This window comes from Lytechinus variegatus, chromosome 14 (genome assembly GCF_018143015.1).
Source record: "Lytechinus variegatus isolate NC3 chromosome 14, Lvar_3.0, whole genome shotgun sequence".
NCBI classification, from domain to species: domain Eukaryota; kingdom Metazoa; phylum Echinodermata; class Echinoidea; order Temnopleuroida; family Toxopneustidae; genus Lytechinus; species Lytechinus variegatus.
In genome coordinates, this window is record NC_054753.1 from 15,790,797 (window position 1) to 15,858,954 (window position 68,158).

A 68,158-nucleotide genomic window follows, 5' to 3' on the forward strand; every position below is an offset into this window, starting at 1 on the left:
ATAGACCATATATAACCAGGCATATTCCACTTCTTGATCTGTCTTGAAAGAAAAGGCTCCAAACTCTTATACTCTATCTCTCTCTCTCTCTCTCTTTCCCTCTTCCTTCTTTCTCCCCATTTTCCCCACCTAATTTTCTCTTTCTTTCCCTCACTGACCTTCTCATCCTCTATTCCTTTTTTCCTCTTTCACTTACTCTTTCTCTCTCTCTCCATTATTTCTCTTCCATTTGCCCCCATCTTTCTCTCTCTCTCTCTCTCTAAATCAATTAATGATATGAGAGCTACAGTAAACCAACATATTAGAATGCTCGCAGCTGACTTGTTATACCTAAGCTAGTTTTCTGTTATGGGTTATTGAGGCTGAATACCCAGACTAGCACCATGTGCGTTCAAAGTATATGCAAATCATAGCATGCCTGTAAGCAGCGCGGAATCATGAGAATATATACAACTGAAGTGTTATAATGTACGATCACGTCTCCGTGTGACTTCTTTAGCTTATTGTGCTCCTTATAAGCTAACATGGTGTCAGAAGTGGTATTGTGCTCCTTATAAGCTAACATTTTCCACTATTCACACATGACACATGTAGTACACAATTAAGGGATTAATATGCTCATTTAAACCAAGTATCATATATCTGTAGGTCAATTTCGATCCCTTCAACAGAGAGATATGATCAATCATAATTCATTTCTATACTGTCAGAGATTTATAATTGATATCGAGCATAGTATGATCGATTGCATATTCTAAGAAAGCGCTCAGGTTCACAGTATCTTTTTTTAATCCAATGCTGTCAGCATCACACTCAGAAGTCATAATTCTCTACAAATTGCTGCAATGAAGGAGGGCTTTTAAGTATCCATTTATTTCAGAAAGATACGCAGGTGTACAGCTGCAACATATACTTTATTAGAATATAAGAAACTGCACTCAGCTGTCTCAACAAACTTATAAAGACATTATTCTAGGTTAAGTTAAAGGTCAAGTCCACCCCACAATTTTTTTTATTTGAATAAGAAGAGAAAAATGAAACTAGCATAACGCTGAAAATTTCATCAAAAATCAGATGTAAAAATAAAAAAAGTTATGACATTTCAAAGTTTTCAGAAAACAGTGATATGCACAACTCAGTTACATGCAAATCAATGATGTCCCTCACTCACTACTTCTTTTGTTTTCTATTGTTTGAATTATACAATAAAAGGACCAACTTGACTGAACCCTATGGTATTAAACAATGCTAATTCCACACATTCATGGAGGAATTAATCGTTATTTCACTGGACAATGAGGAGAAAATTAGAATATTTAATACTTCATATGATAAAATACAAAAGAAATAGTGAGTGGATGATGTCATCAGCCTCCTCATTTGCATACCGAACAGGATGTGCATTTAACTCTTTTTGTGAAATTAAGAAAAACTGTAAAATGCCATAACTTTCTTATCTTACATCCGATTTTGATGAAATTTTCAGTGTTATGCATGTTTGATTTTTCTCTTTTTATTCAAATCAACTTGTTGTTGGGGTGAACTGGTCCATTAAATCACACTGTTCTGGTGTGCCAGTTGCTAAGTAGTTCAATGAGTACAAACTATATCAGTCCTGCAGTCATTGGCGGCGGAAGCAAAAAATTTTAGGAGGGGACAACCAAATTTTTTTGACAAGCCAAAAAAAAAAAAAAAAAGGTTCTCAAACCAAAAAATTTTAGGGTGCACGTAGTAAAATAAATTGACAAGCAAAAAAAAAAAAGAAAAAAAAAAGGTCATCAACAACAAATTTAGGGGAGGACCGTCCCACCTCCCCAAATTTAGGGGGGGACACGTCCCCCCCCCCCCCCGCTTCCGCCGCCTATGCCTGCAGTGACAAGTTTTCTTACAAAAGATATTGTTATGAAATGAGATGAAAAATATGATTTGAAATATGTCAATAAAGTCTTTGAAAAATTTTTGTATCTTCCTCATGAAAAATGGAAAATAAAAACTAGCATTCCATGGTTAAAATGAATTGATATCTATGTAATCTGGACTTAATGCACCCTGGTTCGCTTATGAGAAAACCAACGTAATTGTTAATTGATTAGGGAATGGCAAGTCAATTTCATATTTAATATAAAAATAGATTTTTAAGAACTCACTTGACGAAAACGCAGTAAGACAGACAAAATATATGTTCATGTACATGAAATTAAAACAATTCAGAGACTAAAAAAACATATACATGTATGAAATTCACATATATATTGTAAAAAAACAAAATCTATCAAATAGATGATGAAGTTGAGTTTATACATAGAGAAGATAAAAGACAGATTCCAACTCATATTTACAAAACTATTTACAGATATCTTGAATAATGTGCAGTAAAATATGATAATGTTCAAAATTCGATCAAGTTCATATAAAATAAAGGAAACCTGAATTATATTTTCAATAAATGTACCATCAAAAAGAAAGGAAAAAATTGTCTACTAAATAGAAAATTAATTTTACTTCATGTATGAAGAACTAAAAAATATATAATACATGAAATTTTGATTGCTTCCCCTGGCTCCAAAACTTATTCAGAGTTTGTAAAACTGATCCAGATCACATTACTGACATCTCAACAACTAGTGAGTGACTTTCGGGACCATCTTCATTTTATGTTTGGTGTTATAATCGTATAAAAAAAAAATCGGCTTAAACACCAACATCAAAAGGTCAACAATGAACTTGAAATCACCCAATGTTAATAACCAAATACATAAACTATGACAATGATCCAAACTTATTCAAACTAAGCAAAGGTATTAATTTGAAAGGAAAATGTTGGATTCTTACATTTTTCCATTGATGATCGACTATTATAAATAATTGTTCTTCAAACTCATATATTTAATTCCCACTTGATCAGTAAATATCAACCTTGGTCACAAAACTTTTTATGAGGCCACCATTAATCTCAGGCTTAACCGCTCACGATGGCAGTCTCCTGCATTTATTGAATATTTTCATTGTCATTATTATTATTGGAAAGTCAAGTTTATGCTCACATCGCTATTTAGTATTCACTATGATTATATTGCTTATGTTGTGGATTATTTCGTATATTGCATATAATTATGTCATATCTGATATTGTATTATTTTGAACAGAGTAATAAAAGCAAAGCAAAAATATATGTAATTCAATGTAAAACTACTACTCAAATTCAATATACACTTCAGAAACACAAAATACACAATATAGACAAGACTATTGGATCTCTTGAGTACATGAATATGAGATTGGAAATATGTATTTCAAAATATTGCACGGATATAGCATTATAATTGATTTGACCATCACCTTTGTCATCATCACCACAAGTACCAACATCAATACATAAATATAAATTGAGATCAGTTTAGAAATAATACCGCATCCTCTTTTAATGAAAATTGAGTTGTTGCTATCAGACTATAGCAACTTGAAGGGGCAGGTTTGGACAAAAGTTTTACTTCTGATCTCAAATACGAAGCACAATATAGTTTCTCTTATTACTTTCCCACACACACATGTGTAAAATGGAAATGTGTACTTTTACTAGGAAACAAACTCATATGTGGTGCTAAAGCCTAAAAGGTTAGTAAACCTCACCAGAAAATGAACATATTTAAACTGTTTAAATATGTTTTAAATATTTAATTGTGAATTCAGGTGATAAAATATGACATTCAATAAAGTCTGTTTCTCTGGGCTCACTGAACACTGTACTTTTGTTGTCTATATTCAGCACACAGCATGAAGGAGTGCATTTTGTGGTGGAGTTTACAAACTTTTGAGCACAACTGTATATAGCCTTCAGAAAGAATACTGTGACACAGAGAAGCTTCATACATCAGAGGCCAAACAGCTAAAAGCTTCAATCTTTAAGGCCCGAATTCACAAAGGTGGTTTTGAAAACCCACGGTTGAGTCCATGGTTTATGCAGATTTCCTGTATAAATTACGCTTAATTTAGCGCGTATCGGGTGCGTGTATAAAACATGTCCAATGCTGATGCACACTTTTTTCACAGTGCGCCAAATTGACGCCTGTTGCCGTGGTTATCAACGCTATTTTATTCATGAGTCCACAGTTTTTATTAATGAGTCCACTCTTCAAACAGTGGACTGAATAAAATAGCGTTGATAACCACGGCAACAGCCGTCAATTTGGCGCACTGTGACAAAAGTGTGCATCAGCATTGGACATGTTTTATACACGCACCCGATACGCACTAAATTAAGTGTAATTTATACAGGAAATCTGCATAAACCATGGACTCAACCGTGGGTTTTCAAAACCACCTTTGTGAATTCGGGACTAACTGTTCCAGCAACAACATCATCCAGCAGATACTTTCAAAGACTCAAGAAAAATGGAGCTATCAAAATTGTGGCATCAGGGTCCTGTTTCATAAAGAATTTTTATGATAATAAATGTATGATTTCTATAACAAATTTACTATCAGCCAATCACATTGAAGAATTTAAGTAGCTTTTAACTACTATTGTAAATTATTACTATAACAAGTTTTATGAAACAGACCCCAGGACCCCTTATCACAAGGCTTAGTAACTGGTCAGCAGACTAATTTAAACATCAACTTCATGGGATTGAAAAGACCATAACTTCAAGTTTGAGATGTTGAACTTAAGCTTACGAACAGGCCGCGAATATTATAGACATCGCTGTAAAATATGTAGTTAGAAGAGTGCAAATCTTTTAAAGCTTCATAAAATGTAATGAACAACGATAACACTTACGTATTCTTTGCAGATTTTTTTAGCTTTTGCATTCTATCTGATGAGATTTTTCCGGGATTTCCCCATGATTTCACTTTCGTTGTTGAGACGTCTTATGTTAAAGTTGAGATGATTGGCAGCACATTGCAGGGGCAGAGCTGTTGATAATGCGATGGGTATCGTCCTTCAGGGCCCCACTGCAGAAAAGTTTCTATTATGGTAACTCTAGCTACGCAATGATAACTACCATGGCAACGCTGATCAATGGCAAATCACAATCAAGGATTCCATGCAAGTTACCATTGCATGGAAAAGTTACCATGATGGTAACTTTTATGCAACAGGATCCTGAACCCGGCTTGGAGATGGAGCTCAGTTCAGCAGCCATTGAACTGAAATAGATGCCTCCCACATCACAGGCTTGGTGGTGCCAGAATGTAAAGCTCCTAAGGTTAAAACCACTTCCTCAACTACAATGGATGGCTCACACATCATGAGCTGGGTTTCTGGAGCCCCTGGAACTGTTCAAGGAGCACTGACGCGGATGGCCTCTTTAAGGGGTCAGCTTCGAAGCATGGTTTTAGAATGGTCCGTACATCCGATTTAGCTCTCTTGAGAATCGGAGGTGGCGTGGCCGACTTCATCAGTGTCCTGAACAAGGCCATGAACTCCATACCCTCCCAGAGACGTTGCTCCACAAACAGCTCCAGGAAGGTGCAGGCGATGGCCCAGATGTCGTTCCCTGGACCAGCCCAGGCCTTCCCTTGGCTTTGGATCATCTCCGGGGCCATGAAGCTGATGGTCCCGCGTGGACCTCCGACTGATGTCGAGAGGGACATGGAGCTTCTGGTCTTAATGTGGGCCAGACCAAGGTCGCAAAGATAAGCTCGCTTTGAAGAACGGTCCATCTGGAAAATGGAAAATAGTCCTGGTGATTAAACACATTTTCTTTTGTCGAACAACAGGTAATTGCACATACAGAGAAAAAGATGGGAAGAGACAGAGAGAGTAGAAAGATAGGAGAGTGTGAGGGAAAAAGTGGGAAGGAGAGATGTCCTATTATAGAAAGAGACATCATCTTTATCAATCGACATGGAATGTTTCTGACATGATGAATGTTGAATATCAAGTGCAAGGAAATGCAAAGAATTAACTTTCAGAAACTTATACTATATTCTGCCAAGTTGTAACAAGTGGAATGCCTCTGGCCGTCTCACCTGCATCACGCGGTTCAATGTAGCAGCAGTGCTGACTTTGAATACTACTCTAACTCGCACAAGATGTTCAGTGATACATGGTTACTCTTATGTCCACTTTTTATGAAGTAGACCAATAAACTTACAGAGATATGATGGTTATTCAACAAAAAACCCCAACATGGCCAAAGTTCATTGACCTTACATGACCTTTGACCTTGATCATGTGACCTGAAACTCAAACAGGATGTTCAGTGATACTTGATTACTCTTATGTACAAGTTTCATGAATCAGATCCATAAACTTTCAAAGTTATGATGGTAATTCAACAGATACACCCATTTCGGCCAAAGTTCATTGACCTTTGACCTTGGTCATGTGACCTGAAACGTGCACAGGATGTTCAGTGATACTTGATTACTCTAATGTCCAACTTTAATGAACTAGACCAATAAACTTTCAAAGTTATGATGGTAATTCAACAGATACCCCCGATTCGGCCAAAGTTCATTGACCCTAAATGACCTTTGACCTTAATCATGAGACCTGAAACTTGCACAAAATTTTGAGTGATGCTTGATTACTATTATGTCCAAGTTTCATGAATCAGATCCATAAACTTTCAAAGTTATAATGGGAATTCAACAGATATCCACAATTCGGCCAAAGTTCATTGACCCTAAATGACCTTTGACCTTGGTCATGTGACGTGAAACTCATGTAGGATGTTCAGTGATACTTGATTAACCTTATGTCCAAGTTTCATGAACTAGGTCCATATATTTTCTAAGTTATGATGACATTTCAAAAACTTAACCACAGGTTAAGATTTTGATGTTGATTCCTCCAACATGGTCTAAGTTCATTGACCCTAAATGACCTTTGACCTTGGTCATGTGACATGAAACTCTATTAGGATGTTCAGTAATACTTGATTAACCTTATGGTCAAGTTTCATGAACTAGGTCCATATACTTTCCAAGTTATGATGTCATTTCAAAAACTTAACCTCAGGTTAAGATTTGATGTTGACGCCGCCGCCGCCGCCGCCGTCGGAAAAGCGGCGCCTATAGTCTCACTTTGCTTCGCGAGGTGAGACTTGTAAAAACCTGACTCGTATTCCTTCAAGTATTGTATGAGTCTGTATATTCCATATTCAATCAAAAATATGACATCACAATATGGGCACAGCTAGCAGAAAGCGAATATAGTGTGATATCAGTCACATTTTCACTCTAATGCAAATTTGTCTTGCTTGGAATACAGGTTTTGTTACTCCACCAATACTCTGTATAGGTAACTACTCTGGTGAATTCCAACCTGGTCTAAACCCACTTTGTCTTATTTCTTGGTCCCATGGTCTCATCTCACATGGTCTAATCCCACACTGTAAAAACTATATATGTCCACATCAGAGAAGTGTTAAACAACACCGGTTTTGGTAATAGTCTAACACCTGATACATGTAGGTGTTTAAAGAGCACCAATTAGTATTAAAACAGCATCGGTTTGATGCCAAACTGGTGTTGTTTCAAAACTTCTCTGGTGTGGACATATATGGATTCTGGGCTGGTGTTAAATCAACGCCAGAGTTTTTGCATTGTAGATCATCTACAATGTCCAAGCGCCATTTAGTCCACTTGCCATTGGTCTAATTTCCAGTTGGGGTTTACCCATGCCATCATATAGGCCATACTACTTGTAACAAAATTGGTCGTCTCTGTGACCGGATGAACTTCATTGTCATTTGACAAAAGTGCCACATTATAAGTAGACTGGGTGGAAATTAGACCAGCTGGGCAAATTAGACTAGGTGAGAATCAGACAAAGTGTGTGTTAAACCAAGTGAAGTGTAGACCAAATCACAATAAGTCCAAATTGGTAGTAGACCAAATTGATTTATCCCATGTGAAGACCACATTGATAGTAGACCAAATTGATTAATCCCAAGAAGATGACTTGATAGTAAACCAAATTGATTCATCCCATGTGGAGACCAAATTGATTTTCCCATGTGAAGACCACATTGATAATAGACCAAATTGATTTATCCCATGTGAAGATGACTTGATACATGTAGTTGATTGATTTATCCCATGTGGAGACCAAATTAATTTATCCATGTGAAGACCAAATAAATTTTTCCCAAAGACCATATTGATAGTGGACCAAATCGATGAATCCCATGTGAAGACCAACTGATAGTAGACCAAATGGATTTATCCCATGTGAAGACCAACTGATAGTAGACCAAATTGATCTATCCCATGTGAAGATGACCTGATAGTGGACCAAATCAATTTATCCCATGTGAAGATCACATTGATAGTAGACCAAATTGATTTATCCCATGTGATGACCACACTGACAGAAGACCACATTGATTTATCCCATATGAAAACCAACTGATAGTGGACCAAATTGATTTATCCCATGTGAAGACCACCTGATAATTGACCAAATTTATTTATCCCATGTGAAGACCACCTGACAGTGGACCAAATTGATTTATCCCATGTGAAGACCAACTGGTAGTGGTCCAAATTGATTTCCATGAGAAAACCACCTGATAGAGGACCAAATTGATTTATCCCATGTGAAGACCAATTTATCCCTTTACTGCTCATACTTGTAAATATATTGAACTTACCATGACATTCGATGGTTTGATGTCGAGATGAAGAATCTTAGAAGCATGGAGGTAGGTCAGGGCTGATAATAGACCCAACGTGGTGCTCATCTTCAACTCTTTGGTCAGGGTGATACCATCCTTCTAAAAAAAATATATACATATATATATATATATATATATAACTTTCTACCATCTGTCCTGTTAACCCATTCTTTTCATGTGTGGCTCTCTTGGGGCAAGCGCGTATCTAGGGTACAGAAGGAAGAGTGGACTGTTTCCATTCCCCCCCCCCCTCTTCTGGTCACTCCGAGGACCACCCCTGATTTGGAGCATCATTTGTTTTCTTCAAACTCTGTTCTATTTCTCACACTCCACTATAATGTAGTTCTTTGATTTCTCTACATTCAACATTATGTGTACTTAATACAGTTAATCACATAAATGGTGTGGTATTTTTGTTTATTCTATTTTTCTTCATCATCACAACTATTCTTTGTGCCCAGTAAATTTTTGTCCTATGATTGTATGTGTTGCATCTTTATACATCTATTGTCGTTCAGATGATGTCATTACAACCAGTCCTTGTATACACATTGCTATCTCTAATTGAAGAAAGTCTGATAGAGCAAACATTCACATAGCACTGGTATCAAGCCCTAAATAACTCAGAAAGTCCCTGATCCCCCTCCTCCCCTCCTTACGACAAATACTGTTCTATTGCTTTTTCCAACACTCACACTTCAACATCTGGCCACAAGGGAATCGTTTAACTTTCTTGTTCGATAGCTCCCTATCACAAAACAGGCATACCTTTTTCTTGAAGATGACATCATTGAGATCCATTCCATCGATGAACTCCATGACAATCAAAGCCTGTCCAATTCTATGGCCAACGGCCATTAAGGATACAATATTCGGATGTCTAGCACGTCTGAAAAATTAATGAGAGACAATTAATGAAACCTGGATCAAATATTCTAATGTGGAATATACAGCAAGAAACACCCTGTGGCTGCAACAAATCAGACAGATTACTTCCTTGACAATGTAAATACACCGTCTCCCAAGCTTCAATCTGAAATACATGTAACTGTTGGTCCCATCACTTTCACCAACGATATTATTTGCTTGTTATATGCATGATATCATAGGCAAATTATGTGAACATATTTGACAATGCATTTGATGTGTAATGAGAAATATCATATTTTCAAGGGGTTAAACTCAATACAGACAGTTATTCCTTCCTTTATCTCTTAACCCCACCCTATTCTTAACACCCTACCCCAGAATGTTTCCTCTCCTATTTTCATCAACTAACCTTTCCACATCATTGCCCCCCCCCCCTTAATTGTCTTCACCACTCCCCTTCCTTTGCCCAGTTCCTCCACCCGCTCTCCTCCCTTTTCAACCTTAACAGAATTTCTTCCCAACCCTAACATAATCAGAACTTTCTTTCTTCTTAACACTAATAAATTACAGAACTTACTTTCTTCTCAACCCTTACTTGATACAAAATTATTTTCTACTTACTGCTACATGTAACTTAATCCAAACTTCTTAAACCTTACTTAATTCAAAATTCTTTTCTTCTTAATCCTAACCTAATCAAACCCCACTTTCTTCTCAACCCTTACTTAACCCTTACTTTTTTTCCTGACCCTGTCTCCATCTAAATTTGTTTTCTTCATCTAAATGGGGAATTATTTTTCTTATCAACCCTTACTTAATCAGAACTTATTTCCTTCTTAATCCCAACCCTAACTTACTTATGAACAAAGACCTCTTTCTCAACTTCATCATCTCTGCTCCCAGCTGATGAGATGATCTTTACTGCCACTGTAGTACCTCTCCAAACGGCTTTCTTCACCTCACCGAACCCGCCTTGCCCGACTGTTTTCCCCAAATTTAGCTCATCTGGGCTGATAATATGGACCCCTCCGAAATCTTTGTCCCCTGAAGAAGAGCAAGGTAAAAGATGGGGATCTTTATACACTGCAAGTACAGCTTCCCGGTGGATGTTTCATAAAGCTATTTATGAGTTACAAAAGACTTTTTGAAACCATGGGAAATCTTTTCTTAAGAAAATGGAGGTGTTTCCCAAATATTTTGTGTGACTTTAATTTGTGCTAACGGACACCACGCACATGATATTAAATTCGCATCTGAGCATAATTTGATCAATGCAGTCATGCCTTTTGGAAAACAGCCACACAAAAGGGAACTATAAAGTGCGACTCTATTAAACCACAATTAAATCTTTGCGAAACACCCCCAGATGGGTGTTTCATAAAGCTGTTGGTAAACTTAGGCATGATGATTTTACACATAACTGAAAAGTGTTCATAGTTCCTTAAATCAGTGACATAGGTATAGAGCGCTAGAAAGGATCACCAATCGTGCGTTAAGTCATTTGTATATCTTACAAACAGCTTTATGAAACATCTACCTGTTGTGTCATTTCTACATACTTCAAATTCACTTCACTTCAATTTATGATTTCAAAACTGATTAAGGGATTTTATTACCCTGTAACACGCTCCGTTCATAAGAAAGTTATGTTTTGGAGCATTGTGGCCCAGTGGATTAGTCTTCTGACTTTGAAACAGAGGGTTGTGGGTTCGAATCCCAGCCATGACGTAATTTCCTTCAGCAAGAAATTTACCCACATTGTGCTGCACTCAATCCAGGTGAGATAAATGGGTACCCGGCAGGATTAATTCCTTGAATGCATGAGCGCTGAAAGGCAGCTCAAGCTAAAGCCAGTGTAATAATAATAACAATGTGCCTAGGAATAGAATATTTCTAGATAGATGGCGCGATATAAATGCCTATTATTATTATTATTGTGTTCTTTTCATTATTTTTGTTTTCTGTTAAAAACACAAACGTAGGATAAATGTTCATGTAAAGTACCTCGCTTCTTCTGTGTCTTTTGACGTTTCTCTTCACAGGCTTTCTCTTCCTGCTCATGATCCTTCTTCTTCGGCACTTCCTTCTTTTTCTCCTCTTTCCTTTTCTGTTCTTTCCCTTTGTCCTCTCTTTTCTCCTCCTTCTCGTCAAAGTGAACTTTAGCCTCATCTTCAGGTTCTGGTAAATCCTTGTCCCTATACCGAATTAAAATTTGAAAAATTTCAAAAAGCTGCTAGAATATGATATTTTATGGAAAGAGTATAGTTGCAATGAGATAACTATGAAGAATTTGTTGCGGTCATTCTCCTAAAATATTTGTCACATGTGTCTTTAGCAAGTCTGGCAAACATGATTAACAAGTGGAATGCCTCTGGCAGTCTCGCCTGCGATTCTGGCAGCAGCTCTGACTTTCATTGCTGACTTTGAAAATGACTACAGAATAATTATTCACAAAACCACAATTTATATGATAGCAAAATACTAGATGTTCATTGACCATAAATTACATTTGACATTGATCATGAGACTTACGACTTTTGCAAGACGATCAGTGATATCCGATTATCCTTATGTCCACCTTTCATGAACCACATCCATAAACTTACAGTTATGATGGCAATACAACAAATACCCACAACATGGCCACAACTAATTGACCCTACATGACCTTTAACTTTGGTCATGTGACCAGAAACTCAGGCAGGATGTTTGGTAATCCTTGATTACCCTTATGTCCAGGGGCTGTATTCTGAACATTGTCTTTTCTCCATATTTTATCTTTTCTCAGAGATATGACAAAATCGGTATTCTGGTGACGTCATAACTTTTGTCACAAAAATTGTCATAAATTCTGTCTCTTCTCTTAAGCGCACATCAAAAATATGCGGCTATAAATGCGCGTAATCCATTATACAAGCAAAAGATATGACCAGTTATGACAGGGGGTAGCAGTGATAAATTTTGTCATATCTTTTAGTACCAAATATCCCGATACCCTGCTAACTTAATGTCAAGCAAATAATTATATCATTTAGATTAGATTGTGGTATTAGTTTCACTCATCATCCATGACAATTTTCAAAATTATTTTTTCATGCTACAGTTAGTTAGGCCCTATGTATTTATTTCCCCTTTTTTTCTATATTTTCCTTACTTTTCTTCTCTAAAATCCTTTACATTTCCCTGCCTCTCTTTGTAATTAAGCGCATCAATATACGCGTAGTTTTACGATGCCAGCAAATGTTTTGGGGATATGCCCTACCTGCCACGGGGCCTTTCTATTGGCTAGAAGGGCTCCCACTGGGAACGATGATTTTGGTTTGCTTCCGAAAAGATGGGTGGAAACTTTGAAAGATATGACAGGGAACAGATAATGTTCAGAATACCGATTTGTGACAATCATGGCGGTGTCACATCTCAGAGAGAAATGACAAAATTTATGACAGAGTTCCAGAATACCACCCCAGGTTACAGGAACTAGGTCCATACACTCTCTAAGTTCGAAACTTTAACCTTAGGTTAAGATTTCGATGTTGTTTCCCCCAACATGGTCTAAGTTCATTGACCCTAATAACCTATGACCTTGCATCAAAGTGCATGTTGTTACCACGGTAGGCCTACTGTGTAGCTGTATTGCCAAGGTGCTGAATGAATTATTCACATTTTTAATAGAGTGCATTTACTGAATGATATACAGTGCGTATCAAAAAAAAGTTTACACTTTGAAAAAGCACTTGGAATTCAAAAATATACAACATGTGGGTAATTTTTTCACATATAATCTTGGGTTTGGGTCTCATCTATCCAATGAAAGTAAAAGTTTTGTCAGAATGTTACACTTGAGTGAGCACTGTCCATTTCTGTAAAGCTCGCAGAAATCTGTTTGCGCAGAAATGCTCGTTTTCATGCTGTGTCAAGGGGAAAGGACGAAATCAAACTTACACTACGAAAGATTTATCATACATTTCCCTTTCACTTTTAGTCAATTGGAATAAAACAGATACATTCAAGCATTTTGTGACAATTTTGCCACCCAAATTGAAATTTCAACACTTAATAAGCACAACCTTTACCCTATTTGTGCCAGCAGGATCTGAGGACATAACTGAATTTTAACAAAAGTTTATATCAGACAACTCCAGCATTTTTTCACTAAGTTTTTATCATTGAAAGTTGGTTTACATTTCATTTATCATTTAATACTTGTTTCTCCACACTTTTCCCAAGCTTAGTAATGATTAACAAAATTAAAATCAAGCTTAAGCCACTCCATGTAAATCAAGAGCTCAGTGTAAAGCGAATATCGTCACGATGGCCTCGGTTAATGGGGGAGTGGGGTGGGGCGAAATGCACTCTTCGAAGTGTTTTGGGCAAGGAAACAAGTCAAACAATGTTGAAGATATCTTCAAATCAATTTTACCAGCTAAATTCCATGTGTTCTTCATGATTAAGGTCTACTTTTATTCGCATAACTATTTCAAATTTCTGCGCAAATAATTTTTCACTAACTTTTCAAAAGTAAGTGGTGCTCACTCAAGCGGAAATATTTTTCGACAGTTATATCGTCATTTTATAATGGACCTGCACCAATGTTAAAATGTAGAACAATCCTCAGAATATTACAAATGTATCATTTTACAGGATTTTTTCAAAGTGTAAACTTTTTTTTGATACGCACTGTATTGATAACAAACTTCATCTTACGGTTTGATTCCAGCTACCCTCATCAAAGCATTCAATAGCAATGGTTCCTCATCCAACAGCTCAAAAGGGGTGTGGCCACTGTTATTTTTTATGGTGACATCACTGCCATGCTGGATAAAGTAGGCAATGAGGGCATCTCTGGGCGTGGTGATTGCCGTTTCCTTGACCTCCTTGCACACCTATAGAAATAGTTGGGATAAATGTGATAATACAGTAAAATACATCTACACTACAACTGCAAACTCTAAATTGACAACACAATAAGAACAACAAAATCAATATTTCTAAATGCAAATTAGCAACCTAGTTTTAGTAAACTTATTCAAATTTAATTAAATTTGACTTAAGATATACATGTATTAATATTCTACTCTTTTATTTAAATATGGCAATAAAAAGAAAATCAATGATTTTGCCAATTTAAGGAACAAAAGGAAAATACTTTTGGCCTTATGAATGGTGGGCATCGACCTCTATTGATCAATTTGAAATCAGGTTGTTGTTGTTTTTTTTTTATTTAAGTCATTTGTTATTAACAAGCATTGGAATGCATTTTTCTATTGGTCAAGATTTCACGAAAATTTTAGGAGACTTAGTTACAATACGAGTGTGTTGAAAGTATGATGCATCTTCAAGAAAGGATTCCATTATGCGCAGATCCAGGGAACAAGGGGCACGTGGCCCCCCCCCCCCTTTTGAGAAACAAAATTTAACGTCTGAATGTAAAAATGCCAATAAAGCTGAGGTCAATTTTTTCGGGTACAAAATACCTTAATTTGTGGTTGAAAACCTTTCTTCTTTTTTTTGGCGTGTCAAAATTTGCCCCCCCCCCTTCAAGAAAATCCTAGATCCTCTCCTCGATACCATTACTGTGTAAAGTTGTGCATAGTAACTTTCAAACAAGTTGATTTAAATAAATGCAATTAAGCAAAATGGTAAATGTTTATCAAAATTAAATGTAAATAACAGAGGTAGAACATTTATATAATTTCGCTAGACATTGTCTGCAAGTTTGTGTGACTTAACTGACCTTTATATGATTCTAAAGTATAATCACAAAAAATATAAATATAATCAAATTGTTGCATTCTTATCCGTCCATTTTGACTGACCAAATGTTCACTGGTTCAGATGGATTTATCAAAAGACATCTTTGAAATAAATGCCTACAACCACAGCAGGATACTGTTCTCACTTCCTTCCTAAAACTAGTTTACTGGAAAATAGTTTTACGTGTAATGAGAATGGTTGAAGCGATCTTGGAAGCAATCTTCCAAACCGGTTTGTAAAACCACCAAGCGATGCAGTTTTCAAGATCGCTTTGCCTTGTTAAACTGGTTTTAGCGCAAGTGAGGACAAACCGTTCTTCGGGAAGCATCTTCGCACATTTTGAGCGCGCTACTCCACACAACAGGTGTAGAATGCCTACACTGCGGTTTTGAATTTCGCGCGAAACGTGTCACCCCTCTGAGAGCAAATCCATAGCAAGAAGATCGCTATGCGTGAAGTGATTTTGAAAACCACTTTCAGGTGATCAAATGGGAACGCTAGCAAAGCGATCTCTCAAACTGGTTTCCTGAACCGGTTTCCAGTAAACTGGTTTTAGCAAGCGAATGAGAACGTTGTCTTTGAGGTGGCACATGAAAATCAGAAAATACCTTTTGCAATTCTGGAGTATCTTGGACAAATTTCTGTCCACTCTTTCTTCTCCTTATGGAGAGATGCAAGACGGTGTCGCCATCTTTGTCTCTGAGGTTGATCGCCGCACCGTGGTTGACCAGAAGTTCAACTAGCTCAGAGTAACCCTGCCAGGTTGCTACGTGGAGTGGCGTGGAGTGACCTTCACCCACATCGATAGTTGCAGGGTTCTTAAAGAGGTTCAAGAAAATAAAAAGTTCTTATTCTGCCATCTTTTACAGTAATACATGAATGAGTGCACCATTGCAAATTTCTACTGTGTGTATCACTCATGAAGGGTGATTGTGATGATGATGATGAGAGTGGTGGTTGTTGTTGAGTTGGCCGTGGTGTTTGTGGTGGTGGTAATGATGATGATAAGGATGGTGAAGAAGAAGAAGATGATGATGATGATGATGGTGATGATGGTGATTTGTCTCTGAGGTTGATTACACGGGTCGTGTGGTCCAGTGGTTAGAGCATTGGACTCATAATCGCAAGGTTGTGAGTTCGAATCCCAACTCTGCCATTGTCTCCACTTTGATAAAAAAAAACGAGAGTGATATCTGTAGTCTATAACGTCACCCACTATGCCTGATTAACCTAGACGTAAAATGTTTCATAGGTAATTGGTTATATACCAGCTTGGCGTTTACCAGCATAATGCTGTCCTGCCGAGTTCCTACGGGAGTTACCACAAACAGAAACAGAATGATGATGGTGATGGTGGTAATTACGATTACGATGATACTGTTGCCGGTGATGATTGTGGTGGTGGTTGTGGTGGTAATGATGATGGTGATTTGGTGTTGATGATGATGATGATGTTGATGAAGTTGTTGTTGCTGCTGATGATGATATGGAGTAGGATGATATTGAATTGGTGTCAGTACTATTAGTGATGATCCTGATAATGATGATGGGGATAATGGTGGTGATGATAGTGTTGATAATGATGATTTGTTTATCATAATCTTAACATGTATATTCTTCTTGTTTTTTATTGAATGTAACACACATGTATCCATAAGCTTTCAATATTCCTTTAAAAGGTTGAACCAGTGATGTAATCAAGACAAGCCAACTCGGACCAAGTCAGAGTCATTTGGTGTTCGAGTCAAAAGTCGAGTCTAGTCATCAGTGGTTCAAGTCTTAAGTCGAGTCGAAAGTGGGTCGAGTCGCAAGTCGAGTCGAGTCATTCTTCAAACAATTCGAAATGAGTCAGAAATTGGTCACTACAAGGCTGGATTTTACTCACCAAGTTGATGAGAACACGTGAAATTTCAAGATGATTGTTAATAGCCGCAACATGCAGAGGAGTATAACCATCATCCTTCTCAATAAGAGCTAGAGATGGGTCCTTAGCAACCATCAGTTTCACCACCCTAACAACAAAAAAAGGACAATTGGAATTCAGATTGAACATGTTTTTAAAGTGTGTCGCTTAACTCACAGAGCTACAAAGTTTTTCAATTTCAAATTAGTATTGTTTTAATCTTCAAATTGGCAGCAATCATTAATAATTTTTCTATTCATTTCCATACTCGGAATAAACTCTTCAACCCATGGAGGTACACAACTTCTAATAATTCATTTTCATTCTTCAAATTATCAACAATCATTGATTTTTCTATTAATTTTCATACTTTGAAAAAAAAATTTAATCCCTAGAGACCTAGCTTTAATGAGGTCAGAATTACTCTCCTTTTGATCCTCAAATTGGTGACATTTATTTAATTTCTATTCATTTTCATGCTTTGAAAAAAAAAATGGATAGAATCTTCATTGATAATCAAATAATAAAATAATCTCGGCTGTAGCAGTTCGCAAAGTGAAGATATGAAAAAAATGGGGTTTTGGCATAAAAAAAGTCAGGTTGATTATACAATGGAATTGTAAAAAAAGTTCCATATAGTTGGGGGCGTCGTGGTCATCTACAAGTCGGGGTTCGATTCAAAGCCATTGCATGTTTTCCTTCAGCAAGAAATGCACTCACATTGCACTGCACTCAACCCAGGTGAGGTGAATGGGTACCTGGTAGGAATTTATATCATTTGAAGCGCAGTGTTCGTAACAGCTGCTCTGCTAATGCTAGGGTAATTATGCTGCATTACTGTAGAGAGCTTAGAGACTTCTGATAAAAGTAAATGTTCAGTGTCATATACATGTAAGCAAGTATAATTATTATCATTATTATTACCGGTATTCACTTACTCAAGACAGTTCCTTTTAGCAGCATAATGGACAGGAGTAAATCCAGCGTTGGTTCTGAGCTTGAGATCAGCCGACTGATGATTGACGAAGAGCGGCCACATCTTAGTGGCTTTCTGTTTGATTGACAGGTGGATAGGGAGATAACCATCATTGTCCTGAAAAAAAAATATAGGTATATATTACATAGGTTATGTAGATTCGAATCAGTGATAGGTCAATACGCCATCACGTGACCATAGCTGTGAGGATCGCATTTGTTATATTCAAGGATTTGACGTCACCTCCGTTAATACAACAGCGTTGTATTGTCAATTGCAGCATTATATTCACTAAGGTAACGTCACTCGCTGCTTAGTTTCGCAATCAGGTAGTTTTTTTGATGTACTCGCTCGTGTTAACGCATCGATTGCATGAAGAATGCACTTGATGTATTTTCCAAAAAAATTATATTATGACGTACATGGATCAGAGCTGTAGCAAGAATTTCGGGTTGGAGCCAGATAATAAGTGCAATCTCTGATGGCGAATCCACATAGACTAAATGATATAACAGATATTTCCTGGTCTATCTTTTTCATGAATAACATTTCAACTCCCCTCCGAAGCTATATTTTTCACGCAGCCCTGCGCGCTTCAGGCAAAATATAATCACTTGGGAAAAATATAACTCCGTCGGGGAGAGGAAATGTTATAAACAAACTCTAGGTAGGCAATATCTGTATAATATTAATGTGATAATATTGGATGGCTCAGAATAGAATACATGTACTAGAAATATTCCACGAGTTTGGGAAATATTCCACGAATCATAAATGAGTGAAATATTGGCCTAACGGATGGAATATATCTGGTATTTCATGAAATAACACCATCCAATATAATTATCATCATCTATCCCACCCCCCAAAAAAAAAATAAGAGGGAGAAATTTGATTTAACAAGTCATATCACGTATTACATTGCGGCATCATCACTTCATATGATAAACTTTGATCATCGACATGCGTCTCACATGTAGTTCATTATGATGTCATTGAGCGTAATTGTGATCGTGCTGCGCATCTCCGCTTTCATTCTTGTACGCATTGTATATTTCACGCATTCGCACAGGCGCATTAGACTGTTAAATATGATCTCATTCTCAATGGCAAATTTTGTACAGGAGCCTATGGGTTATTCGTCGGATTTCGGTCCTTTTTATGGATACGCTCTGATACTGCATGGGCAATCGATACAGACAAAAATACACATTTTTAATGCAGCGCTAGAACACTCTATATGCATGTTCATGATAATGATGATTATGGCCAATAATAAGCGAGACGTTCTTGATGGGTTTTTTAAATTTCAAACATTTACTTCACATATGACACTAGCTGGGTTGTCTAATGTAGACAATCAAAATCTCTGCCTCCAAAATTGCTTGACCAAAACTATATTACAGACCCACTCCAAAAATTTTCAAATTATAAACTCTACAATCTTTAACCTTGTCCTAATGACCACGATATCTACTCAGATCATCTTCACTAAAATATGCAAGCACGATGCAAGATTGAAGATGATCTCTCAATGCGTTACTGAAAGAATGAAGTATGTAAATATATATAATATATGACCTCTGTGACCTTTGACCTCCTGACCTCAATATATAATCAGATCACTACCGCTCCCATATGCATAGCGGTCGGCATATGAGATAAGCTTGAAGTTGAACAACAGTTCTTAAGTTATCTCAAGAAAATTCATTTTCGGGTATAAAATGACCCCAGTGACCTTTTGACCTGTGACCATGACACCAAAATATTTAAAGAAAAACAACGATGAAAGTCTTACTTTAGTTTTATCCTTCCCTGCCCTCGAGCAATTGCAGCTCATAATAAATGTATAATGAGACAATGCGGTATTTTGCTGTCAATAATCGACTAACACTGAAATCAAATATCGACCAGCACTACCCCTTATACCTGCATATTAACACTGCCGCCGTGTTTGACCAGAACCTCCGCACACGAAAGATGTTCTTTGTGGGCGCAGATATGGAGAGGTGTTCGTCTCTTGCCATTGGATGTGTTGACGTAGGCTTTCCGTTCCAACAAAAACTCGGCCACTGACGGATTGTTACTGAGTGAAAGTTCAAAATATGAGATTGACATCAGTTGTGTAATTTATGAATTGAGATTGATCTCAAAAGATGCAATGGATCCAAATCAATTACAACTTTTGTTGCAACTTAAGAGACAAGGTTAATAAGAAACAGATTTATGTTTATCGCCTAAAGGCTAAATCACTGCTACAGCAGATTGAAATTACGATATATCCTCAAATACTACCAAATATTTCAGTTTTCAATAAACATCCTAATTTCTGAAGAAAGTATAGTTCTGACAAGGATCAAATCAAAATCAAATCCACCTTTATCAAAGATGAATATCCTGAGCTTTGGTGACTACATAAGACATCATTCATGAATCAAGATATTCATGATAGAAAATGTGTATCTAAATAGTGTACCAACAAATCATTATTCTTCTGGTAGGCGTAGCTCTGTGTGTGTGCCATCATGTCTGTAAAATGTGTATTCATGAGATCATATTATATCGGCCCCATGGACCAATTTCCACTGAATTTAGGTTGTGGGGTTTTTTTATCATGCTCTACCAGAATATGGTATAAAAAACACTGATATGCAAAAAGTGACGATTGATGACGTCACACTTCTGTAAGCCTACTTTACTATAACTCACCCAATAACTGCAAAGGCAAGGGCGGTATCCCCATCACTATCTTTATGCTCCAGGGAAGCATGAGCATCTACTAGGAGTTGAACGATGGGTAGGGAGCCCTCGTGTGACGCTACCTGAAGAGCTGAGCGTGCCCTGTGTGTGGCGTTTGCCTTTTCACAATAAGATGATGTTATTACTTCCATTTAACATTGACAACAAATTACAACTAATAATAATAATAGGCATTTATATAGCGCTATCTATCTAGAAATATTCTATTCCGAGGCGCGTTGTTATTATTATTATTACCCCGGCTTTAGCTCGAGCTGCCTCTCAGCGCTCATGCATTCAAGGAATTAATCCTACCGGGTACCCATTCACCTCACCTGGGTCGAGTGCAGCACAATGTGGATAAATTTCTTGCTGAAGGAAATTACGCCATGGCTAGGATTCGAACCCACGACCCTCTGTTTCAAAGTCAGAAGACTTATCCACTGGGCCACAACGTTCCACACTACATTTTGTAACCAGAAATTTTGTATCCACATTGGTCTACTAGCATATGGTATAAATCTTAAATTATATATACTATTGTGGTATTAGACCTATTGGATATTAGACCAAATGGGTATTGTCTACCCTCTGTTTCAAAGTCAGAAGACTTATCCACTGGGCCACAACGCTCCACACTACATTTTGTAACCAGAAATTTTGTATCCACATTGGTCTACTAGCATATGGTATAAATCTTAAATTATATATACTATTGTGGTATTAGACCTATTGGATATTAGACCAAATGGGTATTGTCTAACTGGAAATTAATCAAAATGGCGAATCAAACCAAGTGAAAAATGGACAAAGTGGTAGAGACCAAACGGTTAGTCAACGAACTGGTTTTAGACGAGCTGTATCTAAGTAAAATGAATCATGTATTCTGTTTAATTCATGAAAATCTTTGTTTTACTTAATTTCCTTATCAAAAATCATGTATGAACATCAGAAAAGCATAGATATGAAGTATAGAATGCGTTACCAATTTTGGATTCTGCTTCAGGAAGTCTTTTACTGCTTCGATGTTTCCCGCCGCAGCAGCTTTGACCATCTGCTTCTCATCCGATTTTGTATCTGCAACAATATCTGCGACAATGAAGAGTCATTTACTCGTAATACATGCACCCGCTCATGTATAAAATACCATTACCTAAAGGTTTCATCTAAGTGTCAACTCCTTTAGGCACAACGGTCCCCGAATTTAGAACAATTTAACTAATGATTTAATGTCATGCACTACTAAGTCATTTTTTTTATTAGGTTTTATTGAAGAGACAGGTTGTCTCCTCCTATTCCACTTATCTCTTTATTATTACGTGTGTGAGGGTGTGTGTGTGGGTTTGTGTGCGTATTTGTATTGTAATGTAACTTGTTCAACCACGTAAGGTTTTTTTCATTTTATAAGAGACTATATTTAACAAGTTTTTTAACTTTCATGTTAGTCTCCAACGTCATCATCAAATTACATCTGAATTGTTTTGTTACTTCGTATGATTTTACAATTGAAATAAATTTAATTGAACTTAGAATGAGATTCAATTGCATTTTATGACAAACACTTCTGAAGCAGATTTCGTTCTACACCATTTGATTTGTATCTGATGTTATAGCGCCATCTGCATCAGTTATGCGGCAACACGTTTGTCCGACTCTTCACTTGATACGGTTAATTAAAGTATAGATCCTAACTACAAAGTTGCTTCCGAGTCTTAATTTATTGTCGTGGTGGCAGCTATTGGGATTCACTCACGCCTGAATGTTTTTCTTAGGCCACATTTGAAGGACTTTGCTGAGAAGGAAAACAGCCGGTTGCACCGTAAAAGTAAGTTTACCGTGAACGAGTAATTGGTTAGATCTAGCCGTAAGTAGAGTCGGTCCCACAGCCTTACAATGTCGTGCAGTATGCCGAAAGTACCAAAGCAATGGTGCTTGGGTAAAGTCGAATCAATTACATCCTTTGAAGGATGGAGACAAAATCTTTTGTACACCTTGAATCTTGATCCTAACTTCGCTTTCTTCCTTTCTGAGTCGGTAACATGGGGTAAGAAAACAAAGGCTAACCCCACAAGGGGTTTCATAGATGACAATCCCTCTGTTCCTTCAGAATTACGCAAGAATGCTCAACAGAAAGCGAACCTACTTTGATCTTATGCTTGGTCAGATTGCTAATTTTTGCCTCGTCATTGCTAGAAATTCTATTGTCTGCAATTCCACTTCTTTGAATGACATTTGGGCCACTATTATACTTCACTGTGGCTTCCAGGCAACAGGAGCTCAAATCTGATGAGCGACCAGATTTATATCGGAGATTACTTGCCTTTGTCGAGGACAATTTGTTGACAGTTGGTGGTGGTATTACCCATCATGGTGATCCCATCCTGGATGATTAAGAACTTTCGCCTTCAATTGAGAATTTCATTGTTCTGCAGTGGCTTTGCCTTTGCACCCTGACCTTCCCCAAGTGGTGAAGCAAAGGTACGGCACAGAACTCCGTTCATGCACACTTGCATCCCTCAAACCTAATATTTCTCAGGCCCTTACTAGTCTTTTGGAGTCAGTTGAATGTTCCAGGGCAATGCGTACAGCGACATTTCCGCCTCGTGGTCATTGTCAGACTGTTCCCCGGCGTACTCAGTCTCGAACCCCGGCGAAGTTCCGTTCCAGGCCTTCCAAATCTTGTCCACTCTGCGTTCAGGCTGGCTGTCCTAGTGACCATTTTTTGAGTGTCTGTCGTCATGCGCGTAGCCAGGGGGGCGGTGGGGGCGGTCGCCCCCCAAAAAACGTCCCCAAAAAGAAAAAAAAGAAGGGAAAAAAGAGAGGAGAAAAGGAAAAGGGAAGGAAGGAAAGGGAAGAAAGGTAGGTTTGTGTTTTTTTTCTTTTAATTCTTTATTTTTTTTCTTAAAAGAGAAACTCCTTCACTCTTGCTTTAAAATCATATGAGTTTTGCTTTCGCGCTGTGTGCGGTTAAATGACAATATTGAAGTTCTCCATTGTTTTCCCCACCCCTTTTCTAACTCTGTTTTCCACCTCAGCTATATGTGTTTCTTGGCAGTTTTAAAAATTCAAATGTATACATTAGGGCATGGAATTAGAGTAAGGTTAGGCCGAAGTATATGAAGTTATTTTTTTTCTAATTGATCGCGCAATTTCTGGTTGGGTCGGCTCCAAGCGGGTAAAATCTTTATATCAATTTCTGGCGTCACGGCATAAAGGCAACTTTTCCTGCTTTTCAGCTCAATACTAAACAACCATGATTTTGGGACGAACAGGTTCCTAATTAAAAATAAGGAAGGTATAAAGTTTGTGTCGTATTAAATAAAAAAGTAGAATATTTTTTATCAAATTCTACTAAACTCCATGTCATTTCCCTGCACATTGATCTCCTGTCCTGTTTTGCGCCCTCGGTTTGAAATTTTGAATGACACTTAAGTTTCTTTATAATTCAAATGAAGTGCTTCAGGATAAGTCAAAGAAATTAGGCATCCTTTATAATGTCAAAGTTTCAACTTTTGGGCACTATTTTCCTTGTAATGAAGTTCAATAATCTTAGAAAATCAATTGAATGAGAGCCGATGGGGTATTAGAAATATCTGCATTTTATGAAACGTCAGCCCTTTTAAATTTCAGAGTTACATTGCTCTGCGTGGGGAGGATCTTCTTTCTGGCATATACACTTTTTCTCCTCTATGCTTTGCGAGTTCAAGGTATGGACTGTGTCGCTAAATTGTTTGTAATCAAATCTCAAATCTGATCTTTCCAAGGGAAGTATTCAATATATCTTAGATAATAAATTTTTCTCAGGACCCTTTTCATGGCCATAAAATGATAAAACGCTATAGCTTCCGCGCTTCGCGCGGGGTTATCATTATTTTAATTTCCTCCATTGTATTCCTTTTTTGTGCGTTCACAATCACTTTTGAAACAAGGTTCACAATCACAATACAGTCAACTGAATTGGAGCTAATATAGATACTAGAGACAAGGGAGACGGCTCCTTTTCATTTTAATTTATGAAACACCAAAAGCTTCGCGCAAGAGGGGGAAACTCCCCCTCCCTGCACCCAACCCCCTAGGGAGCACGCTTCGCGCGCTCTGTAAGTGTTGCGTACATTTAACGCCCTCTCCAAAAATGATATCCTGGCTATGCGGTTGTCTGATCAGCAGTACATGGCAGTACCATTGCTGCGCATTTTTGTGCTTGAGATGAATTATGCTGCGCATTTAATTTCTTTGGTTATTATTTTGGGTTTTGTGTGACTTCCCATCAGTGGGTATGTCTTTGCGCTAATGTTTGCGCATTTGCTTTGCAGTTGTTTGCGAGTTTACACTTTTATAATATGACAATACTTTTACAAAGCTTCTCGCCTTAGATCATTGCAAAATTCTTTTCGTTTACATAAGGAAAAAGTGATTACGCCATTTGATTTGTATCTGATATTATAGCGCCATCTGCGTCAGTTATGCGGCAACACGTTTGTCCGACTCTCCACTTGATACAGTTAATTAAAGTATTGATCCTAACTACAAAGTTGCTTTCGAGTCTTAATTTATTGTCGCTAGCTGGAGACTTACAGTTAGGGGGGGGGCTCATGTATAATGTGCGGTTGCCATTTCAATGACTCATTTAACCCTAAATCTCACGGGGAACTTTTATTCTTGTCATTTCCATTATGGCCCCCTGTTACACCCACAAATGTAATAATCGCCCACAAATGTAATAACGCCCACAAATGTAATAACACTTTACCCACAAATGTAATAACGCCCACAAATGTAATAACACTTTACCCACAAATGTAATAATTTCACCCACAAATGTAATAATGCACTTTACCCACAAATGTAATAATTTTTGATCGCCCACAAATGTAATAATGACTTTACCCACAAATGTAATAAATTTGAAGGGATTTTTGGCAAATCTGTTCAAAGCTAAAATCGTATAGTAATGCGTTCATTTAGCACAAAAGTGCAAAGTCTCATTTCCTGACCCGGTTAATTAACAAATTATAATATAAGTCCAAAGTCTTTATTCCAAACCCGTTTTTTTCAAAAATTTTAATATAAATCCAAAGTCTTTATTCCAGACCCGGTTGTTTCAAAAAAAATAATATGAGCCCAAAGTCTTCATTCCAGACCCGGTTGTTTAAAAAAAATAATATGAGCCCAAAGTCTTTATTCCAGACCTGATTGTTTCAAAAATGATAATATAAGTCCAAAGTCTTTTCTCCAGACCCGGTTGTTTAAAAAATTATAATATAAATCCAAAGTCTTTTTCCAGACCCTGTTGTTTCAAAAATTATAATATAAATCAAAAGTCTTTATTCCAGACCCGATTGTTTAAAAAATGATAATATAAGTCCAAAGTCTTTATTCCAGACCCGGTTGTTTACAAAATAATCATATGAGCCAAAAGTCTTTATTCCAGACCCGATTGTTTCAAAAATGATAATATAAGTCCAAAGTCTTTATTCCAGACCCGTTTGTTAAAAAAATAATAATGCAGTCTTTTTCCAGACCCTGTTGTTTAAAAAATGATAATATAAGTCCAAAGTCTTTATTCCAGACCCGGTTGTTTACAAAATAATCATATGAGCCAAAAGTCTTTATTCCAGACCCGATTGTTTCAAAAATGATAATATAAGTCCAAAGTCTTTATTCCAGACCGGTTGTTTACAATATAATAATGCAGTCTTTTTCCAGACAAAGTTGTTTAAAAAAATCATGATATAAATCCAAAGTCTTTATTCCAGACCCGGTTGTTTCAAAAATTATAGTATAAATCCAGTCTTTATTCCAGACCCGGTTGTTTCAAAAATAATAATATGAGCCCAAAGTCTTTATTCCAGACCCGGTTGTTTCAAAAATAATAATATGAGCCCAAAGTCTTTATTCCAGACCCGGTTGTTTAGAAAATTATAATATAAATCAAAAGTCTTTATTCCAGACCCGGTTGTTTCAAAAATTATAATATAAGTCCAAAGTCTTTTCTCCAGACCCGGTTGTTTCAAAAATTATAATATAAATCCAAAGTCTTTATTCCAGACCCGGTTGTTTAAAAAATAATAATATAAGTCCAAAGTCTTTATTCCAGACCCGGTTGTTTAAAAAATAATCATATGAGCCAAAAGTCTTTATTCCAGACCCGGTTGTTTCAAAAATGATAATATAAGTCCAAAGTCTTTATTCCAGACCGGGCTGTTTAAAAAATAATAATGCAAGTCCAAATTCTTTTTCTATACCCTGTTGTTTTAAAAATCATGATATGAATCCAAAATCTTTTTTCCAGACCCGGTTATTTCAAAAATTATAATTTTAGTCCCAAATGAGATACATTAATGATATTCCAGTGGAATAAAAATGAGAATCGAGCTTAGTCTTTTCTCCAGACGCTAATGGTAAATTGAAAATCAAGCATAGTCTTTGCTCCAGACCCGGTAACCAAAAGCTGAAACTTTATAGTAATGTGTTTATATAGCACAAACATGCAAAATCATTTTTCCAGACCCGGTTGATTAAAAAATTACAATATAAGTCCAAGTCTTTTTTCCAGGCCCATTTATTTCAAAAATTATAATAATTATAAAAAAAACAAAGACCAACGATCCTATTTATGTTGAATAACGTTGTTGTTGTTGTTCGCTTGGGTTTTAAGGCGCGTGTCATTCAGATATGAATATTTACGCCTATATATCAATTTGTCGTTTTTGTGGTTATAAAATTTTGACGCATAATGGATTAGCGCTGCTTTCAGTAAATTTGAAAGAGATCGTGAAAGGCGGCTCATCACAAATCCTTGATTGTTTGAATAGTATTTTCTGGCCAACCCGGATCAGTAATTTGAACGGGCTTCTCAGCATGCGCGTGGTTGCTATTAAAAACAAGCACTGCCTAGGCCCCCCCAAGACAGTGTGATGCCTGTCAACAGACCTCTCCTTCCGAAGTTTGAAAAGAGAACAATAAAAGTGTGTAATATAAAATACATGATGTATGGTATACCATAACCAATATAAGGACACAATTAATTAATGCAGACATTCTGGGCTTGTGCTCGGTGCAATTAATGTCATGTGTTATTATTAAATGTTACATGTTTAACATGTTATCTGGAATATTCTATCGATTCATAGATGGGTGACACCCGTGTACATGGACTCAAGAGGAACTTCAAAATGCAGTAGCCAAATAGGGCCTACAAGTAAATTTATAGAGAGGAAAAGAAAATAACAAAACAAAATAAAACATATTACATACATAATTATGTACACAATATATACATTTATTTACAGGCGCTTTATCTTATAATATGTTATGCAGAAAGAACTTAAAAATAAGAGAGTCTATGTGTCCTTCTTACGAAAGACACAAGTGCTCTCTGGTGTGAAGCTTCTGATGAAGATAATGATCCCTCGAGATCTGCTGCCTCTTGGGAGTCTGTATCCACTAACAGCATTGTTCTTTCTATGATATATTTTGCACATTTAGTTATAAAATGTCTTGTTGTTTCGGGCACTCCACAAACATCGCATAATCCAGTTAGGTGTGTTTTGAAAAGAAATAGGTTTTGGTTTAATCCTATATTATCCATTCTTAGACAGTGCAAAATGGATTCACTATTCTTGTGGTTCAAGGAACATTTAAAAGTTCCTGCTACGTTTTTTTGGATTCTTTTTAAGGGGGATACAGTTTCTTCCCATCTATTTTGCCATTTTTGCATATAATAAAATTTGATCAAACTATTTGATTCTCTTTTATTTAGTTTATTATGGATGTCAATTGTGGGATGTATTAACGCACCTTTGGCGGCCTTAACATGGAAATGTAGCGTAGTCTTTCTGTCAGACCCAGTTATAAAAGTCATTAAAAACACAACAACAACAACAAAACAAAGACCCTGCAACGAATAAAGGTCAAGTCCTCTTCAGAAAAATGTTGATTTGAATCAATAGAGAAAAGTCAGACAAGCACAATGCTGAAAATTTCATCAAAATCGGATGTAAAATAAGAAAGTTATGGCATTTCAAAGTTTTGCTTATTTTTAACAAAATAGTTATATGAACGAGCCAGCTACATCGAAATGAGAGAGCCGATGATGTCACTCACTATTTCTTTCGGTTTTCATTGTTTGAATTATACATTATTTCAATTTTTACGAATTTGACGATTAGGACCTCCTTGCCTAAAGCACAAAATGTATGATAAATTTCCACGTGTTGCAGGGAGGAATGAAACTTCATTTCACATGACAATGATGATTTAAGAAAATACAAAAGAAATAGTGAGTGAGTGATGTCATCAGTTCCTCATTTGCATACCGAGATGTGCATATAAATGTTTTGTGAAATGAAGCGAAACATTAAAATGCCATAACTTTTTTATTTTACATCCGATTTTGATGAAATTTTCAGTGTTATGCTTGTTGAATTTTTCTCTTTATATACAAATCAAGTTTTTGTTGGGGTGGACTTGTCCTTAAAAAAAATTATTTCTTGTATATTCCTTCCTTTTTTCTATGAAAAAAACCTAAATAACAAAACATTAAAATACATATGAAAAAAACTGCGAAATAAGATATCAGTAAACAATAGGGGGATTACTTCCCGAAAACGATAAAGTTGTAGATTGACGATCTATGATATATTATATAAAAGAAAAACATTCTAACAAGAGGGGATAACCATTCCATTCCATGTTTTTATTTGGCAATAAGTCATGATTGACTATTTTTGCCACCCACTGTATGAGAAGTAGGGTAGCAATTTTATTTAGTATTATTTTTATTACTTCTTTTTATCTCACCTGAAGCCTGTTGCATAAAACTTTTTACCTGAGAAAACTCGGGTAAAAACTGAAAACTAAGGTTAGTCTGATTTCCGCCATTGACTTTAGCACAGGCCAAAAACTCCGGTAAAAACAACCTGAGTTTTCTCAGGTAAAAAGTTTTATGCAACGGGCCCCTGCATAGCAGAGTGAGACTATAGGCGCCGCTTTTCCGACGGCGACGGCGGCGGCGGCGTCAACATCAAATCTTAACCTAAGGTTAAGTTTTTGAAATGACATCATAACTTAGAAAGTATAAAAACCTAGTTCATGAAACTTGACCATAAGGTTAATCAAGTATTACTTAATATCCTATTAGAGTTTCATGTCACATGACCAAGGTCAAAGGTCATTTAGGGTCAATGAACTTTGGCCGATTTGGGGGTATCTGATGAACTACAATCAAAACTTAAAAAGGTTTAGGATCTGATTCATGAAACTTGGACATAATAGTAATCAAGTATCACTGAACATCCTGGGCAAGTTTCAGGTCACATGGTCAAGGTCAAAGGTCATGTGAGGTCAATGAATTTGGCCACATTGGGGGTATTTGTTGAATTACCATCCTATCTCTGTAAGTGTATTGGTCTAGTTTATAAAACGTGGAAATAAGAGTAACCAAGTATCACTTAACATCTTGTGCGAGTTATAGTAGTTTTCAAAGTCAGCACTGCTGCTATGTAGAATCGCGTGATGCAGATGAGACGGTCAGAGGCATTCCACTTGTTTATTATTATTATTTCTTGTATATTCATTCCTTTTTTATGAAAAAAACACAAAACCTTTAAATACATATAAAACAAAAAAATGAGGAATACGATATCAGCACACAATATGGGGATTACTTCCCGTAAACGATAAGGTTGTTGATCGACGATCTATGAGATATTATATAAAAGAAAATCACTCTAACAAGAGGGGATAACGTTTTAACAAGTTCTTCGGTACTTTAAATTTTCAGTGTACCAAGCACCATTTGTAATATATTCAGCATTTTTTTTATTAGTTACAATTCCAATAATCTCAGTGGCCTAAGATATATTTTCTGGGGTTATATTGCCCCGTTAAGTAAAGAGAGAGGGAGAGAGAGAGAGAGGATTTATGTGATCAAGAAGTGATAAGATAGGAAAAAAACTGATTTGAAATGACTGAAAGAGAGACAGGCAAAGAAAGAAGAGCCCCCTCCGAAACCCGTACCAGAGTTACGGAGTTAGGCTGTCCCGTCGGTGGATTCAGGTCCATCAACATCTTGAGGTTTAATCTTTCCAGGGGGCAAACGTGTGTGTGTTTGAGTTTTGTCAGACGTGCCTCAATGAGATATGATTATTTACGTCTGGGACCGACCTTTAACGTCACCATCCGAAAGACGTGACCAGGGCTCGAACCTCTGCATCAATTGTAACTTCCCCACATAGCTTGGATTACAGGCGCACGCCACAACGCCCAGTCTTTAAATATGGTGTAGTCTTTGCTCTAGACCCATGCAGTTATTTCAAAATAGGAAATTATTAGAAACGATAAAAACAGACAAACAATATTAACAAAGACGCCACAATATCATTGATGTAGAATAACGTTGTTGTTGTTGTTATTTTGGGTTTTTAAGGCGCGTACCATTCAGATCTGAATATTTACGCCTTTTATTAATTTGACGTTTTTGTGGTATGCCTTATCACAGGGTTTTATATTTTGGGAGATGCTGGTGTCTAAGTTCTTAGATTAATCTTTTGCTTAATTTGTATTTTAAGAGAACTGGATGTGGGGTAAAGACAACTCTCTAAACCCAAGCATTTTAACTGGGTTTAATTTTAAAGATTGGTCTTAGCTTTGAATTTTTTTCAATATTTGTTTATCTTATAAATAGCTGGGTCTAGACGAAGGTCTAAGCATGATAATAATGTTATTCAACATGAATAAGAATATGACAAAGTCTTATGTTTTTAAGATTGTTTGAATTAATTTCTAAATGACTGGGTCTGGAATAGAGACAACGCTCTAAACATGTGCTTTTGTACTTGGTCTTAATTCGGAGGATTGTTGGTTCTTAGATTCGTTGTTGGGGGTTGGGTTTTATTGTTTTTTTTATTCTTGAAATAATTGTGTCTGGAGGAAAGTCTACAATCGATCTCCATGTTATTCCACAGTAGTTAGATTATTGGGTATTTGTTTTAGACAATTTTATTTTTAAATAATAACCAAGTCTGGAAAATGGACGTTTTCTTTGCAAATGCATACAATGTTTTGTAGGGGTCTTAAGTATTATTATACAAAAGAATCTGGGTGTGGGGTACAGACATATTTTTTACTGGGTGTAACTTTTGAAAACTGGTTTTAGATTTGATTTTCTTTTTTAATTCATTTCTTAGATAACCTGGTCTGGAGGAAAGAGTACGTTTTACAACTCATGTTATTCCAAAAGAATATGATAGGTCCTATGTTAGAAGATTTTTTTTCCGTAATTTTTGTAATGATTAGGTCTGGAAAAAAGACAACATTCTAAACCTCTTTTTAAAAACATGTTCTTAGGTTCAAGGATTGCTTGGTATTAGATTTGGAGTTATTTATATTTTTACTCTTAGCCTTATTTTGAAAAACAAATGACTGGGTCTGGCTGAAAGACTACGCTCTATGTCCATGTTATCCAGCATTAATAAGATTATGGGGTCTTTGTACGGTTTTTGTTGTATTGTTATTTACAATTTTTGAATAACAGGGTTTGGAGAAAAGGCTAAGCTCGATTTTCTTTTTTTTCCCACTGGAATATCATTATGGTCTCTTAGTTTGGACTTATATTATAATTTTTGAAATAAGTGGGTCTGGAAAAAAGACTTTGGACTTACATTATAATTTTTGAAACTACTGCGTTTGGAAAAAGACTTTGGACGCTATATGAAGGCATTACTATAGGGTTTTAGTTTTTAGTTTTAAATAACTGGGTCTGGAGAAAAGACTATGCTTGATTCTCAATTTACTCATAGCACGTATATTCACAATACGTTCAGTATAATTTAAAACAACAACAAAGACTTTAATTCCACCAGTTTTAATCAACTGGGTCTGGAGAGAAGACTAGGCTCTATTCTCATTATTAGCAACCACGCACATGCTGAGAAGCCCGTTCAAATTACTGATCCGGGTTGGCCAGAAAATACTATTTAAACAATCAAGGATTTGTGATGAGCCACCTTTCATGATCTCATTCAAATTTACTGAAAGCAGCGCTAATCCATTATGCGTCAAAATTTTATAACCACAAAAACGACAAATTGATATAGGCGTAAATATTCATATCTGAATGACACGCGCCTCAAAACCCAAGCTAACAACAACAACAACATTTTATTCCACCGGAACATCATTATCGTATCTTAGTTTGGACTTATATCATAATATTTGAAACAATCGGGTCTGGAATAAAGACTTTGGACTTATATTATTATTTTTTAAACAACCGGGTCTGGAATAAAGACTTTGGATTTATATTATAATTTTTGAAACAACAGGGTCTGGAAAAAGACTTTGAATTTATATTATAATTTTTTAAACAACCGGGTCTGGAAAAAGACTTTGGATTTATATTATGATTTTTTAACAACCGGGTCTGGAGAAAAGACTTTGGACTTATATTATCATTTTTGAAACAATCGGGTCTGGAATAAAGACTTTAGGCTCATATGATTATTTTTTAAACAACCGGGTCTGGAATAAAGACTTTTATTTATATTATAATTTTTGAAACAACCGGGTCTGGAATAAAGACTTTGGGCTCATATTATTATTTTTGAAACAACCGGGTCTGGAGAAAAGACTTTGGACTTATATTATCATTTTTGAAACAATCGGGTCTGGAATAAAGACTTTAGGCTCATATGATTATTTTTTAAACAACCGGGTCTGGAATGAAGACTTTTAGTTATATTACAATTTTTTAAACAACCGGGTCTGGAATGAAGACTTTGGGCTCTTATTATTATTTTTGAAACAACCGGTCTGGAATAAAGACTTTGGATTTATATTATAATTTTTGAAACAACCGGGTCTGGAGAAAAGATTTGGACTTATATTATCATATTTGAAACAATCGGGTCTGGAATAAAGACTTTGGACTTGTATTATTATTTTTTAAACAACCGGGTCTGGAATAAAGAATTTGGATTTATATTATTATTTTTGAAACAACAGGGTCTGGAAAAAGACTTTGGATTTATATTATGATTTTTTAAACAACCGGGTCTGGAGAAAAGACTTTGGACTTATATTATCATTTTTAAAACAATCGGGTCTGGAATAAAGACTTTAGGCTCATATGATTATTTTTTAAACAACCGGGTCTGGAATAAAGACTTTGGGCTCATATTATTATTTTTTAAACAACCGGGTCTGGAATAAAGACTTTGGATTTATATTTTAATTTTTAAACAACAGGGTCTGGAAAAAGACTTTGGATTTATATTATGATTTTTTAAAAAACCGGGTCTGGAGAAAAGACTTTGGACTTATATTATCATTTTTGAAACAATCGGGTCTGGAATAAAGACTTTAGGCTCATATGATTATTTTTTAAACAACCGGGTCTGGAATAAAGACTTTGTACTTATAATATATTTTTTAAACAACCGGGTCTGGAATAAAGACTTTGGGCTCATATTATTATTTTTGAAACAACCGGGTCTGGAATAAAGACTTTGGATTTATATTATAAGTTTTGAATCAACCGGGTCTGGAATAAAGACTTTGGATTTATATTATAATTTGTTAATTAACCGGGTCAGGAAAAGAGACTTTGCACTTTTGTGCTATATGAACGCATTACTATACGATTTTAGTTCAGAACGGATTTGCCAAAAATCCCTTCAAATTTATTACATTTGTGGGTAAAGTCATTATTACATTTGTGGGCGATCAAAAATTATTACATTTGTGGGTAAAGTGCATTATTACATTTGTGGGTGAAATTATTACATTTGTGGGTAAAGTGTTATTACATTTGTGGGCGTTATTACATTTGTGGGTAAAGTGTTATTACATTTGTGGGCGTTATTACATTTGTGGGCGTTATTACATTTGTGGGTGCAACACCCCCCTTAAGATCTCGGCCACGGATTGCACGATCACAACGAAAATTTGCATGATGGTAGAGAATGATGTAATCTTTGCAGTTGCATTGGTAAATTTCACTGATTTTTATTTTATATGAATTAATTATGCTAATTTATTCATGAAATCATACCTTTTGCTCTGATTCGCTAAACATAGCTCCTAGAATGCTATTTTTTGGTGAAAATATTCTTTAAAGCATTCCTAACAATTGTGAAAAAAAAATTCTGGTACCAAGACCAATTTCTTATGTATTTTATTGTTTTTAATTTCTTATGGACAGTGTATTTCTTTGTTTTTTTACTTTTTTATTGATTTTTCGATGGAAATTTTTCCAGACTTAATTCTGATCATAAACAAGGCAAAATTAATCAAGTTTAATCAGTAAAAGTAGAAATAATGATACATTTATGAAGTTTGGCTAAATACACAATTTGCATTGGATTTATACATGAAATCACGTTTTTGAGCAATTTTGGGTCTGACATGCACTTGCATAATGTTGCGTAATGTCGTAACCACGTACCAGGGCGTCACATATTTCGTCTTGAAAGTAAACAGTCAGCGAGCGGGGAGGTAAAAAAAATTTGTGCAGCAGACATATCGCGAAAATTGTCGAGGGGGGCATTATGCCCCCTCTCCCGGAGAATTAGGGTTAAGACATCAATTTCCATGTCTCTAGATAGTCAGTTCCGCTCAGAGGCCTCTAGAGGCCACTCAAGAGCAACTATCCACAATCCCCTTCGTCACATACAATGGGGGAATGAGGAGGCAATGGTCACATGCCTGGGCCTTGCGTCAGAAATTTGAATGAGCCAGCTTTTTTCCCCTCTCCTCTCCATTTTTTCATTAGGTGAAAAATCACAGCTGACACACAATTGGTTTCAAATAGGGTTGAAACAAAATAAGCCACTCATTTCATCTTAACTACATTCATGTAATAAATGAGATAAAATTACCCTGAAGTTTAAGGTTGAGTCCAGACATGGTCGCTTCCTTCAGCCTCTCTTTGAGCTTTGCCATTGCCCTATGAACTGCTTCTTTGTCATCTGCACCGGCAGGCTCTGGAATCGGAACCGCTTTGGAACCAACCTTTGGAGCTAGAAGGCGGTAGGGAAAAGTTTGGATTTATCATTATTGAAAGTATCGTAGTTGATATTAATCTGTTGTTTTTATATGTTTTGTTTAATTTCATTATTTCTTCACAGCATTACCGCATGATGGATCTACGTCATGAGGTTCAAATCTTTGTTAATTAAAGGACAAGTCCACCCCAACAAAAACTTGATTTGAATAAAAAGAGAAAAGTTCAACAAGCATAACACTGAAAATTTCATCAAAATCGGATGTAAAATAAGAAAGTTATGACATTTTGAAGTTTCGCTTCATTTCACAAAACAGTTATATGCACATATCGGCCGGTATGCAAATGAGGGAACTGATGACATCACTCCCTCACTATTTTTTTTGTATTTTATTATATGAAATATGAAATATTTTCATTTTCTCGTCATTGTCATGTGAAATGAAGTTTCATTCCTCCCTGAACACGTGGAATTCCATTATTTTAACATTTTGTGCTTCAGGCAAGGAGGTCCTAATCTACAAATTCGTAAAAATTGTATAATTCAAACAATAAAAAACAAAACAAATAGTGAGTGAGTGACATCATCGACCCTCTCATTTGGATGTTACTGGCTCGTTCGTATACCTATTTTGTTAAAAATACGCGAAACTCTGAAATGTCATAACTTTCTTATTTTACATCTTATTTTGATGAAATCTTCAGCATTGTGCTTGTCTGATTTTTCTACATTGATTCAAATCAACTTTTGTATGAGGTGGACTTGACCTTTAAGGAGATGAAGCATTTTGGGCAGAGATGCCAACCTTTAAAAGTAAAAAGCAGTAATCCAAAAGCTCAAAAGCTCCTAAATCTGCAATAAAAGTCATAATTCTCATACCTGCCATTTCTTAGAAGAGGTTATATAGAACAGATAGTAACGGATTATATTACATGCGGCTTGCTAGAAGACCAGGGGGGTGTTTCACAAAGACTTAAGTATGACTTAGAGTCGCACTTAAATGTCTGGTTGCGCGCAGTATAAAAGGCATGACACCATTGGTCAGATCATGCCAAGATGACGCGCACTACTGCGTATTGATCAATAAGATTGCGCGTTGCATATCATGTACGCGTCGAGATTTAAGTGCGACCTAAGTCATACTTAAATCTTTGTGAAACACCCCCCAGCTATTAAAGAGCTTAGGTGACCACTCTGCTTGGGTAAATAAAATGTTGTCAATTGATGTAATGAACAGCAGGTTGCAGGAACTGATTTTGCTCAAACTTTGTTGGAATATTTGATGGCCAATGGAAATTTGGGTGAGATATGAAAATGAAGGAATTCTCTCTCATAGGATAAGGAGATGTCCTTGAAAGGACCAGTATAACAAGGTGAGCCATGCTTTGAGAGTCAAAGATTAATAATAATTGGATTTATATAGCGCTTTTTCCAGAGGATACAAAGCGCTGTTAATTGCATAAGACAGGTTAAGGTTTATGGTTTTCTAAGTGTGTTTTGAGATGTTTTTTGAAGAGGTTAAGAGAAGAGAGGTTTCGAAGAGATGGAGGGAGTTTGTTCCAAAGACGGGGGGCAAGAGATTGAAAGGGGTTGAAACCGGCCTGTTTTCTGGACTTTGGAATTACATAGGAAGGAGCAGCAGTAGAATGAAGAGAGTAAGTAGATCTTTGTTGCTGAAATAATGAAGAAATGTAATCTTGAAGGTAGTGTGGTTGACAGATGAAATGAGTAGATGAAATGAGGAGTTCTAGGGATCGTTTCATCATCCTTTTCATCTGACAAGTTGTCGGATTGTTAGATCTGACAACTTTCCTTGAATCTGATTGGCTAAGAAGCATGGTTACCATGGTAGCTGTCAGATAAAATGGGACTTGTCGGATAAATTTTCTGACAAGTCCTTCCATCAAATGCTCCCCTGGGCAGCTTGACTGTCATCTCGATAATGACAGTGATGAAATAAGAAGAAAATAAGTACAATATTTCCTTGCCATTTGAGATGATCTCATATTCTTCGTCGATCTTCTTCTCTTCATCCTTCACCTCCTCCTCCTCCTCCTCCTCTTCCTGCTCCTCCACCTCCGGCTCCTCCTCAAGCTCCTCGTCATCTCCGTCTCGTTTTGAAAGGAGGGTCAAGGCAGCGTGGTGGTACCTCTCAGATAAACCTCTGACCTTAACTTTCACACAGCCACTGCTGTCTTCTGTTTCCACAACTCTCCCTTCCTCCCCTGGCATTACGCTCTGCATGGACAAAAAGTGATTCAACACGAATAAATTTTATCCATATGGTACCTGTAGGCCAGACCCACCCCCCCACCCAGATAAGAATAACTAAACTACAAGTAAGCTGTGGAAATTTTGTTCAGTAAGCAGAAAACATGACAAAACCCTCAAAATAATTCAAATTGTAATGTGAATAATTTATCAGCCACCAAAAGAAATATGTTCATATTTTTTCTTCCTTATTTTTTGGGCTGAATTCAACTATTTAGGACCTGGAAATATCAAATGAAATGTAGGAATGGTGTAATTTTTATTGCAAGAACAGAGAGCGAAGTCGGTTCAGTCATGCCTGTCGAACCAAAGATCATGCCTTCGAGTCTACCCCGGGCAGATGACTGAAGCCAATGCGTTGTGTGTAAACGTCTCTCCCCTGTTCCATAGATGCAGGCTATGTTACAGTGGAAAACACTTCATCTCTCAGAAAGGACATTAAATGGAGGCCCAACGTAGAGGAGAGTTACCGCCTCTGCACGTAAAGAACCTACTGAGCTATTTGTATAAGAGTAAGGGGAAACCCCGGTTAAGTGGTCCACCTGCTCCCCAATGAGAAATATCGGGTGGAGAGACCCGCTACGGGTCATAGTGTTTCAGCTCACTTTAACTCTTTAAGCGCCATTGGCAGCTATTTTTGCCCATAGGCCACTCGTGTCGGTGGCAGCTATTTGTGCCCATGTAACTTTTTTTTGTTTAACCAATTTTACAGCCAGAAAATCAACACCATATTCTGTGTTTTTTATGTTGTTATACTGGCAAGGAATTCACAATTCATTTTATCATATAAAAAATGACAGGGATCATGGTGGCAGCGGTGAAACCAGTGATCGCTTTTGAAATGACAGGGATCAAGTAACCAGCTACTGTATTGTTGGGAAGTAAACTGCATGTCTTTTTACCGAAATTCGCATGCTTCATAACCTACTAACCCAAACGGGCGCCCGCGAGTCGCCGCCCGCTAGCCCCGGCTATCGCATCGCTCATGTACCGTACTGTGCATACCCAATGCACTGTCACAGCAAATCACACAGTGTTGTGAGAAGGAGCGAGATGCTCACGGTAACTGTAAACAATCAAATATAGCCTGAATAAGTTATAACTGTGTTCAATCACTGGCACAGAGGTCTGCATCATAAGATCAACATACACTAAAAGTTGATAAAACCTAAATTACTTAATGTTCTGGACTAGAGTGTGAACAATGAATTAATATTTTCCTAATATTAATTGTAAATCTGGAGTGTGAGAAGTGAGTGGGAGTGACCAGCATTTTCACTGCATGAAACACCTAATGACATTCACACAGGGCTGTGAGTGCGTTACAGGTATCATCACCAGTCGACCTGTGACTGTAAGGAGCGTTCACACGTGGATATAATCAGACATTAATATCTACACTCATTCATTTAAATACCTAATTCGTACAGCGAACATACACAATGAGTAGTGGAAAATATCCAGAAATGAACTGGGAGGCAACAGACCTACCCGAAGAGTTCCAGCTTTTCAGACAAAGAATGGAGCTGATTCTAGCAGACCAAGACATAACTGATCAGAAGAAAATGGCTATAAAAATCAAGATTGCTGTAGGCAATGAAGGCTTGCGTCGAATCAATGCATCGGGGCTATCAGAGACCGATAAAGAAAAACCGCAAGAGCTATGGAGACTATTAGAGGCACAGTTAAAGGTCAATATCAATTTTCGCATACACCGCTTAGAGCTAATGCGGTACAGGCAGAAACCAGATGAAACGATCGATGAATTCGTTACCAGGTGTAGGGACAAAGCCAAAAATTGCGATTTCGAGGAAGCTGAGTTAAATGAGCGAATCATGGAGCTAGTGATTGCGTCAACTCCAAGTCTCGAATTCCAAAAGTCATTGCTAGATCAACCGAAAGGTTACAAGGTCGAACAAATTTTGGTAGAAGGTCGTAAATACGAGGCAGTTGCTGCGAGCCGACAATGTCTTGAGACACTAGACCCTAAACAGAATATCGATTCGTTCAAGCGTAACCAGGGACGAAAAGCATGTGGTAACTGCGGACGTTTCCACAAACCTCGTCAGTGCCCTGCGTATGACAACGAGTGCCGTGCCTGTGGCACCAAGGGCCATTGGGCCAAATTCTGTCAAATGATCGTAGTCGTAAACAGAATCGTAGATCAGATGACCGAAGATCCGACACGGTATCTGATGATCGTAAACCAAGACAAAACAAATCACGATCAAAGTCGAAAAGTCGAAAGAGTAAACCAATAAGCGAAATGGACATAACACATGATACTACCACAGATCATGATCATTATCAATCTACAGATAGTCCATTCAACGTAGCACAATTCGACACCATACACACTAATGGACCACACACAGTTGTAAATCCAGAAGGTACTGTAGCATTTGCTAACATTGACATAATATGCCCACAGAGAGTAGGTCAACATAAGCTTTACCTAAAAGTGGACTCGGGGGCAAGTGCTAACACTATCACTGTACGTACCGCCAAGGCAATTTACGGTCCAAAGTGGGAATCAGTAGTGAAACAAACAACAATAAAACTTATAGCTTATGGAGAGACACAAATTCCATGTAAGGGTACACTAGACATAAAGTGTAGATACAAGAGTACAAAATGGTCAACACATACATTCTATGTAGCAGATGTCAATGGTCCAGCGATCCTAGGGTTGTTAGGTTGCACTGACCTTGGAATCATCACAATTCACTCAATGGACGACAAAACACCTACAACCAATCCTAAACCTAAACAAACACCTATCACAAGTGTAAGGGATCTCAAACAAGCATATCCGAATCAGTTTGACGCTATTGGTAGTTTCCGAGGGAAGGCAATGCTTCATGTCAAGGATGATGCTAAACCTACCATAGACGCACCCCGCAAGTGCAGCGTACACTTGAAAGACAAAATCAAGGCGGAACTGGACAATATGGAGCAGCAAGGAGTCATCAGAAAAATTGAGTACCACACCGATTGGTGCAGCTCCATGACCACTGATGGATCCATCAGGATTTGTCTTGACCCCGGAAGGTGTATGGAGTGCCTAGATATCCATACTGATATCGTAACAGTTTACATAGACATTTTTTGAGTAAAATTGTATTTTTGCATCATTATTTTGAAGAGTTGATTTTGAATATTGCCGCGATCTGAATCAAGATTTCCCCTATACAAACATGTGATATAAAGGTTGTGTGTAGCAATACACGTACTTCTATGGGCAGAGCAAAGGCGAGTGTGCGAAGGCATTCAGCTCGGAATTGACCAATGACAGAGCGGTACGATGTTCCTCACCCAGCACTACTCGCCCATTCGCTATTGTTACATGAATATTCATGAGCTATCGATCGGGTCTTCTGCAGGCCGGTATGGTAGTATTCTTGTGTCAAGGCTTTTTTGTGCCTGCAAATGTGCATGGTTTGGGGGAGATTTTTACTTTTTTTATTATTTTTTTTTTGGGGGGGAGGTTTTATACTTTGTTTTTTGCATTCTCACAAAATTGTTCTCGTTATGAATATATGAGTAAAGAAGGCTGTCATTTCCAACTCTCGTCGCACTGCAATCATCACACTCATTGTTTATTTATTCATTTATTATTGTTATTATTATCATTATTAGTATGACTATTATCATTATCATTATTATCATTATTGTTATTTTAATTATTATTATCATTTTCGATATTTTTCTCCTTCACCTTATTCTTATTATCATTAAAGGGATGGTCCGGGCTGAAAGTATTTATAGTTTTATAAATAGGGCAGGATTCACTGAGCAAAATACCGAAAAATTCATCAAAACCGGATAACAAATAACAAAGTTATTGAATTTTAAAAGTCAAGGCGGCAAGGGCGAAATAAAAAGTATGATGTGTGTGACCTTTTATTTACAAAATTCTGTGAATGTCATGCATTTTCCGCAATGCGTTTTTTTTTCATTCTTCCTCATTTGTTTTATTAGCGAGAAATAATTCATATTAATCAATGTATCATTTCTTCCGATGATCCGCTTTCTTTTGATTTTCCCTTTTTGCCAGCAAAAAGATGATGGGTAAATACCCCTACACGCTGAGCTCATATTATCAAATCTGATATCATATACTACTAAATGAAAAAAATGAATCAAGCAAATTTGATAACACCAAATTACGAACCAAGTTTGGTGGAAAAAATAAACATCAAATTTGCATCGGTTACGGAAAGAAACCTAAATATTATTTTGATCATCAACAAAATATATGTTGTCAAATGTGGCAAGGGCGAAATCAAAAATAAGATGGGTGTAAGGAAGATAAAAAAACAAAAAAAATAAATGTGAGTGAGCGAATCAAACGACTAAACGCACATTTCATGATCTTTTATATACAAAATTCTGTGAATGTCATGTATTTTATTCTTCCTCATTTGTATTATTAGCAAGAAATAATGTATATCAATCAATGTATCATTTCTTCCGATGATACGCTTTCTTTTGTTTCTCCTTTTTGCCAGCAAAAAGATAATGGGTATATATCCCTACACGCTGAGCTCATATGGCAAATCTGGTAGCATAAACTGGATTACTACTAAATGAAAAAAAATAATATATCAAGCAAATTTGATAATTGAAAATGTTAAATCGAAATAAATATTTGAATAAAAATTATGTATTTTGATGGCAATAAGTCAATGGAAGGTGTTGGGGAAAGAGACAGAGGAATTTTAATCTTGATCTCAACGGAGAGAAAAGCTATTGTTCGTATCGGAACCTTTGAAAGTATTCAATTGTCAAATCAAAAGACGCGCGCGTGGCCCGATTTCTATAAACATCCTGTGCTAAATTGCTTTCCCCGATAACAGGTCAGGAGGGAGCGCGGATTAGACATTCCTCATGAAATGGAGTCTGGGCATCTATTGTTTATGACTTGGTGGCATGAACAATAAAACGAAGTCGCTATCAGACAGGTGGCTACTTTGGTGGAACATTATTTTTTTTATGCCGAAGCAGATATAATGAATATTTCATCCCCATCATGAAATGTCCACAGAGTGAATTTTACCTGTTATATTTATCGTTCTTTCACTGTTCAGCTACGATTTTATATCAAATAGTCATCCCATTGGGCTTCCTGGCATGTCGACGAAGACCGTTGCCTTTTTTCAAACCGCTTGCTATGTATGCTCGCTCGCTGAATGAAATGAAGCCTATAGTTTGATAATAATCAATTATTCAAAGGCAAAATATGCAATGAGGCCCTTTTCTTGTCTCAGATTGTCATTATATTTTCATATTTATATTGCATTATATTTTCCACAAGAAAAAGAATATCCGGCATCTATTGTCCATTTCTTGGCATATACGAGATGCATAGTTGGCTCAGATTAATATCCTTTCATAGATGAGGCTACAAAGATCAGATATGATCATATTTAAAAATATTTTTTCTAGAGATCTTTATATCCTCTCTATACAAATCATCTTTATTTCATAACAAAATATACAATTTACCCAGGTCCTTTGCCGGAAATAGTGGGGCAAAGTCCGCTTCACTGGCAATATGCAGGATTATGGAATGTATATATATATATATATATATATATATATAAATGTATGTATATATATATATATATATATATATATATATATATATATATATATATATATATATATATATATATATATATATATATATATATATATAAATATATAGGTATATTGTTATAAAACAAACACATAATGAGCTTCGTGCAGTACATAAGAAATCGTAGTATGGGGAGATGTGTAACTATAAAAGGAATGAATTATGTGGACAGATGTCACGGGAAGAGAAAGTAAAATAAAAGTGAAAAAAAAAACACGAGATGAAAAAGAAAGGAGAGAGAGTCCAGAGATTACGAGAGATGGATGGATAGATAGATAGAGAGAGATGTGAGATCAGTTACGTAATAATGATAATGTATGAATATTATGCTAGAATTATGTTTTGTAATAAATACATTTAATTTTGTATTCAACCTGGGTCATCACAAAAAAGGGCTAAAAATCAACATAAACACTTCCACCTGACCTCACATTTTTTTTAGGCAGGGGGAGGGGTCAGACCAGAAATACAGAACAAATAGGCTTATTTTCATTTTGAAAATTTGTATTGATTTTTAGTTTGTAACTGATCTGCATTTCCTCTTCTTGATTCACGAAAAAAAAAATTCTAGTTCTGTGTACTTTGCCAAGAACGCTCACATTATTTTGTGGGATTTTACACCCCAAACCTGTTATACCCCTTTCATAAACCCAATTATGCGGCTAATAGCAGCATAATTTGGTCGTAAAATCGGAAGAGGACCAGAGTTATCCGCATTATTTTGATGCTGCAATTATCGGCATAATAGCAGCATCGGGACCAGATTTTGACTTTATGAACGCATTTCGAAAGTAATGCGGGTAATTGCCATGGAGCGGTCACAAGGTCACCCTTTTCAAACGCAACCGCATCGGAGGGGGTGTGTGCGGTTTCCATGACGATTATCGTCCTTTTTCAGGACGGGCGCTCGTTTTATTTTCAGAGTTTATGAACGCAATTTTTATTGAATTATCCGCATAGGTTTATGAAAGGGGTATTAGTATTGAATCTGTCCGATCCCTCTTTATCTTTATTTCAATACATCATCTTTAGTTTTTCTATATTTTGTCTCCTTGTGACTGGCAATAACTTTGTTACAGTACGAAAGCCCGTATGTACGAGGAATAGACCCTGACAAAATATGACCAAACTTTACACTAATTTATGATAGAACGATAGTTGACTGGGTCGCAAATGTTTGTTGCCGACACTGGATAGAAATCGCCTACATTATCCAAAACAGTATACAGTTGAGTGCATCGCACACCACAAATCGTATCCAGGTTACGATTTTTCCAAAGCATGTTTTGCATTACGACAATATTGACAAGAATTGAAATGACATAAAATTTTCTCTGCACTAATAATTTTGTTGCGGATTACCGCGCATTCTAAAAAAATACAGGGTCTTGTTTTGAAGACTACACGAATGTAAGGGTACGGTTGGCTGCACTGTGAAGATACATGGCTCTAATATATTATTGTGTGTGTTTACGTGGGGATCGCAGCTGTGCTGTGATTGGTCACTTGATCGACGACAATGCCCTTTTTTCGAAAAGGACGGTTTCAATTGTGTGTGTATAAACCCTCTCGTATTTCAGAGGAAATAACTTGAATAGCAAAATAGTATTTCATTCAAAAGAACATTATTTTTCACATTTTTGTTTGTTCAGTTACATCAATATATACGTCATTTGAAAGGGTAAACATTGAACTTTCATTTCATCTTATTAATTTCTTGGTATCTCTACAATTCCTTGGGTTATTTACTCTTTGAAATGTTCATGAATCATAATTTTCTAGGTTTTACTTATTGAAAAAAAACGATGTAAAATATTTCATCTTTTCTCAATTTTTCCAAACGCAGATTTGAAAGGTCATAACATGATCATAAAGTCCATGAACCATGCATCATTTCATGTGTAGAAGTTTTCATTATACAACGTACGGGAAAAGAGTTATTACCGTTTTAAAATCGGTCTTTGCTTACGTTTCAGTCAATTTAGGATTCCTCGAATATCCCTGGCACTAGAGGGGTATTGGAGCTGGCATAGTAAGAGTTAAACCTCCCAGGCACAGGTGACGCCAAACAAATAATGACAATAATAATAATAATAATAATAATTGCAAAGTACTCGAGCATCTACAATTAGGTAGATATTATCTCCTTAATTATATGCAACACACTTACTTCAATTTAAAAACTAGACTTTTCTGTAGCCTTACAAGTTTCCTATGTGTACACACACCATTCAATAAGATTGTCATTTCTGTTTTCATTCCACAAGATATTTTCTGTTAAAGATGTCCTTTCAAGGACCGTTTCATTACACTTGGCCTTTACGGAAACTCAAAGTACAGGCAAGAAATTAAACTTACCAATTCAATGCTCTCATTAATCTTCTTGATTTTGCGATGTAAATCTTCAATCATATCCATGTTTGCAGTGATCCTGACTTGATCTCCTATTTTATAATTTATCACCTGTTCAAACATCGCAGGAAAATAAAAACATTATTTCTGCATTATATTAACAATTGAGAGTTTGAGGTTGGACAAAGTAGTATTGGGGGACTTTTTAATTTTGCACACAATAGTTTTAAAACATTTTCAAATTCAAATCAAATAAATACTTCACATATTTACATCATCAAAATTCCTAGAATTAAAAGGCCTAATGGTAAAGACACAAAATGATACAAAAAAGTTTGAAGGGCCAAAAGGAATAAAAAGTTAATAAAAAAAAAAACTTTTGTGAAATCTAGGGAAATATTATAAGCACCATAATTTTTGCATATTTTACATCTGATTCAAAATTTTCATTTTGATTCGACTCTTTCCATCCACATCAAAATCCTATGATCTAGAACCTTATAAGTTTACAGATCATAGAGTACCACTTTTGCCTGAAAAGAAGGAAGCCTTTATATATGATTCTAATATTGATGATAATAATGATCGATATAACAATGAACCATGTCTGTCAAATATAATCATAATCAAGATTTGATTTATTTCAATTCAAACATAATACTAATAAACATGAATAATATAAATATTATTACAATCAAATAGATGGCGATTGTTTTCGGATAGAGAAAGGAAGGCAGAGAGAGAGGGAAGAAAAAGGGTTTGCACAATACGAATGTGGGCGTACAAAAAAGATCAGGAAAGTGAGATTATCCTGACGAAAAATGATGACAATGATTCAGATTTATCAAAACATTCCAGACATTTCCTATTTTTTGATACGTCACCTTTTTGAGGGTAAAAGGTGGCATTGTCCATTTGGTCTTGTCATCATAGATAACCTCCACCCAACCTCGCTGGTCAACAGCCTCCACACCGCCGGGTTGTCCAAGTTTCTAGATCGAAAGACAATGAAATGGAGAGGATCTTGAACTTTGAACCTTGAAATATTGTTACAAATATTAGAGACAGTGATTTTTCGTTTAAAAAAATTGTGTTTTCCGTTTCTGAAAATCTGCAATTCCGTTTCAACTTGATTTAAAAATGGAAATTCTATTTTGTCACTGAAAATGTACACAGCATAAACTTGAATTCCGTTTTGTAACGGTGAATTCCATTAATTTTTACATGAAAAGTATAAGAACCTAACGGAATTTCCTTTTTATTTAACGGTAAAACAGAAAATCACTGTCCCTAAAATATTCCATGATGAATTGACAATACGTGAGTCATCAATAGGAGAATACAAATTGAAAGCTCTGCTTTTAACAGTTTTCCCTTCATATTCTAATCTTTATATATGTACACTGTATCATCATTCTGCATTTTATAATGTTATACCATTGTCTTATTCCCATTGCATTACTGTATTGTGCTGTTTAGTCATTAGAGTTTTGTTCTTTCATATAGAATGTTATACTATTTTTAAAGCAATATTGACTGGCCTCTGGGCGATACAACATATATCGCCCAAACTAGATTTATATCGCCCGAGTCATAGACGAGGGTGATATCAATTTAGTGAGGGCGATAAATGTCCTTCTGCCCCCAGGTCAGTTAATATTGCTATTATTAACCAAATCAGACATCTAGAGCAAAAATCTTTAAAATATAGATATTCTAAAGTTTAAGAATGAGAATCTAATATGTCATGTTGAGCAGACTGGTCCTCTGAACTTGACCATTGTGACGTAATTGAAATGACGCATCCCTGGCCTAGGGATGCAGTATCCAGCGTTGTCTCAACTTGATTAAATTATGATGTATGGCACTGCGCAGTTCAAGGACACGTACAAAGATGTGTAGAATACTTGGATGTTAGCTCTGCTTTATTGCCCGCTTCATTTCCATGCATTTTCTCATTGACTTTCCTGAGCAATCATTAAATGGCACCCATGGATTAACAATTGGAAATTTATTGACAGGCCATTTGATCCCAGTGTTAAGCAGGCAACAATGTGTCAAAGTTGCCCTGCTCAGATGTCTGATACAGTAAATAGTATATAATATTGACTGGCCTTGAGGGGAACATCAAATATATTGCCCACAACGGAATCATGTTGGCCTGAGTCTTTAGATGAGGCCTTGTCAACCTAACAGGTACCCATTCACCTCACCTGGGTTGAGTGCAGCACAATGTGAATAAATTTCTTGCTGATGGAAATTACGCCATGGCTTGGATTTGAACCCATGACCCTCTGTTTTAAAATCAGAAGACTAATCCACTGGGCCATAACGCTCAACGCTGAAGGCTAAACTGCTGTTTTGATCCACCATCTGTGACAAAGACTTAGTGGCTGTTCTTGGTCATGAAGGGCATTAGACAATATATTATATCTGTTCTTGAATCCTCTGTAATACCCCCTTTACACCAGACGAAGTTCCCGCTACGTTCTTGAAGTTCAGAAGAAACCCTGGGACGTGGTGCCAACTTTGCTTGAATTTCTCGAAAGATGTGAAATTGTCGCGTGCGTGCTACGTCCGCATCACGTTAATGTGACGTTTATGCTGCGTGTGTAGTGTGCCCACAAAGTTCATTCTGCGCGCAGAGCCGGTCCATGCTGCGTCGAAACGGTTCCCACTACGTTCCGACTACATCCAGCAGATTGCGCGACTTTCTGTACCTTCGACTATTTGGACGTAGAGCCAACCGAGTTTACTTGGTGGCCACATAGTGGCAGTACAGTAGACATGGACAGAGTTGTTGCCACGTTCTTTCGGTGTCCGCTACCTCTATGAAGCTGTTGGTAGGTCTTTACTGCGTCATTACTACACTCGGTTAAGACGGCGCTTCCGCTACATTTGGACATGTTCAAAGTCCACGTAGCCGAAAATTTGTTTTCGGAGATCATGCAGACTTTGCCACATCAATAACAGTTCTCTCTACGCTCTCAGTACGCTGCAGCAGTTCCCACTTCGTCATGGCAATTTTTCTTCGACGTAGCGAGAACTGCATGGACGTAGCATTGGTGTAATGGGGGTATTATTCACTATAGAGAAACTCATGATTATCCTGGATGAAGTCGAGGTATACTCTCCTCAGCTGTCAAAGACATCTATTGCGTGGAGTTGTCATGGTCTAGCGGTCCCACCTTTCATCTTTCAAATGATGGGTGTGGGTTCAAGACAAAACCATGATTTCTTTTCCTTTAGCAAGAAATTTGCTTCTATGACATTTGCTCCGATGACAATTGCTCCGCTCTTAATTCCACGCACTAATCGAACAACCAACTTCAAACCTGGGTTTAACACTTTACCATAAACATAACATAAAACCCTTGTGAAACCCTAACCCTAATGAAATTATAAAAGCCACAAGCAAATGTGGTGTCTTAAAAAATTCTTCCACATTCTCCTAAGAATGTGCAAAGCTGGTGTAATACATGTAGGTCAATATATTGCACCTTTGGGCAGGCAGCAAGTCCAATAGTGCCAGTTAAATTATGGAAAATGGTTGGGAAGTATGTACCTCTACCACGCTATTGTCCCAGTTCTCTCCCGTTTCTTCTTGAAAAGTGCTGAGCATCTCCGTATCCATGGCAACCATCACCTTTTCTCCCTTCCTCCATGATTCCGATTCTCCTAGCGATTGAAAAAGTGTGGGAATGAGATGTTAATAAGATTATCCTTTTGCTCATCTTTATCATCTAATTATCAACATCATTATTGCTATTATCGCTATTATTCTATTATCATCATCTTCATCACAATCACCATCATCACTTATACTACTGACACCAATTCAATATCATCCTACTCCATATCATCAACGGTAGCAGCAACAACAACTTCACCATCATCACCATCGTCATCATTTTCATCACTTGCATCATATATCATCAACATCACCATCATCAACAACATCATCATGATCATAATCATCAACAATATTATCATCACCATCATCATAAATACATTCATCACAATTTTTGACATCATAATCATCAGTATTTTCAACATCAGTATAATTTCAGCATCAGCATAATTTCAGGATCAATACCAATCACAATCAGTATCATCACTATCTCTACTGATACCAATCATCATCAACCTCATCATGACCATCATCAACGTCATCATCTTACTTTCTTTACCTATTAGTGGAAGATGACCCTCATAATAGTCATGTCCTTCTGAAGACTGAATCGATCTGATCTCAACCTTTCCATTGTGTCCCACTCGGTATTTAAATGTAGCATCGTCATTCCATTGGACAGAGGCACCACAATTCTTGAAGCATGTCGACCAATCGCAGACGTCGCTCACAGTACCCACACTTTTACGCCCAGCTAATGAGACCAAAAGGATGAATTTTCCTACATTTACTTCACTAATACAGTACTAGAGTATCATCAATTATCATTGGAAAAAAACTGATGAGGAAGAGGTGGAGAAGAAGAGGAAGTAGAAAGAAGGAGAGAAGAAGGAAAAGAGACCAAACTGGTAATAAATTAAGAACTGCATATATGAACAAACAAAGAAGAAAGAAACAAGGACAGAAGAACAGTAAGCATGGAAACAAAAGAAAGGAAATTTCTTTACAAAAGTACAATTGCCATGAACACATCTGCATTTATATGTACAACCACTGGTTTGCAAATGAGGGACTTGGAGGGGACATGGAACCCCCCTCAAAAAAAAAAAAATAATAATAATCACAACCAAGAAAACATGCAAAAATGAAAAGGGGCGAAATATTATATTATTTCTACAGGCCTCGAAATAGGATTTTTGGGGGGCAAGGCCACTTTTTTGAGGGGCACTTTTTCACTGAGGCCAGGCAGCAGAGGGCACCAAGCCCATACAGAGGGGCACCAAGGTCACTTTTTAAGGGGCATGTAATAAATTATTTGTAGGTGTTACAGTTTCGCGGCGTTGGGGGGGGGGCTTTCCATAGTCGATGTTATACATCAGATTCATTACCAACCACATTATTTACTTAAGAAAAAATGAACTTTTCGCACGACTGGTAATACCTTCTTGAGCTACATGTAATTAAATGTGAATCTGATTAGCACCCAAGAAAGTATCACCGGTCGTTTGTAAGTTGTTCGTAACTGACGAACAGTTTTTTGAAACACTCCCATTCAAAGTACTGTACTTACGTATCGCGCGCACTCGCCGGGACAGTACAGCGCGAGCGACATTTGTGTAGTACACATACGGAGCTCACGCTCATCCATTCTTATGCTGCAGCTTACATAGCATATGTAAATCGCGCTAGCAGCCGGCCAGCTGTGTATAGCTAGCTCATCGTTCGGCGCGGCTTCGGACTAGACTGCATACATGCAATGGACGTCGCTGGTAAAGCTAAGGTATTGAATACTTTTTGAGATCGGAGAAAAGTCTTCCTCGCTCAGAAAAAAAGGTGCAGACTTTCAAAAGGGGTACATTATATATCAGAAAAAGGGCACAATTATGAGAAAAAAGGGCACCACGGCCAAATAAAAAAGGGTACATTTTTAGTGGCCGTAACTTTTAGCAAGAAGAAGGGCATGACGGCCAGTAATGGGGGCATCGACGGCCATGGCCTGGCCGTCGATTATTTCGAGGCCTGTTTCTAAATACTACATGCATGCCAAAATCTATCACAAAATTAGATTACAATATCAAAAGATAAAATTGGTCACAGTTTTTGCTCGCTTGCTTTCCTTTCAACTTTTAAAAAATCTTGTCTGGCCCCCTTAAAATTTTGGCTCATTTCACAACTTTGCACAACATGATTGATTACTGGAATACAAACCATCTTCGTTGCCTGACGACCAGTCCGGACCTCTGGACACCTTTGCACCCACAAATATACCACAAGAGGTCACATGATTACTTGCATCTCTCGCTTTGACCAAGACACTGGAATATCAAACAAAGAATGAGAAATTAACATGAATTAATGGGGAAAACAATCTCAAGATTCAGGGAATAAGGTATTTAAAAGGGCACTGATGTCACAATATAACAGTTGTGATAAAGACCTCACCAGAAACTGAATATACTTCAAGTGTTAAAGATTTGCCATGTTTTAGATATATTCAAATGTGAAGTCAGGGGTAACATATTAGATACAATAAAGTTTGTTCTCTGGGCTCACCGACAATGTAGTGTCGTTGTCTCCATTCAACACTCAGCATGAATTCCGGTGTGGTTCATTAAGCTTTCAACACCACAGTGAACCTCTTGTCATAGACTTATATACATTAACGACAGCTTTGATAATTATTCCTGCTTATATAGCGGTTAATACTTACTTTGTGAGAAGCCTCTAAGCGCTCTACAGTATATGCAGCATAATTACCCTGGCTTTAGCAGTGCAGCTGTTACGCACGCTGCGTTTCAAGGAATAAATTCCTGCCAGGGACCCATTTACCTCACCTGGGTTGAGTGCAGCACATTGTGGATCAATTTCTTGCTGAAGGAAATTACGCCATGATTGGGATTCGAACCCACAACCTTCTGTTTCAAAGTCCGCAGACTAATCCACTGGGCCACAATGCACAATATCACTGTAACACTTGATGTCTATTAGACACCTTGTTGCAGTGACATCTCAAAAATAAAATCTCTCAAACTGTTGAAGACATTTGGAAGCAGTCTCCAAACAGTCCTAAAGACATTGAACATTTAAGTTTGAGTTTCTTGCAACAACTCATATCTTATGGGAAATATTTCAGTATTGTCTCAGCAGCAACCAAAATGCTCAGAACTTTAGCATGTAGCCCAGTGGATTAGTCTCTCGACTTTGAAACAGAGGGTTGTGGGTTTAAATCCCAGCCATGGTCCTTCAGCAAGTAATTTTTATCCACACTGTGCTGCACTTGACCCAGGTGAAGTATATGGGCATCTGGAAGGAATTAGTTACCTGACCGGGGTAATCATAAATATCCAAGTCCTTTGGAAGCGCAACACAAAATGCTATACAAGAGCATTTAATTGTTATTATCATTATTATCAAAATCCGGAGTTGCAAAGTGAAAACTGGGGGCCGTTTCATAAAGCTGTTCGTCAGATAAGAGCGACTTTACCACAAGAAAGGATCACCAGTCGTTCTTAACGTAGCTCTTAAAAACAGCTTCATGAAACATCCACCTGGTCACCAACTAGCATCAAGCCCAGTGAAACTCCCCCTAGTATAACTAAGCTTTATTTTTTAATTGAAAAGTGCAAAAAATTACCAGTTACGTAGACTTAATGAAACTAATAACAATGGGGATGCATTTTCAAAGAGGTCCCTACTACAGTGCACAACAATAACAAAACAAAACCCCAAAAGCAAAATAAATAAATAGCAACTTCCTACCCAGGGTCATGAGGCCCGTCTATGCGTAAGAACTCATGCGACGTATCATGCGAGTCCGACATGTAGCACTCGGTGCAGAGGTCACAGTGCACACATTCGGCACACCTCCAGCGAATTCCGGCAATATTGTCCGAGGCGCACCCGATACAACGAACAAACTTGTGAAGTACACCTGGAATGGAAATAAAAAGGAATTTATCAGAAGTATGAAGTGTTTTAAGAATTCATGGGGCAGAGCTCAGGGTGCATTTCGTCAACATTTAATCATCTGAAAAAAAAATATATCACAACTTTTCTTTGTTTATAATGATTGACTACGAATTAAACACTGCTATTATGGAAACTGTCAGATAAAACAGACTTTACTGGACAAAACATTTTAAAAGTCCTTTTTAAAATCAACCCCTTTATTCTAACCATCATATATAGGGTGCTAAACAGTTAGGCCTGTATTTGGGTGTAAAGTTTTCTTAAAAACTCTGATCTAAAATGTGGTTTACAATGAAAAGCCACTTGTGACACAAGGCTAATCGCAGTTATTGACAAATTTGCAATAGTTTCTCAACTTCTCATTAAAATCATTCATAAAATTTCATTATTGCCGCTAATTCATTTTGTTATATACATTTACTACTTTTCAAAATCAATGTTTATTATATTTATCAATTAACCTTCACTTTAATTCAGTTTCAATTCAATTCAATTTCTGCTACATCACAATCATCCAATTGCAATTATTAATGCATCAATGCATTTTAATCATTCTATTAGATATTTCTATTCCACAATATTTGTGCTTAGTAATTTTTATTAATTTCAATGATATGTATTCCATTTTTAAAGCTTGTGTATAGTTTTGGTAAATCCACCAAAATGCACCTATCACTATTCCAATTCATTGCTAGCTAATATGAATGGATATACCCTTTAACAGTTATGATGTGGAGGATATGAAATGAAAATGTGTTTTACAGGATAAATTTTTGTTATTTTACATGGAAATTTAACTTGATCGGGTCACCCGCCCGATCAAATTACTTGTGTGTTTTTGTCTTTCAATTAAATCCTATTCCAAATCATGGAATGGGCTGAAACTTTCAAGATATGTTCTTTGTCTGTAACTTTTGGATATCTAATCACTAAATTTAGATAAGTGCTTGAATGCCCATTTTTTTAATATAAAACAAGCATCGCCGAGAGAGGGCGCTATATATCCAAGATTTGAATATTTGAAATTTTCTCAGAGAAGTGCAGTTGGAAAAGTAACTAACGGTCTCTACGCTTCAGTAAGACTGTCATATTAGATGATATTCGATTATCAATCACATTATTGACCCTTTACCAAAGCTATACACAGGCTTTAATGTATTGATTCATTTTAATTCATATACACTGTATGTAAATGCATCACAATTTGGCTTGGCCACCATGATGTATGATTTTTATCAAATAAACCATAATCTATCTATCTAAGGCTCTCACAGAAAAGCTTGAATTTATCAAATTATCTGTCACTCATATCATTGGAAACCGTGAGAACAAAAACTAAAATAATTCTCTACACCATTAGGGCAACAACACAATAAATATAGTCAAAGCAAAATTCTGAAATTTTTGGCTTCTCGCATTAAACTTCAGCACTTTAATATTTAGACCAATTAGACTTCAGAATACCTACCTTTCTATAAAACTTAGTTAATTTTTAAAAATAGTGATGTTAAGGTAGTGGGATGAAAGGGCTAGTTCTACATGTACAAATGGCATGTAAACCAATTACATGGATGGATGGATGGATGGATGAATGAAAGAATGAGTGAATGCATCAAAGAGTAGGCCTATGTTATAAATTAACAAATCATAAATAATCAAACTTAGGAATGATGGAATGAAAATATGAATGGATAAATAATCACAATAAATGAATTCATACAGCATAAACCTAACTAAACAAATTGCATAACAATTCATGGACAAATAATCCTTTAAAGCCAATGAACAATTACTCCAAAATATTATTTTTCTTCAAAGTGTAGCACAGACCTCTGGGTAGTTTGCACTTTTATGCAGTGCAAGACCTCACTGATAACACATAGGACCTACTGATCAATGCAATCAAACATAATGATGACCAATGGCTATGTAAACTTAGGGACAAGGTGTGAATTTTTCAACAAAAAACGATCTTACCTATAGTTGAATTATCATACAATCTGAGATCATATTTCTGCTCATATCCAACTCGATAATTTCCTTTCTTGCCAGCATCCCAAGTGACCATCACCACCCTTGGTGCCTCATCGCCGTTATCGTTGTCAGGATCATTTGGGATGATGTTTGCAATTGTCCCAAGATGGTGCTCTCCGCCGTCTTGGTTGCCCCACATCCAGTCAGGTCCCCGGATTATGCGTGTTCCAATGACCCGCGACATGATCTCCACTGCACAGATTCAAATTACTTCCTGTCGGGTCAATGCCTACTGGATATATTAAATGGAAAGAAACAAGTTGAGTTGCATCTTTTTCCTCGTACTAGTAAAAAAAATTATTTTGTCCTTCAACTGCACTAAATGTCATGTGATTGTGACCTCACACAATCTATTATGACTATAACAGATTGTGAGAGAAGACTGTATGCAACAGAAGAAGAGGAAAGCACTGATGAGAGAAGATCTACAGAATAATTAAGCAGAACTGATCGTCTATTTTGAGGATTAATTGATAAAATTAAATTTCTGCCATTTGTTGGCCATCCTTATCACATGGACAGAGGTAAAGTGGAGCCAATAATATGGTTCAGCAAAGCAACCCATGGACAAAAATATTTTTAATATACTGAGCATGTTTATTTTTTCTTAGTAATTTTCTTTTTTCATATCAATTCTCTATTCTCATATTTTCCTATCTCTCTCCCTTTTTTTCCAATCCCCTCTCTCAATTTCTGCCTGTCCGTCTCGCACTCCCTGTATCTCATTTTTTTACTTTTATTCTTGGATTGCCCTCGATAAGCATCTTTGGCTTTCTTGGCAATTCTCCGTATTCAGATTCAATGTTATGTTCTGCTTCTTTGGTTGTTTTGGGGGGTATTTTTTGTAGGTTTTGGTATTGGTATTTTTTTGTATTCTGTCATTTTTAATTAATTCTTGTTTGTATTTTTTTTAATCATGTTTTTATATTGTACAAATTGAATATGGAAATAAATTAATCGAATTGAATTCAATACGAGACTGAATCTCATGATCTACAGAATTATTTGACTTTATTTTTTTATTTTACTTTTGTCACATAACATTCACATACAACTTGAAACAAAAAATATTCTCTACATTTAGCAGTATCCACAAAAAGTTTTAAAAAGAGTGAATTTTCACTGGATACTACCCATTACAATTAGAATTTGTTTGGGGTTTTTTCAGTCCATATATCATTGAAAAGAATAACATGAAACAACTCCATCCTGGCAGGAAAAGTTGATTCAAATCAAATGAGAAAATTTTAAAAACTAAAGCATAACATAACACTAAAGATTTCATCAAAATCTGATGTTAATTTATAGGCCTACTGTGAAATATAAAAATTTTGCTTATTTTTTGCTTATAAAATTAGAAAATACATAGCATATATCTAGCCATAAATGAGGGAATATTCAGTTCCCTTATTTGCATACTGTTTAGATGTTCACGATGTGACGCAGGATAAATCACACTAAAGGCAGTAGTTGCGTTTAATCTTTTTTATTCGTAAACACCAAGGAAAAACCTGCATCAAAGACACAAAGATAGCATATGATTATAAGCATCTATGATAACACAACCATAGCAACATATTTATATCAGGCAGCCATTTACTTATGAAAAGCAAACACCACAAAACAATAAATCAATAGTATAAGGATACCAGTCAAGGTAAGTGTAGTATCAAAGAGATTTCTAAATATTGATAAATGACAACTATATGTTTAATCTATCTATCAATTGATCGGTTCACACATTCCCTTGACAGCATCTTATACAAATGCTCACTTCTCTGAACATCAATATCCCTGTATACTTCAAGTAATTATAAGAAATAATGACTCCTGAATACACAGCAAAGGCAGAGCAAACAATATTATATATGGTCAATATTATACTCTAAAAATACTCAAACAATTAGTTCGTGATATAGGAAACTGAACTGTACTATTGTCAAGGATATCACAAAAACATACTTTGAATAGCAGACAAGTAGTCTGTCTTAGTCCATAGGTATAATTCCCACAACAGTTCAATACTATCCACATAAGATGATTAGAAATACCGACCTCAAATCCTAAAAATATGTTAAAATGTAATACATGTACATTTACAAATCCAAAGTCAACACATATAGAATAATATTGAATACAACAATAAAAAGACCTGTAGAGAACATGTAGTCAATATTGTGATGCTAAAGAAGCTCCTCAGCAATGCTCAGATATGTAAGATGAAATAATTTGATAATCGGTAGCAGGCAATAGTATCAAGTAGTGACATTTATCTGAAAGCTAGATTATTAAACTCACCCTGGCTATGCAGCCTCCAAGAAGAATTACAATGCATGTATAACGGTAAAATTAAGACCAACTGTCACTCTGGTACGTGTAACTAGAAAAAAAAAAAAAAAACACAATATACCCTTAATTGGTGCACTGGAACAGGTATCACATTCTCTACATCAAAATCCTATAAAAACACCATGAAGGTAAGACATTTGAATTACAATAGAAACCCTTTCTTAAATCACTTTAGAAATTTCTTAAGGAATGACTGCTCCTTGTCAAGTAAAATGTTAACAACTAGAACTTTATAAACCTCCATAAAATACTCCACTAGCAAATATGAAAATGATAAAATACAAAGAGTTGGAGACTGGCCATTTTTTGTGCATGACAACAGTTCACTATTAACATGGAGGTTTCTACATCCATGCTAGAAACACACTTTCAATGCCTCAATGGACAAACCCCGACCTTCACAATCAACACACACTTTACTTGTCCTAAATCCCTCTAGCTCACACACACGCATTCATTGAATATACACAAAGTTAGCACAACCCATTGTCTTAGTGCATTGGTTACAAAGAAATTTGATGAAAAGGCATGGCTTACTGTAAACTTTTACAAACTTTTACACATTTAGGAATTCTAATCTTGCAATACATCTAATCTATGAAACAACAGGAAAACATTTCTACACCACATTATGTGATCATATTAACAACATAGGTAACAAAAATCATGATCTTACCAAAATAAGATGACAAGAAGGAATGACACCCTGTGATGAATTTGACAACATACTGCAGGAGTGATGTGTACAGGCAACTCAACACATGCACAGAACCCTGTTTGGGAGTGATCCACTCTTTAGGAGGGGAGGGGGATTACATTAAAGGGATGGACTGCTCTTGGAGTGTAATCTGCCATGTTACACACTTCCCTGCTTGAGCATTGCTGTCCCAGCAATTAACTAAAAAAACAACAGATTACAGAAAAAAAACAAAACAATAAAAATGTAATTAAAAAACTCATTAGACTTGAACGAACTACGGCTGTTCCTACACTTTGGTCACGTCCATTGACAATATTTGCTTCGTCCAGTGTGGACCGAGGTATATTGTTAGGATTTGAATGGTAGCCAGCGTTAATCCGGGAAGACCTTCGAGGTCTTTGCTCTGCCGGCTGGTCGACTATGACACTCTCAGCATTTACTTCATCAGCTGAATTTCCTCTCGAGGGGGCTGTAGCCATCTCAGCTTCATCTTCTAACACCAAGTTATGAACTGAAGTAGGGAGGGGAAGATTGCATGACTCTGGGACGGGAGCATCTCTTATCCCTATTTCTTCATCTTGGATGTCCTGAATCCTTTCAAGAGATGGCCCAGATTCATTTATATAGCTTTGACTATCTGAACTATCCATCGGAGTAGATGTTGATTCTTTTGACCCTCCAGCATTTACCTTAGACTTTGGAAGAGACTTCTGTCGCCTGGATGATCTACTAGAGGGAATTATGACTAACCCGTCACTCGGTATGTTATCTTCGAACTCCTCCTCATGTTCATGTATGACAGTTTCGTCTGCTGGTTCTCCTGTTTCAATGATTATCTCTGTGTCCTCTGGAGCTCCATCAGCCATGTTCCTACACTCAAGGAGCTCACCTCGATGTACTGTCCGAGAATTTCCCCCATTTACTGGTTCCACTACGTAAGTATGACCACCAGTGATAAGGTGTTTCACGACCTTATGTGGCTCTGCATCCCACACATCCTGGATTTTGTTACGACCAAGTACTCTACGATTTCTTAAGAAAACTGTTGCTCCCATAGGTAGATCAACATCGCTGGCCTTGGCATTTCTCAATTCCCTTCTTCGTAATGCCTCCTTCTCTGTTTTCTCAGAAGCCATTTGGAAAGCTTGACTGAGTCGCTCGTGATGTTCTGCAATCCATTCTTCAACGTCTGTATTTTCGTTTTGAGAAGACGACACAAGCCCTAAGACATGATCCATGGGTAGGACTGGGTCCCTGCCAAAGAACAGATAGTGAGGAGAATACCCTGTAGAAGAGTGTGGAGTGCAATTGTATGCATAGACCAGTTCTGGGAGATGTTCCGGCCATTTTCGCTTCATTTTAGGGGAAAGAGTCCGCAACCTGTCATGAAGAGTACGGTTAAACCGTTCGCATTGCCCGTTTCCTTCCGGGTGGTATGGGGTTGTGTGGCTCTTCGTTATCCCATACATCTTGCAGAGCTCTTGTATCAGTTTACTCTCAAAGTTGCGGCCTTGATCGCTGTGAATTCTCAGCGGAACCCCAAACCTAACGAACCAATCGCGTACAAGGACACGGGCTACAGTTGAAGCTTTCTGGTCACGTGTAGAGATGGCCTGGGTGAATTTGGTGAAAACGTCAGTCAACACCAAGACGTTTTCCAACCCGTTGCTGCTTCGTTCCAGGACAGTAAAGTCAATTGCTAGTACTTCCAACGGTTTTGATGCAATAAGCGAACCCATAGTGGGATGAAGTCGCTTCCCTGCTTTGGCCAAAGTACAGCGTTCACACCTTTGACAAAAGTCTGCTACGTCCTTCGCCATCCCCGGCCAGTAACATCTCCTCTGGGTTAAAGCGAGTGTCTTCTCTGCTGCTTGGTGGCCTACATCGTCATGCATCGCCTTCAACACTTGGGCTATTAGGCACCTGGGTAATAACAACTGCCTAAGATCATCATTGCCATGTTGCACATTTCTGTAAAGGACACCATCCTGTTCGCTTACTTTGTCCCAGCATTTCAGTAATTTACGCACTGCCTTGGGCTCTTTCATTCCCTGTCGGCGAGTTGGACGATGTCCTTGTCTCCATAAGACACAAAATCTGCCTACATCCTCATCTGACATCTGAAGCTGTTGTAAATCAACTTTTGAAAGGGAAGGGAGGGTGGATGTTGATCTAGGCTGGACATTCGTTGACCTTGTGCGGATTTCATTAAGCAAAGCCTCAGTAACACCATCATAAATTCCTTGACGAACTTCAGGAGGTAGTGGGGTAGGACTCACACCCTCGGTGTACCGTTGAAATGGGTGAACAGTAACAACTGCTTCCTCCAGTCTCGCCATGGTGGGCTCATGACCATGATCTTTCTTCCTACTCAGGGCATCTGCGTTGCCATTCGATTTTCCTGTTCTGTACTTGATTTTGAATCTGAAATGAGCAAGCTCTGATGCCCATCTTGACTCTGTCGCCCCCAGCTTGGCGGATGTCATCAAGTAACTGAGGGGATTATTGTCTGTGTAGACTATGAACTCTGCACCAACCAACAAATCCCTGAACTTTTCTGTGATCGCCCATTTAAGAGCGAGTAGCTCCAATTTCATGCTTGAGTAATTGTCCATCTTTCTTTCGTTTGGCTTTAAGCTCCGGCTTGCATATGCCACAACAATATTCCTGCCCTCTTGCTGCTGGGAAAGGACAGCTCCCAGACCCAGGTAACTAGCATCGGTTTCCAGAGTGAAAGGGAGCTTGAAGTCGGGGTATCCAAGGAGAGGGGGTGAGGTCAGTGCCCCCTTAAGGGCAAGGAAAGCATCTTCACAATCTTGGTTCCAGTGTGGCTGAATGTCTCTTGGTCGACCATGTCTTGCTTTTTTTCTTGAGCTTCCTTTTTGGTCGTCAGGCAGCTTCAGGATGTTGTGAAGGGGGGCGGCCACTCGAGCATATCCTTGCACAAACCTTCTATAGTACCCCGAAAGCCCAAGGAAACCACGAAGTTCTCTCTCCGTCTCTGGCCTTGGCCATTCTTGTACAGCCCTTATCTTTTCCGGGTTTGGTGTTGTCCCTTCACTTGTTACCACATGTCCTAAGTAGTTTACCTTTCTCCGGAATAGTTGGCACTTCTCAGGTTTCACCTTCAGGTTCAGTGTGGTTAGACGTGAAAGAACAGTCTCAAGCCTCTGTAGGGTCTCCTCGAAAGTAGAACCAAATATCAAGATATCATCAAGATACACAAGAAGGGACTGAAAGTTGAGATCTCCAAACGCCTTATCCATAACACGCATGAAGGTTGCAGGCGCGTTACAAAGTCCAAATGGCATCCTTGTATACTCGTAGAGCCCTCCAGTTCCGGTTCTAAATGCCGTCTTCTCAATATCCTCCGGAGCCATTGGCAGCTGGTTAAAGCCATGCGCTAAATCTAAAGAACAGAAGTATTCAGCACCCTTTAGAGTTTGGAGGGCTTCCTCAATTCTCGGGAGAGGATAAGCATCTTTATGTGTTTTGGCATTCAATGATCTGTAGTCCACACAGATTCTCAGCTTCCCATCCTTTTTCCTTACTAGGACGATGGGGGATGCATATGGACTGGAAGATTCTCGAATGATTCCCCTCTCTAATGACTTTTTGAGGTAATCGCGAACTTCGTCCCAATGATGTGGAGGAATCCTCCGGTAGGGTATCTTTACTGGTCTGTCGTCTTCGGTCACAATCTTGTGGCTAACTAAGTCACAATAGCCAATATCATCTTCATCTTTACTGAAAGTTGCCTTGTACTTAGAAAGGACCGAGTAGAGTTGCTTTTGTTGGACTTGGTTGAGATCGCCGACATCCACCTTAGATACTAGATCTGTTATGTCATCCTCCTCTACGTTATCCTCAATAATGGCAGCAGACTTTAGCACAGCGACCGGCATTCTTGGTTGGAGGTACACATCTTTGTCACTGAAATTGGCAATCTGGATTGGTACTCTCCCCTTTTCATTGACAGTGACCAAGGCTGCTCCCAATGCTACACCTCTAGGAAGCTCTGCTACATGAGAAACGTGCCGTTCCAGTAACACACTTCGATGTTGCTCCTGCAAGGAAGAGGAACATGACCCTTCAATAACCTTTATTGTTCTCGCAGGGACAAGCAGAGCATGATTCCCAGCTACTCTCACTGTTCCAAGGCTAGTGATTGGCTTATACACCTGAACTGCACGGAGTAGAATGTCCTGCCCATCTTCGCGTCCAGCAAGTATATGGGAGAAATTATCTCCATAGATATCCTGCAGTTGTGCTCTAACATCACGCATTATATTTGATCCAAGCACTACTGGGAGTTCTATTTTCCTTCTTTCTACTGGGGTATTAACAGGGTTTTTCACAACTAAGAACCCCATTTGATGAAATGTATGATGCCAGGCACTCAGTTTAAGCTCAACGTACCCGAGGTAGGGGATGTCTGTGCCTTGTGATGCGGAAACTTGTATGAACTCCGACACATCTGTCAGCTCCCAGCCAAGAGCTAAATTCTCTTTGTAGAATTTCTCTGTTATTGTTGAAACCTCAGCACCTGTGTCAATCAGGCATCCCACTCTTGTATCACCAAGCTTGAGCCTCACCTCTGGGCAGTTCCCCACAGCACGCTTAATTATAGAGCCTACCTCTGCTCTCGCCTCGCCCACCACCCGGCTCTCAGTGGAAGGCCCAGCTAGTTTAAAGGTGTTTGTTTTGAGGATGGTCCATTTGCTGCAGCTCCTGCTGTCGGCTGGGGAGGGTGTGTCTGTGTAGGAGGTACAACTCTAGGTGGCAAGGGACAATTACGCCTGAAATGACCCGTCTCATTGCAATTCCAGCAGGCCATATCTCTTTGGGGGCGTCCTCTTGGCTTTGATTGAAGATACGACAGCAAAGACTGGATTTGGGCCTGCTGAGTTGCGATTTGCTCCTCTTGTTTTTTTATGATTTTCCCAAAATCCTTCTCAACTGTGTTCTCCCTTACGACTGTTTCCTTCTTGCTCTTCAACCGATCCCTGCCAAGAATTCTGATGAGGTGATCTCTTGTGTCAAAGAATGACAACTGAGGTTTATCGGCAATCAATCTTCGAAGTTCCATCTGAACGGCCTCTTCTCTCATAGCCTCTGCAAGACGATCCTTTAGCTGGTTCTCCCTTGAGTCCCTCAGGGAAGGGTCCAAAGCGATGATCCGATCAAACAGCCTTACAAGTTCAAGGGAAAGGGATATGATATCCTCTCCTTCCGATTGTCTATAACTGTAGAACTTCTGCCGAAGCTGCGGCAAGTTTGTGCTGTCACTGAAAACCCTTAAGAGCACTGCAAAGATCTTCTGTGGACATCCCTTTGTCTCAACCCCTCTTCCCAGGATCTCACGATGGGCATTTCCTGATAAATGTTCTAATAAGAAAGCTGCTTGCTCTTTACCCTGTAGGCCCTTGGATGCCATGACCATCCCGGCATCCTCAATCCAATCCTCTGCTGACAAATCTCCTGGCTTCTCAGGTCTCCCGCTAAATCTCTAGCTTCCGCCCAGCGGTGATGTAGACAGCTCTTGGCAAGGTGTGGTCTGAAGGTGGCAGAGGGCTGGAGGACAATTCTGACACATTGTCTTCTCCATTTTCTCCCATGCCTTCACGCAGTTTTAACAACTCTTCTTTAACAGCGTTTGCTTCTGCATTTGCTTTGTCAGTCTCCTGTGCCTTCAGTTCCATAGCATGCTTCATGGTTTCCACAAGGCTCTCCAATTCTGACAAACGCTCTTCCATTTTTGTAGCCATAGTTAAAGGAGACAATACTAGAAGGAATAATAAAATACAGCTCAATATTTGGTTAATGACTTACAGTAAGCAACATATGACAGAAATATTAAAAACACGTTATTCATCTGGTTGCGAAAATACAATCTAGATAAAATACTTCCTGAACTGATCTATCTCATATGTATTCATTAGCAATCAAACAATCCTGACAAGTAGAGTTTTTAATTCTCTGTCAAACAATAGTTCTTCGTCACCATTGAGCAAGGTATCACTTGATCTATAGTCCAGGATAGTACGCGATGGCAGTCACTGAAGAATAAAAGGTGATCTTGCACGACAGGCCGTGATATTGGGAGAATTAAAGTCAGTTCTTTCAAGGCCTTATCAGCTCCCAACAGTCATCAGGTTACTCTAAAAGTTACAGGACAGACTCTGTCTTGGGTACAGGCTGTTTCTCCGTTGTTCTTAGTAGCCAGGGTTTGGTGTCTGAGTTGATAGAATAATCCTGCTGACAACGCCAGATGTGACGCAGGATAAATCACGCTAAAGGCAGTAGTTGCGTTTAATCTTTTTTATTCGTAAACACCAAGGAAAAACCTGCATCAAAGACACAAAGATAGCATATGATTATAAGCATCTATGATAACACAACCATAGCAACATATTTATATCAGGCAGCCATTTACTTATGAAAAGCAAACACCACAAAACAATAAATCAATAGTATAAGGATACCAGTCAAGGTAAGTGTAGTATCAAAGAGATTTCTAAATATTGATAAATGACAACTATATGTTTAATCTATCTATCAATTGATCGGTTCACACATTCCCTTGACAGCATCTTATACAAATGCTCACTTCTCTGAACATCAATATCCCTGTATACTTCAAGTAATTATAAGAAATAATGACTCCTGAATACACAGCAAAGGCAGAGCGAACAATATTATATATGGTCAATATTATACTCTAAACATACTCAAACAATTAGTTCGTGATATAGGAAACTGAACTGTACTATTGTCAAGGATATCACAAAAACATACTTTGAATAGCAGACAAGTAGTCTGTCTTAGTCCATAGGTATAATTCCCACAACAGTTCAATACTATCCACATAAGATGATTAGAAATACCGACCTCAAATCCTAAAAATATGTTAAAATGTAATACATGTACATTTACAAATCCAAAGTCAACACATATAGAATAATATTGAATACAACAATAAAAAGACCTGTAGAGAACATGTAGTCAATATTGTGATGCTAAAGAAGCTCCTCAGCAATGCTCAGATATGTAAGATGAAATAATTTGATAATCGGTAGCAGGCAATAGTATCAAGTAGTGACATTTATCTGAAAGCTAGATTATTAAACTCACCCTGGCTATGCAGCCTCCAAGAAGAATTACAATGCATGTATAACGGTAAAATTAAGACCAACTGCCACTCTGGTACGTGTAACTAGAAAAAAAAAAAAAAAACACAATATACCCTTAATTGGTGCACTGGAACAGGTATCACATTCTCTACATCAAAATCCTATAAAAACACCATGAAGGTAAGACATTTGAATTACAATAGAAACCCTTTCTTAAATCACTTTAGAAATTTCTTAAGGAATGACTGCTCCTTGTCAAGTAAAATGTTAACAACTAGAACTTTATAAACCTCCATAAAATACTCCACTAGCAAATATGAAAATGATAAAATACAAAGAGTTGGAGACTGGCCATTTTTTGTGCATGACAACAGTTCACTATTAACATGGAGGTTTCTACATCCATGCTAGAAACACACTTTCAATGCCTCAATGGACAAACCCCGACCTTCACAATCAACACACACTTTACTTGTCCTAAATCCCTCTAGCTCACACACACGCATTCATTGAATATACACAAAGTTAGCACAACCCATTGTCTTAGTGCATTGGTTACAAAGAAATTTGATGAAAAGGCATGGCTTACTGTAAACTTTTACAAACTTTTACACATTTAGGAATTCTAATCTTGCAATACATCTAATCTATGAAACAACAGGAAAACATTTCTACACCACATTATGTGATCATATTAACAACATAGGTAACAAAAATCATGATCTTACCAAAATAAGATGACAAGAAGGAATGACACCCTGTGATGAATTTGACAACATACTGCAGGAGTGATGTGTACAGGCAACTCAACACATGCACAGAACCCTGTTTGGGAGTGATCCACTCTTTAGGAGGGGGAGGGGGATTACATTAAAGGGATGGACTGCTCTTGGAGTGTAATCTGCCATGTTACAACATTATTTGTAAAATCAAATTAAACTTTGAAAAACATAACTTCCTCTTTACATTCAATTTTTTCAATGTTTTTTAGCATTGAGCTTTTTTTCTCTCTCTCTTTTTATTCAAAATAAACTTTGGTTAGGTGGATTTAGTAATTCTAAACATGAGCGGAGGAGCAGAGGATTATTTTAGTTTGGGGGGAGATGATCGACCACCCCCCCCCCCATGAACAAAGGATAATCCTCTGCCCATAATTCTAACCATGCACATACACAGAGAATCAAGACTTGTTCACTGACACTGACCACTGATACTATAGAATGCCTAGGAGATCTATTTATTTGTTTTCACCTAGTTAGGAACTTAATCGTTGCAGGTAAAAAAAAAATCTCAGATCTAGACTCAATTTAAAAGACTGAAAATCTTAAACAAAGTCAGTCTCTTTCTTGTTCAAAGATCCCTCGATAGATACTGACCTCGATCAAGTAGTGGTTTAGTCAACGATGAAACCAACAGTGTCAATTTCATAGCCACATGCACAGGCCTGCAAAAACGAGGTCTGCATGCACTGCATGTACCGGTACATGTACTCAGCGGCTTGGAGAAATGAGGGAAACAAAAAAACTGAAGCCACGACAGTAATCGGCAAGTCAGTATTTCGTCAGTGAAGACCAGTGCCAGGGTAGAAAGATTGAAGTAATTCCAAACTGAAATAATTGAGGCTAATTGCTTTCCTGATTAACCATGTGACCTTCAAAAGATTCCAAAGCGATTTGAAAAAGGCGTATATAACTAAACACTCAGTCAATGTTCGGGTGTATAAAATTCTATATAGGCCATGTAACGCGCGCGTGCGCGTGTGGAGAAGTACAAATGCGGGGATTCCCCAATCTCTCATGACGTCATAACAAAACGAGGGGGTTCCCCGGACAATCGTAACAAACTCGACTTCGACTAAACATTGTAACTGTTAGCTATCTTTTGTTTGGTTAAGGAGATATCTCCTTCTTCTTCCAGTCTGGTACAGTCCGCCACTGGCGTATTATCGTACCTTAACCTCCTTGGTTTGGAAGTCACTGTACATCCATGAAATTGTTAGTGAGATCAGAGATCAGTTGCGTACACTACTATTGATTGAGGGGGAGCTTTTTTGACTATGGTTATTTTCTGATATTGGATTTTTTGTAATAAAAATGTCAAAATGTCAAAAACTCGCTTGCAACTTTTTACAAATTTTGCCCTCAATCTCAAGTTCTTGATGCTCTACACACCATTTCCAGATTCAAAGGAAGTGAAATGAA

The 68,158-nt window shown here is 37.3% G+C and overlaps 1 protein-coding gene across 1 annotated transcript; it reads right to left on the bottom strand.

Annotated features, from left to right (window-relative positions):
* Positions 1 to 5,153: 5,153 nt before the first annotated feature.
* Positions 5,154 to 46,233, bottom strand: LOC121427335. The gene is made up of 15 exons (XM_041623679.1): positions 46,148 to 46,233; positions 37,866 to 38,115; positions 35,752 to 35,892; positions 21,858 to 21,961; positions 20,843 to 20,991; positions 20,063 to 20,219; positions 18,096 to 18,250; positions 17,140 to 17,266; positions 15,863 to 16,072; positions 14,205 to 14,383; positions 11,505 to 11,695; positions 10,358 to 10,544; positions 9,399 to 9,519; positions 8,607 to 8,729; positions 5,154 to 5,667 (listed from the first exon to the last, which is right to left on the bottom strand). Exons 1-15 carry the CDS (start codon positions 46,205 to 46,207, stop codon positions 5,251 to 5,253), a joined length of 2,571 nt encoding a protein of 856 aa, XP_041479613.1. The 5' UTR covers positions 46,208 to 46,233; the 3' UTR covers positions 5,154 to 5,250.
* Between the last annotated feature and the right edge of the window lie 21,925 nt (positions 46,234 to 68,158).

Bases quoted from the DNA above. Each gene is read 5' to 3' on its own strand.
- LOC121427335 (XM_041623679.1), bottom strand. From the start codon at position 46,207: ATGGATATGATTGAAGATTTACATCGCAAAATCAAGAAGATTAATGAG. The intron at 18,251-20,062 runs GTATAAGGGGTA...TTTTTTTTTCAG, and splicing joins GCGGCAGTGTTAATATGCAG to GACAATGATGGTTATCTCCC. The intron at 5,668-8,606 runs GTAAGTTCAATA...TCCATTTTCCAG, and splicing joins TCAAACCATCGAATGTCATG to ATGGACCGTTCTTCAAAGCG.